General features: G+C 41.1%; 1 protein-coding gene and 1 non-coding gene across 3 annotated transcripts; one reads left to right on the top strand and one right to left on the bottom strand.

The window, feature by feature from the left end:
- The first annotated feature begins 15,240 nt into the window (after positions 1-15,240).
- On the top strand, positions 15,241-24,056 carry LOC122721938 (pectinesterase PPME1-like). Of its 2 annotated transcripts, none has more exons than XM_043951258.1 (6): positions 15,241-15,735; positions 15,871-16,077; positions 16,176-16,417; positions 16,502-16,582; positions 22,333-22,349; positions 23,992-24,056. In XM_043951258.1, exons 1-6 carry the CDS (start codon positions 15,241-15,243, stop codon positions 24,054-24,056), a joined length of 1,107 nt encoding a protein of 368 aa, XP_043807193.1. The 2 variants fall into 2 exon arrangements, with proteins under 2 accessions (XP_043807193.1, XP_043807196.1); XM_043951261.1 differs by lacking the exon at positions 22,333-22,349 and adding an exon at positions 18,959-18,965 and having other exon boundaries at positions 16,502-16,576; positions 23,982-24,056.
- A 16,695-nt stretch (positions 24,057-40,751) lies between these two features.
- Positions 40,752-40,858, bottom strand: LOC122723157. Its single transcript, XR_006350096.1, has one exon. It is a non-coding gene; the product is annotated as a small nucleolar RNA R71 (small nucleolar RNA).
- Positions 40,859-72,089: the final 31,231 nt, after the last annotated feature.

Below are 72,089 nucleotides of genomic sequence, written 5' to 3' on the forward strand. Positions count from 1 at the left end.
AAGGTTTTCATAAAATGAATTTGAGTTTTTTTAAAAAAGGTTTTACAGTTCAACCACCGAATGTGGTTTCTCCGGCCACCTATAAAGAGCCTTCAGCTTGGAAATTAAGAGAGCTTTTCTCCATCTTCAGGCAGAGGTAAGTCCATGTCATGTTCTTAATGTTCGTGCTGAATTTTGTTTCAATTCCTTGGAGAATTCATGAGATTTTACCTTGTTTTTGAAGATTCGAGTTTGCACTTCAAGTTTTAGCTTTTGGAGACCATTGAAAAATGATTTTCCCCTCTCCTTTCAAGTTTTCCTTTGTTGTATGCCCCGTTTTCCTCAAGAGGTAGGTTGATCCTTGCTTCTCCTATGTTCTCTGAAGATTTTAAATCAAGTTTTACAAGTCTTTAGGGCATGTATGATCGTTTATCCAAAAAGTTTAAGGTTTATGTTAGTTTTGATGTGAGATGCTTTTCTGTTGGGTATCTGTTGATGCATGTTAAGTTCAGAGCAATTCTTGAGGTCTCTTATGTGTGTTAAGTGTTTATGGTAGTTGTTAGACTATTGCATGTGACAAAGGATGCATGTTAAGTTCAGAGCAAGTCTTAAGGTCTCTTATGTGTATTAAGGGTTTATGGTAGCTGTTAGACTTTGCATGTGAGAAAGAAAGCTTTTAGGTGGCTGAGTATAGGGCAGAATCGCGTTCTGCCTTGCTGGAGAACTCAGGTTCGGCCACCGAACCAGCCTGTGGAGGCAGCCATTTGGCTGCCTAAACTGCCCTCGAAGGCTTGATCTTCGGATCTGTGAAGGGCTTTAGGCCGCCGAACCTGCCCCTAAAAGTTCTCTGCCCAGCCTTTTTCTGCGTGTTTTCTATACATGTTCTGGTATGTTTTTAGGGGTTCTTAGAAAGTTGTTTAGAGTATTGTAAAAGTTATGCTTTGTCAATCATTTGAGTCCATCTATATAGGATCGGACTTGGGAGACCGTAGAGGCCTGCAGTGAGATAACTGCGTCAGCGTTAGGCGAGCATCAGCAGAGGTGATTAGAACTGAACTGACCTGTTATTGTAAAGAAATCAAACTTTATAAGCATGCTCATGCCTCACAAATACCATGTATATGTATTAGGTTGTTTGCATTAGAATTCAATAATATGATATATTGCATAATTTACTATTGTTGTGGATGGATGTTGGGTGACCTGCTAGCCCTCGAGTATGATATGTTATGACAGATATGGAAAGACTAGGACTGCCCATTCTACGCCCCTAGTACTATGTAAGGAAAATACCAGGGCTGTCCATTCTATGCCCCTGGCATTATGGATATGTTATGATATATTTATTAGGAAGTCCTGAGGAGCACCCGTCATGGGCGGGGCCTTATTGGAATTTGTAGATGGTTACTGGTGACAAATTCATCTTGATGTGCATTATTTGTGTTGTGATGCATTAATACGAACATATGTTTATTGAATTATTTTTATGTTCTACTCACTAGCCTCTTGTAGCTTATCCCTTTCCCCTAACCTCAGGTTTGCAGGATCAGAGTTAGCTCGGAAAAGTCGGCTAAGTTGTTGGTATAGTCTATTGTAATAGTATAGATGTGGACATGTATTGTTTTATGGTTTTAGAATTGTGCTTTGCCCTAGTGTATGTTCTTATAATCCCTGGTTGCATGATCTTTATGTAAAAGTTTTAAGTATGAGTTTATGTTTGAACTGAGTTTGAGGCTTGTTATGTTAACCATACTAGAGCATTTGATGAGCGCCTCCTTGTGATTCTCCCATACCCTCTTCTGACATACTCATACCCAAACTTCCATCTCTCTTCTGATCATCTTCCATTGATTCCCTCACATCCGCTGACATTCTACCTGGATCTGTGATAGAGCATATTTTAGACCCATTTATCATGATATTATTGATGTTCATTTACACTTTTTTTGCCTAATTTTGTGATTTTGGTCTTGTTTTGCAGAAAATAGGTGTAAAGAGACAATATGGTGAAAATGCTCTTAAAACTGCTAAAAAGTGCCAAATATGGAAAGTGCCAAATAAGGAAAGTTTTCAGATAAGGAAAGTTTTCAAATACGGAAAGTTTTCAAATAAGGAAAGTGCAGAAGCAAAAACAGATAAGGGAAGTGCAGTCAGCAGATTATTTGAAATTGATATTACAGATCTTTCTTTCGTTGTTTAAAGATGTGCAGACACCTCAGAAGTCAGTTCTTCCTATTCAGGAAGCGAGATCTCAAGAAGATGCACTTGCCTCTCATGCATTCAGTATTCAAAATTTGAAATTCAAAAGAAGGCTCCACCTAAAAAGAAAAGTTTGGACAACATTTCTTCCCTTCTGCACACCCTTGCCGTGCGCCTCCGTCCTTTTGAAAGCCAACGCGCGCCTCCTTCCTTCTAAAAGCCAAGCCGCATGCCTCCTTCCTTTTTAGACACAACTTGGACAGCAAGTAGCCTCTTGGGCAGCAAGTATCACCTACGGCAGCACATAAATCCTATATAAGGATCCCTAAACTAGCTGGCCACATCTTCTTCTCTTCCTTCTCTTCAGTTTGCGCAAGGCACACCTCCATCTTCTCCAAGGGCTTCGGCCACTCTTCTCCTTCTACCTTTCTTTATTTTTAGTTTTTGTTTCAGCCATGAGTGGCTGAAACCTTTATTTCTAGTTGAAGTTTGGTTGAAACTTTAGTTGTTTTATGGATTGGGAGATCTGAACACACATTGTTTAACTTTTGTTTATTCAATATTTATGCAATTTCATGCTTGATTCCATTATTGTTTTGTTATTTTGATCAATGTGGCCAATTGGTTATTGATTGCAAGGTGATATATTATTAGTTTGAATAGTTTTAAGTCCGTAATTGCTTGGATCGTTCAAACACAAGAACAATTGGTGTGAAAACTATGAAAATTGCATGATCTAGCGATATCTCCATACGTTTGGGTAGCTAGAATTAGATCTCTTTATTTCTTTATGCAATTGACAGTTGTTAGATGCTTGAAACCTAAAGACGTTCCTTGGCAACTTGTTGATTAGTAATTGGTTAGAGGACGTTCCCTAATTAATTTATGATTAAGGAGAGATATGTTGGTGAGAAGCGTCTTCCATCTCCATAACTAATTTATTGAATCAAACAAAAGAACCTCAGTATCAATGATCAATCCCAATAACTGAAGTGGATCCAATTCTTCAACTAGACCTTTCTCATATTTGATTTCCTTTACTTTTATTATTCGCTTTATTTTATTGCTTTCATCATTAGATTAACTGAATCAATCTCAAAACCCCCCCCTTTTACTTTACCTGCAGTTTATTTTATTTTATTTTCAGTTTGTTCTTTTGGTCTTGATAAGAATGATAGGTGAGTATCTGTAATCCCCGGCTAGACTCCGGTATCGGAATTCCTACCGTCCGGTGGAATCTCGGATGTCAGAAGCCTCTAGTAGGGTAGAAACATGTTTTCATAAAATGTTTTAATGTATTTGATGCTTTTAAGTAAAAAGGAAATGAGTTTTTGCATGAAAACAACCTTGGAGGAAAACCCAGGTTCGGCCGCCGAACCTCAAGTTCGGCCGCCAAACATGCAGGCATTTCGGGTGTGCCTTAGGCCCCCGAAGGCATAAGTGAGGGAAGTCTAGGTTCGGCCGCCGAACATGGCATGCATGCGGAGGCACGTTCGGCCCCCGAACGTGGCCTGGCCAGCCACTATAAAAGGGTCCCTTAGCCGAAATGGGCGAGCTTTTCTCCCCATTTTTCGGCCAAGGTGAGCTCTCCGCCGTCCCTCACCAATCTTTGAGTTCTTCCTTCAAATCTTTCATGTTTTTCACAAGTTTTCATCTTGTTTTGAAGATTTTCAAGTTTTGAGCAAGTTTTGAGCTTGGAGACCCAAGGAAGTCGAAAATCTCCCATCTCTAAGATTAGGTCGTCTCTCTCTCGATCTTCAAGAGGTAAGAGCCGATCTTAAGCTCATTGCATGTTTTAAGTCAGTTTTATGAAGATCTATTGGGTAGAATGCATGTTTAGCTTATAGTTAGGTTTATGAGTTATGTTGTGTTTTTGAACAATGTGGCTTGCCAATGCATGTTTGATGTGTTGTAGATGGGGCTTAGGATAGTTTGAAGCCCCTAGGAGTTGGTATGCTTGTGTATGTGTGTTGTAGAATAGGTTTATGCATGTTTGGGAAGTTTTGGAGGCGTTTATGCATAGAAGAGCTGAGTTTCTGCCACTAAGGGAGAAACCAGGTTCGGCAGCCGAAGGAACTTTCGGCCGCCGAACATGCTTGTGGAAGCAGCCTTCGGCTGCCGAAGCTTGCCCCCGAAAGGAGACTTTCGTCTCTGTCTGGGAGTTTCGGCCGCCGAAAGTGCCGCCGAACATGCATGAGTTTCGCCTCTGTATGGGAGTTTCGACTGCCGAAGGTGCCGCCGAACCTGCCTGACTTTCGGCTCTGGAGGAACTTTCGGCCGCCGAACCTGCCGCCGAAAGTGCCCTGTTCAGCCTTCCTTGCATGATTTTCTATGATTATTTCATGATGTTCTAAGGGGTTTTTTTGGGGATGTTTTTAGAGTTATGTTCTAGTTGTTTGGTCCCTCATTTGAGTCCACCTGTGTAGGTTCGGACCCGAGGAACCGATGACCCCAGCAGTGAGTTCAGCTGCTTCTGAGTCAGAAGAGCTTCTACCAGCGGTGAGTGGAATAACTCTTATGCTTTTAAATAAATAAACCAGTTTTAGCATGCTTCATGCATCATGAATGCCATGAGATATAATAGGGTGCTTGCATTAGAACTCACGAATATGTTGCATTGCATATTATGTTGATGATGCGGATGAATGTTGAATGATCCCTTAGTCCTCATATGTTATGATATGATGATGATACGGTACGGAAGACCAGTGAGGCCCATTCTACGCCCCTGGCACCATGTAAGAGAAAGACCAGTGAGGCCCATTCTATGCCCCTGGCACAGTTGGAATGTTATGTTATGTTATGTTATGATTATGTAAGAGAAAGACCAGTGAGGCCCATTCTACGCCCCTGGCACAGTTGGACCATGTAGAGGACTATTGGTGACAAATTCATCCTTGATGTGATTAGCTGTGATGTGATGCATTTCATGTTATCATATGTTTCAAATGCTTTATTATTCTGCTCACTGGGCTCTTGTAGCTCACCCCTCTCCCTTAACCCCCAGGCTTGCAGGTACAGGGTAGACCAGGAGATCAGCAAGAGTAATGAAGTCTTATGATTGTAATAGCTAGAATGTGGACATGACGAATTTGTATAATGATGTAGAGTTCTGGATAGTTATGTAATGTAATGACATTGAGGATTAGAGATTGTGCTTGACCCTATGTGTATGGTATCCCTTTTAATACATGATCTTAGATGTTTTATAATGCTTATGTAAACCAACTCAGCACATGTTATGCTACCCTTTGGGGAGGGCATTGATGAGGTCCCACAGAGGGGCCAATGTTTATGACTATGTTTATGTTCAGTGCATGCACAGGTTGAGTTGGTGTATGAGAGAATGAATGGAAGAAAAGTTTTAAACTTTTATGTATGATTGTTGATCATGTATGGGATTATACAGGTTTACAGGTTATGTCAGGCTTGCTACGGGTCCCGGCGGTCTTAAGCCGATCTGGATCCTAGCGCCGGTAGCGGTCTGAATTTTTGGGTCGTTACAGAATGGTATCAGAGCCCTAGGTTCATATGGTCGGACCTAGAGTGTCGGGCTCATAGTTGTTATAGAAGGTCAAGCACAATAGGAAGATCATGTCCACTAGGATAGGATGTGGAGTCCTGTCTTACATGATGATGTGAAATGCCATTATTATATACATGTGCATTAATGATATGCTATGATGTGTGATGCGGGTTCATTTGTGCCCACATGAACCATGTGATGCTAATGTTTTTGTGATGTGAACTATTTTTCAGAAAGCAGGATGAGAGGAACTCGTCGATCAGCAGGATTGACTGGAGTACCACCTGAGGATGAGGGCATGAGCGCCCGTCCTCCAGCATTGCCTAGGGCAATGTCAAGCAGGTCTAGCAGGGAAAGAGCAGTAAGAGACCCTAGAAGGTCTTTGGATCTGGGTAGAAGCAGATCAGTAAGAGGAACAGTTCAGGGAGGAGTGTCGGAGGACATGGGGGATGATATGGATGTAGAGCATAGAAGGGATGGCAGTCTGGGAGTTAGCATGTCAGAATAGGGAATGGGAGAGTCCCAAGGAGGCACTCAGGCCTCGGGATTTGTTCAGCCACCTTACTACCCATACTTCTCACAAAATCCCGGGTATTCGATGGGAGGTACATCGGATTACCCTAGTTTCACCCCTTATCCCACACAGATGCCATACCCACCCTACTACCCACCATATTCACAATACCCAATGTATCCACCCCCACCTTACCATCCAAATCCAGCAAACCCTACCTCGGAAAATGTTGCACCACCTCCACCACCTACAGAACCAGTAGCCCTAGTTACTCAACCTCTTAGACCTAGCTCAGCCAGTGGGAGCAAGGTCAAGATGACCGACTACATGAAACTGGGTGCTCCTCAGTATGAAAAAGGGGATGACCCATTCGTGTATCTTGAAAGGGTTAAGGTGATCACAGATGAGATTGGGGCTGATGACAGTAGAGCCATTCAGATGGCTGGGTTCACGTTTAAGTGCAAGAAGGCACGAGAGTGGTTCAAGAATTATATGAACCCGAGAGTGGATAGCATGTCTTGGGAAGAGTTTGCAAACGAGTTTGCAGGTTGGGCTTTCCCAGATAGTTCAAGAGAGCTGAAGATGATAGAGTTTGAGCAGTTGAGGCAGACTGATGAGATGAGTGTAGAGGAGTTCACAGACAGATTCTTGGAGCTGTTGCCATTTGCAGGGCAAAATCTTGACTCAGACCAGAAAAGGTCAAGGAGGTATATCATGAAACTCCACTCCAGATATTCCTCCTTGATCCAGTCAGCAGATAGGGAGAGCTTCCATGCCATAGTGGATATGGCCCGGAAAATGGAGGCCAGTGTCATCGTTCAGGGGACAGTTAAGCAGTCAGTGGCACAGCCTTCTGGTTCTAAGACCCCAGGCTCTTCTTCTTTTAGTGCAGCAGCTTCAGGTAGCAAGAGGTGGAGCAGTACCACCAAGAAGTCGAAGAAGAACAAGTTTTGGAACAAGGTCAAGTCCAGTCTGGGACTAGGGAGTGGCTCGACCTCTGGTGCGGATAATGCAGTTTGTGCAAAGTGTAGTAGGCCACACAAGGGAGTTTGCCGGGCTGGGACAGCAACCTGCTTCAGATGCGGGCAAGAGGGACACATGGCTCGGGAGTGTCCTAGGGCAGCTTTTGGAGCACAGTCTCAGCAGACAGCTTCTGGCAGTGTGGCTCAGCCAGTAGCTCCAGCCGTGACTCAGGCCAGTGGCAGAGGCAGAGGCAGAGGGAGAGGAGCAGCCTCTTCTTCAGCGGGTTTCAAAGGTGAAGGTCCATCAGCTCCAGCACGGATCTTCACGATGACTCAACAGGAGGCAGATGCATCTAACACCGTGGTGGCAGGTAATTTAGTCATTGGTTGTTCAGATGTGTATGCCTTGATGGACCCTGGTGCATCTCATTTTTTTATTGCTCCGAGAGCCGTCCAGAGGTTGGGGTTGATGATCTCTGAGTTAGAGTGTCCTCTCTGGGTCAGTGGACCCAAGTATGATCCATCGGTGGCAGAGTCAGTCTGCCAGTGCAGCCCTGTGTTTGTTGAGGGGAGATGCCTTTCCGCCGACCTTGTGGTTCTAGACTTGACAGATTTTGACGTCATTCTAGGGATGGATTGGTTATCTACCCATGGTGCTACCTTGGATTGCAGGGATAGGTAGTCAGGTTCAGAGGTCAGGATGGGTCAGAGGAAGTCTTCAGAGGAGACAGGAGGGGTACACCAAGAGGTCTGATATCAGCTCTTCAGGCTCGTAGGTTGCTTAGGAAGGGATGTCAAGGGTATTTGGCTCATGTGAGAGAGCTTAACAGTCAGGTTAGAGAGCCCGCCTCGGTGCCAGTGGTTAGAGAGTTTCTAGACGTCTTCCCAGACGAGCTGCCAGGTTTACCACCTGCTAGGGAGATAGAGTTTGAGAAAGAACTGATGCCTGGAACCCGACCGATCTCTATCCCTCCCTACAGGATGGCTCCAGCTGAGTTGAAGGAATTGAAAGAACAGTTGCAAGAGCTGGTAGAAAGGGGCTTCATCCGATCGAGTACCTCACCCTGGGGTGCTCCAGTTTTGTTTGTGAGAAAGAAGGATGGATCCCTCAGACTTTGTATCGACTACAGACAGTTGAACAAAGTCACTACCAAGAATAAGTACCCGTTGCCTAGGATCGACGATCTATTTGACCAGCTAGCTGGAGCAGGTTGTTTCTCCAAAATAGATCTGAGATCGGGGTACCATCAGCTAAAGATAAGGGAGGATGTGCCGAAGACAGCCTTCAGGACCAGATATGGGCATTTTGAGTTCCTTGTAATGCCGTTCGGGTTAACCAACGCCCCTACAACATTCATGGATCTCATGAACAGAGTGTTTAGCCAGTACCTGGATCACTTCGTTATTGTCTTCATAGATGATATCTTGGTGTATTCCAGGAATGCAGAGGAGCATGCCCATCATCTGAGGTTGGTTCTACAGACATTAAGGGAACATGGCTTGTATGCCAAGTTCTCTAAGTGTGAGTTCTGGTTGAGGAGCATCTCCTTCTTGGGGCATGTAGTGTCAGAGAATGGAATAGAGGTGGACCCCAAGAAGGTAGAAGCTGTGGCTAACTGGCCTAGACCCACTTCCGTGTCAGAGATCAGGAGTTTTTTGGGTTTGGCAGGTTACTACAGGAGGTTCGTCCAGGACTTCTCAAAAGTTGCAGCTCCTCTGACCAGATTAACCAGGAAGCATCAGAAGTTTGTGTGGACCGACCAGTGCGAAGAGAGTTTTGAAGAGCTTAAGAAGAGGTTGACTTCAGCACCAGTGCTAGCTCTGCCATCTAGTGATGAGGACTTTACAGTCTTCTGTGATGCGTCCCGTGTGGGACTGGGTTGTGTACTAATGCAGAACGAGAGGGTGATTGCTTATGCTTCTAGACAGCTGAAGAAGTACGAGTTAAATTACCCCACGCATGACCTAGAGATAGCAACAGTAATCTTTGCACTCAAGATGTGGAGGCACTACCTCTATGGGGTAAAATGTGAGATCCTTACAGATCATAAGAGCCTGCAGTACATCCTGAGTCAAAGAGATTTGAATTTGAGACAGAGGAGGTGGGTAGAGCTGCTGAGTGACTATGATTGCAAGATTCAGTATCATCCGGGTAAGGCGAATGTTGTGGCAGACGCCCTAAGCCGAAAGTCACTAGGCAGTCTATCCCACTCACGGCAGAGAGGAGACCAGTGGTGAAGGAGTTTTACAAGCTCATTGATGAAGGTCTACAGTTGGAGTTGTCTGGTACAGGTGCTTTAGTGGCCCAGATGAGAGTGACACCTGTGTTTCTGGAGCAAGTGGCTCAAAAACAGCATGAGGACCCAGAGTTAGTGAAGATTACTGGGACTGTTCAGTCAGGCAAAGATAGTGAGTTCAGATTTGACAATAAGGGGATCCTCCGCTACGGGAGTCGATTGTGTGTACCAGATGACAAAGGGCTAAAAGGAGACATTATGAGAGAGGCTCATAATGCAAGATACAGCGTTCACCCCGGAGCCACCAAGATGTATCAAGATCTAAAGAAGGTTTATTGGTGGCCAACTATGAAGAAAGAAGTGGCACAGTTTGTGTCAGCCTGCGAAGTGTGTCAGAGGGTGAAGCTGGAACATCAGAAGCCGGCTGGAATGCTTAACCCGCTACCTATTCCAGAATGGAAATGGGAGAATATAGCTATGGACTTCGTAGTGCAGTTACCGGCGGCGTCCAACAGATTGGACTCCATATGGGTGATTGTGGACAGACTCACCAAATCTGTTCACTTCATCCCTGTCAGGAGTGGCTATTCTGTGGACAAGTTGGCGCAGGTGTATGTTGATGAAATCGTCAGGCTGCATGGGGTTCCTGTTTCAATAGTGTCTGATAGAGGGCCCCAGTTCACCTCCGGGTTTTGGCGGAGTCTGCAGAACGCCATGGGTACTAGGTTGGATTTCAGTACTGCCTTCCACCCCCAGACTGATGGACAGTCAGAAAGGACCATCCAGACTATCGAGGATATGCTCAGAATGTGTGTGCTGGACTTTGGCGGTTCTTGGAGGCAGCATCTACCTTTGGTGGAGTTTGCCTACAATAACAGCCATCATGCTAGCATCGGGATGGCTCCATATGAAGCTTTATATGGAAGGAAGTGCAGATCACCTGTTTGCTGGGAGGAAGTTGGAGAGAAGGCCTTGGCAGGGCCTGAGTTAGTAGAGATCACCAGCAGAGTGGTACCCCTAATCAGAGAGAGGATCAAGACTGCTGCAAGCAGACAGAAGAGTTATGCAGACATCCGCAGACGGCAAGTAGAGTTTCAGGAGGGGGATCCGGTGTTGCTCAAGGTGTCCCCAATAAAAGGAGTGGTTCGCTCTGGGAAGAAAGGTAAACTAGCTCCACGATACATCAGACCCTTTGAAGTCTTGCAAAAGATTGGGAATGCGTCGTACAAGCTGGATTTACCTGCTTCAATGGAAAGAATCCATCCGATTTTCCATGTTTCCATGTTGAAAAAGTTCGTGTCAGATCCGGGCAAGGTTCTTAGTGAGCCTGATGTGGAGATCCAAGAAGATCTCACCTATGTTGAGCAGCCAGTACGGATCCTAGACACCCAGATCAGGAAGCTGAGAAACAAGGAAATCTCGATGGTGAAAGTCCTTTGGAACCACCACAATATGGAAGAGTGTACTTGGGAGACACGGGAGTCCATGCTCCAGCAGTACCCTTATCTTTTCTGAGGTTAGTTCCTTGTGAGTTTTATGTGCTTTGTACGAATGATATGTGTATGCCATGCTATGTGCTAGTTGAGGAACATTCGGGGACGAATGTTCTTAAGGGGAGGAGAATGTAATACCCGGCTAGACTCCGGTATCGGAATTCCTACCGTCCGGTGGAATCTCGGATGTCGGAAGCCTCTAGTAGGGTAGAAACATGTTTTCATAAAATGTTTTAATGTATTTGATGCTTTTAAGTAAAAAGGAAATGACTTTTTGCATGAAAACAACCTTGAAGGAAAACCCAGGTTCGGCCGCCGAACATGCAGGCATTTCGGGTGTGCCTTAGGCCCCCGAAGGCATAAGTGAGGGAGGTCTAGGTTCGGTGGCATGCATGTGGAGGCACGTTCGGCCCCCGAACGTGGCCTGGCCAGCCACTATAAAAGGGTCCCTTAGCCGAAATGGGCGAGCTTTTCTCCCCATTTTTCGGCCAAGGTGAGCTCTCCGCCGTCCCTCACCAATCTTTGAGTTCTTCCTTCAAATCTTTCACAAGTTTTCATCTTGTTTTGAAGATTTTCAAGTTTTGAGCAAGTTTTGAGCTTGGAGACCCAAGGAAGTCGAAAATCTCCCATCTCCAAGATTAGGTCGTCTCTCTCTCAATCTTCAAGAGGTAAGAGCCGATCTTAAGCTCATTGCATGTTTTAAGTCAGTTTTATGAAGATCTATTGGGTAGAATGCATGTTTAGCTTATAGTTAGGTTTATGAGTTATGTTGTGTTTTTGAACAATGTGGCTTGCCAATGCATGTTTGATGTGTTGTAGATGGGGCTTAGGATAGTTTGAAGCCCCTAGGAGCTGGTATGCTTGTGTATGTGTGTTGTAGAATAGGTTTATGCATGTTTGGGAAGTTTTGGAGGCGTTTATGCATAGAAGAGCTGAGTTTCTGCCACTAAGGGAGAAACCAGGTTCGGCAGCAGAAGGAACTTTCGGCCGTCGAACATGCTTGTGGAAGCAGCCTTCGACTGCCGAAGCTTGCCCCCGAAAGGAGACTTTCGTCTCTGTCTGGGAGTTTCGGCCGCCGAAAGTGCCGCCGAACATGCATGAGTTTCGCCTCTGTCTGGGAGTTTTGACCGCCGAAGGTGCTGCCGAACCTGCCTGACTTTCGGCTCTGGAGGAACTTTCGGCCGCCAAACCTGCCGCCGAAAGTGCCCTGTTCAGCCTTCCTTGCATGATTTTCTATGATTATTTCATGATGTTCTAAGGGGATTTTTTGGGGATGTTTTAGAGTTATGTTCTAGTTGTTTGGTCCCTCATTTGAGTCCACCTGTGTAGGTTCGGACCCGAGGAACCGAGGACCCCAGCAGTGAGTTCAGCTGCTTCTGAGTCAGTAGAGCTTCTACCAGCGGTGAGTGGAATAACTCTTATGCTTTTAAATAAATAAACCAGTTTTAGCATGCTTCATGCATCATGAATGCCATGAGATATAATAGGGTGCTTGCATTAGAACTCACGAATATGTTGCATTGCATATTATGTTGATGATGCGGATGAATGTTGAATGATCCCTTAATCCTCATATGTTATGATATGATGATGATACGGTACGGAAGACCAGTGAGGCCCATTCTACGCCCCTGGCACCATGTAAGAGAAAGACCAGTGAGGCCCATTCTACGCCCCTGGCACAGTTGGAATGTTATGTTATGTTATGTTATGATTATGTAAGAGAAAGACCAGTGAGGCCCATTCTACGCCCCTGGCACAGTTGGACCATGTAGAGGACTATTGGTGACAAATTCATCCTTGATGTGATTAGCTGTGATGTGATGCATTTCATGTTATCATATGTTTCAAATGCTTTATTATTCTGCTCACTGGGCTCTTGTAGCTCACCCCTCTCCCTTAACCCCCAGGCTTGCAGGTACAGGGTAGACCAGGAGATCAGCAAGAGTAATGAAGTCTTATGATTGTAATAGCTAGAATGTGGACATGACGAATTTGTATAATGATGTAGAGTTCTGGATAGTTATGTAATGTAATGACATTGAGGATTAGAGATTGTGCTTGACCCTATGTGTATGGTATCCCTTTTAATACATGATCTTAGATGTTTTATAATGCTTATGTAAACCAACTCAGCACATGTTATGCTACCCTTTGGGGGGGGCATTGATGAGGTCCCACAGAGGGGCCAATGTTTATGACTATGTTTATGTTCAGTGCATGCACAGGTTGAGTTGGTGTATGAGAGAATGAATGGAAGAAAAGTTTTAAACTTTTATGTATGATTGTTGATCATGTATGGGATTATACAGGTTCACAAGTTATGTCAGGCTTGCTACGGGTCCCGGCGGCCTTAAGCCGATCTGGATCCTAGCGCCGGTAGCGGTCCGAATTTTTGGGTCGTTACAGTATCAATTCCCTGTGGATTCGATCCTTTCACCACTATCTACAGTTGTAAGATTGTTGATAATTGAAAAGGTTATTTTTTACCGGCTTCAACAATCGCACTGTCACTAAGTTAAAATAAATCAATTAAAAACTCACTTCAAACAAAAAAAAATTGAAAGAAAAGGAATTAATTAATTTGAATTATTGTGAAATATATTTGATTTCAATTGAAGTTATAAATTATTAAAAATTAGTTTAGAAATGGATATGACTAATAATAGGTTAAATTTATTTGTTGTTCCATAATTGCAAAATTCATGGGAAGCAAGAAAATATAGGTATAAAAAAGAGAAATATATTTTAGAAAAGATCTTGGAGTGAGATTCTTGGAGAGTATATTTAGCGGCTTTAGACATGATAGAGAGAAAGTCATAGCTATTTTGTACCGTTCATGCTCATTGTTGCCGGAATATTATAAGTGCCAAGATTATTGATCTAACCGTTTATGATGTCACCTTTAATTTATATAAATACTTATCTCTCGAGGTGGCACGAGTTCTTTTCTCTTAATTAATGCTTTCAAATTCGAATTTTGATTATGGACTACTTTTAAAATTTAGAAAAGAGTGTTTTACATCTCTTCATTGAGTCCATTCGACATGAATCAATATTAATTGGGCTAGTAGATTTTGGATGCTTAAATAATTTTAAATAAGTATAAATATTTTTTATAACTAAGAAATTTTATGATTAGAATCACCCTCTTAATTCTTTTATCTATTTGTTTCGTTTTGATGGACAGATCCTGTAAATTTGGTCAAATGAACTATTCACATGAATACGGAAAGAAACATAGAAAGACTCATGACTGAAAAAAAAAACAAAGGAAGAGATATAGATTTTACATTTTTAAGGCAAAGAGTACACTTTGGAAGTTTTTCTAAATTTAGTTGTATGAATGGGAGGAAAAAGCAAGCAATCACCTATAAAACCCTGCACAAATAAATTAACCGAAAGAAGCAACAATAAAATGACAAAAAGGCACTGAATTGGTGTAACTCATTGCGTTCACATTGCCATAATTAAGTCATTGCTTGAATTTGAAATCTTATTCATTAACACAATATATAAAAAGTTATTGTTTTTTTTTATTTCTTAATATTTTAAACCAGATAAAAAAATAATTTTTCATGTAAAATATTTTCAAAAAGTATTTATTATAAAAATTATTTTTTACATGCAAGTTATCTTTAGCAAGCAAATATAGCATAATTTAATTGTAAAGTTTATAAAAATCTAAAATATTTAATTCTATTTGTATTATATTCTTTTTATTTGATTTTTGTAATTAATTCTATTTGTAATTAATTCTTTCAATATCATAGGGAAAAATTTATTTGTTTTGTAAAAAAAAAAAAAAAAAAAAACTAAATGATTAAAAAAAACCACCTTACCTTTAAGTTCCGTATCTTAAAACAAGATATAAGTAGAAATATATAATACTAATAAAATTTAGCACTATTTAATATATAGATCATTAAAACCTTATAACACACAAAATTAGGATAAAATGAAAAAAAAAAATATTAATTTAATCGAATTCAAATTTACATTAATGAGGAATATATAATATTTTTTTAATTATTTTTATATTTCACATGGATTCTATATATTTGATTGAGTGGATTTTCTTTTTTTTTTTTTATGATTACAAAACAAAACGAAAAATAAAATAAATATAATGACATCTAACATTTTTTCTATCTTTAGTTACAGATCTGCAAGAAATTCTCTTTTATTCTCAGCCTCTTTTTTAAGTATTTTCTATATAAAGTATCTTATACTTCTATAAATTAGAATCCTATAGAAAAGGAAGAAAAAAGCAAGCAATCAATCAAATAGCCCTGAATAAAAAAAATTAACGGGAGGAAGTAACTACAAAATGGCAAGAGGGCGCTGCGTTGATGCAACTCATTGTGTCCTCATTGCCATTCTTGTTGTTGCAACTACCGTTAGCTCCGACGATACAACACCAATACCAGCCGATGATTCTAAAGTAAGTAATTGGTTCCAAACTAATGTTAAGCCTTGGAAAAGTCGTAAAGGCACCTTAGATCCTGCTCTTGAAGCTGCTGAGGCCAAATCCAAAATAATTACGGTATCAAAAGATGGAAAAGGAAAGTTCAAGACCGTTACTGATGCGATTAAAAGTATTCCATCACAAAACAAAGAACGTGTAATTATAAAAATTGGTCCTGGAGTCCACAACGAGAAGATTGAAATTGAAAAAACTAAGCCTTTTATTACATTTCTGGGAGATCCTAAAGCCATGCCCACCTTGGCATTTGGTGGCACCGCTCGTAAATATGGAACTCATTATAGTGGTACTGTAACTATAGATTCTGATTATTTCATGGGGGTTAATATTATTTTTCAGGTATTTACCGTTAATATCATTTTTAAGGTATTTACATATAAGCACACATACACACATATGTCTTAATTATCATTTTATTTTGCTTAATGATTTGTGGTCTTATGATTCATTTATTCACCTCTTCCTTTGGTATAGAATACTGCACCAGAACCCGAATCGAACAAGCCTGGAGGTCAGGCAGTTGCATTAAGAATTAATGGTGACAAGGCAGCTTTCTATAACTGCAAATTTCTTGGATTTCAAGACACATTATGTGATGATAGAGGACACCATTTTTATAGAAATTGTTACATTGAAGGCACTGTTGATTTTATTTTCGGAAGAGGAAGATCACTTTATTTGGTAAGAATATGTATATATATATATCAACATTTGTTTTTTTTTTCTGAAAAGTGATATATTAGATAAAATATAACTATTATACCTTATTTTAAATGCAGGAATCACAACTAAATGTAGTAGATAACAAGGATTTGACATTCATCACAGCACAAGGAAAGGAGCAAAAATCAGAAAATTTTGGTTACTCATTTGTACAATGCAAAATAACTGGAAGTGGATCGGGATCATTTCTGGGACGAGCATGGAGGAAGATGCCTGAGGTGACCTTCTCTTATACTGAAATGGGTGCTGTTGTTAATCCTCTTGGATGGTCAGATAATAGGCAACCTGACAGGGACAGGTAAATTAAATTATCTTTTACATCAAGCTCTGAGAGAGATAAAAATGGTAATAAACTAATTAAGATGAATTTTTCGAAATGCAGTACGGTTTTCTTTGCGGAATATAAGAATTCAGGACCTGGATCAAATCCTAAAGGACGTGTTAAATTCACCAAGCAGCTAAAGTGTAATACCCGGCTTACTCAGGCATCGAAATTCCTGTAGTCCGGTGGTATTTCGGCTGTTGGAGTTGCCAGTAAGGGTTTAAGCAAAGGTTTTCAAAAAGGATTTTGAGTTTTGAAGAGAAAACGGCGAAGGAGACAAAATGCAGTTTCGGCCGCCGAAGGTGATGTTCGGCCGCCGAAAGTGCTAGAGGTTCGGCTTCCGAAAGAAAAGTTTGGCCGCCGAACGTTGCATGGTTTCGCCTGCATGTTTGGCCGCCGAACGTGGTTGACCAGCTCCTCTATAAAAGCCACTTAGGGCGGTGGAAGAGGTAAGTTTTCTTCCTCTTCCCATCCAAGGTGAGCTTATGTCCTCCTTGGCATGATTTCCTAGTTTTTCCAAGTTTTTTCAAAGTTGTAGTAAGCTTTCAACTTGGTTTTGAAGGTTTTGAGCAAATAGGAGCTAGTTGAAGGTTTTGAAGCTTTTGGAAGTGTTTTCTCCACGTTTTGAAGTTGAGGTCACACCAACTCAAGAGGTAAGGGTTGATCTCTATGTTTTATGGTATTTTAAGCATGTTTTATGGAAAGTTTTAAGGGTTTTATGGGTTGGAAGTGTTAGATATGCATGGGTGTGCATGGGAGGGTTTCATGGACCCTTTGTGCACTATATGTTTATGTGTTGTTGTTGTTAGAGGTTAAGAGTGTTTTAGGCCTCTTTGGGTATGTTTAGAGGTTATATGCAAGTGAAGTGAGTTAGGATGGGTTTGAGGAGATGTGTTGGTGCATGAACTGGGTTCTGGAAGAACTCAGGTTCGGCCGCCGAAGTGAGTTTCGGCCGCCGAATGCCTTGTGGAGGTGGCTTTGGCTGCCGAAGGCTGCTTCCGGAAGGTGGACTTTCGGATCTGTCATGCACATTCGGCCGCCGAAGGTGCCGCCGAAGGTTGAGTTTCGTCTCTGGACGAGACTTTCGGATGCCGAAGGTGCACCCGAAGGAGAGATAATAGGACTTTCGGCCGCCGAAAGTAGAGGTTCGGCCGCCGAAAGTAGGCGAGTTTCGTCTCTGGAAGAGACTTTCGGCCGCCGAAAGTGTCGCCGAAGGTGCTCTGTTTTGCCTTCCTTTGCATGATTTTTCATGCATGTTTATGAGGCTATAGAGGGGTTTTGGGAAGGTGTATTAGAGTTATGCTAGAGATGTTTAGCACCTCATGAGAGTCCTTTGATGTAGGATTTGATCAGAGAAGAGGTGCTTAGCTCCAGTACAGAGTTGGCCCAAGGTAGTAAAGTAGAGGCTACAGGTGAGTGGGACGAACTATGCATATTTAAATTAAAGAATGTTTCAGCATGATCCATGCATCATAATTGCCATGTTAATGCTAGGATGGTTAATACTAAAAGATAATAATGTGACGAACATGAGACATGCATCATGAATGCCATGAGATAATAGGTTGTTGCACTAGAACCATGAAGATGCTGCATTGCATAACTGGATAAGTATGCGGATGAATGTTGAATAACCCTTTAGCCCTCATTGTGACATGAAAAGGCGAGAAAAGAGTAATGGAAGAGTCAAGCATAAAGAGTATGAGCAGGGAGGCCTAACCGCCCCTATTATTGAGTCAGTATAGTCAGGAGGCCTAATCGCCCTGACAAATGTTTTCAGGAAGTTAGTCAGGAGGCCTAATCGCCCTGACAAATGTTTTCAGGAAGTTAGTCAGGAGGCCTAATCGCCCTGACAAATGTTTTCAGGAAGTTAGTCAGGAGGCCTAATCGCCCTGACAAATGTTTTCAGGAAGTTAGTCAGGAGGCCTAATCGCCCTGACAAATGTTTTCAGGAAGTTAGTCAGGAGGCCTAATCGCCCTGACAAATGTTTTCAGGAAGTTAGTCAGGAGGCCTAATCGCCCTGACAAAATGTGTTCATAAGCTAGTCAGGAGGCCTAATCGCCCTGACGAAACGTTTTCAGAAATCAGTCAGGAGGCCTAATCGCCCTGACAACTCTGTTTTCAGAAAGTTAAGTACAAAAGAAATTTTACAAGTGAGTCAGTTAGGAAGAGGGCTATAGGTGACAACTTCTTCCTTTATGTGTATTGTTGTGATGTGATGCATAGCATGAGAGCATATGTTTTTATGAACTGTTTCCATGGTTTCCGCTCACTGGGCTTTAGAAGCTCATCCCTCTCCCTTATCCCAGTATTGCAGGGCCAGAGTATGATCAGAGTAAGCTAAGAGAAGAAGGCTAAAGAGCAGAATAATGAGAAGTTATGTCATAGTATCGTATGGATTGAGGTGTAAACATGTATATGTTTAGAGAAGTGTTATGTTATGTCAAGTTGTATATGTTTAGCAAGATGATGTAAAGTTCAAGTGATGATATGCTATGTTATGTATGCATGTATAGTATAGATGTGGACATGATGATGTATGGACATGAGCTATATGAATGTATAGAAAAAGAATGTTGTAAAGAGACAAAGTAAAGTTAAGAAAGTTAAAGAGAGATGGTTAGCATGTGCTTTGCCTAATGTATAGAGGTATGGTTTGTCTATGGTGGGCTAATCCTATAAGGGGTACATGATCAATGAGTTTTAAGAAAGGATATGTTTTCATGATGTATGAAATGTTTTCAAGAAATTCTTACAGAGGATTTTATGGCCAAGCTTAATAAATAAGAGCATGCATGCGTTGAGCTTGGAAAAAAAAAAAAAAAAGCAGAGTTTTTAATCACAGTCCCTCGGGGTAAGCCTGGGGCATTTAAAGGCATAACGTTTTATGAAAAGATTGATCATGTATAGGATTAGACCAGAAGTATAGAAGGAATGTCAGGCTTACTACGGGTCCCGGCGACCTTAAGCCGATCTGGATCCTAGTGCCGAACAGTTTGGAGCCGTTACAGAAGGGTACCGGTTTCCGGGCTGTTACAGTTGGTATCAGAGCAGAGGGCCTCATAAGTACGGTGTGTTGAGCAAGGTCTCTCACATCGGAAAGAGGTTGGTTTAGTAAGGCAAGCACAATAAGAAAGATGAAGAGAAAGATCATGTCCACTAGGATAGGATAAGGAGTCCTGTCCTGCTTGTTGATGTGTAATGCCATGTTTGATGCATGTGCAGTTTAGATGTATTATGAATGTTAACTGATCCCTGATTCCTCAATATGCTATGTTATGATATGAGATGAGTTGAGAGACCAGAAATGGCTTTTGGCACAGTTGGTCATGGCATGTATGCTAGGTTGAGGATTATTGGTGACAGATGCATTCATAATACATATGTTTATAGAAGAGATTACGTGATGCTATGTTTGATTGCATGTGGGCCTACGTGTTTCAGAAAGAGCTGAGATGCAAGGTGATGGTCAATCGGTGGAGTCAGATCCATCTGAATGGGACGGTATGGATACCTCTTTCCCAGAATTGCCAGAGGCAAGAGCAAGTAGAGAGGAGATAGCAAGAGACCTAGAAAGGTCTTATGAGGTTAACAGGGAAGAAATGGTACAGAGGAGGGATGTAGGTCTGCAAGTAAGTATAGATGAAGAAAGTATGAGAAAGTCAGAAGATGATGTTCGGACCAAGGAGTCCAAAAACTCAAGCACAGGAGAAGTTGATCCCTCCACTCTGAGCACAGCAGCTACAAGAGGTAAAAAGAAGACTAGAGGTTTGAGAAGGTCAAAGAGGAGTAGGTTCTGGCAGAGGCTGAAGGCTAGTCTGGATGCCTCAGGTTCAGGCCCTCTACGATGTAAACGATGTGGAAGATCACACGGAGGGGTGTGTCTAGCGGGGACAACTGCTTGCTACCGGTGCGGACAGGATGGGCACTTTGCACGTGAGTGTCCTCCTACGTTTAACAGGGCACGGGCACCACGACTAGTTTCAGGAAGAGTAGCGCAGCCAACAGTTCCAGCGATGGATCAAGCTAGTGGTCAAGATGGAGAGAGAGGTGTACCCCCGTCTTTGGTAGGATTTCCTGGAGAGGATCCATCAGCACCGATTCGGATCTTCACCTGGGCTCAACAGCAGCAGCCTGACACATCAAACATAGCGGAGTTAGGTATGTTCACTTTTGGATACACTGATGTGTGTAGTTGTGAACCTTGATGTGTTGGTATAAGTTCTAAGAGTTTTTGAGAGGTAAGAGTTATCAGAGAAGTGGATGAGTAGTGCTGTAAGGCAGCTAGTAGACGATGGTTTATCTGACCTAGTACCTCACCCTGGAGCGTTCCAGTGATGTGCGGGAAAAGCAGGATAAATCAGAGATTCAGGTTCAGGTAGTAAAAGGTTAAAGAGATTAGTACAGAGGAAGAGGAGAGCAAAGAAGAATAAGAGTAAAAGTAGAAGAAGGAAGGTAGAAGAGAAAAGTAATAGAGAACTAAGAAGGAAGAAGAATAGAAAGATCAGAGTAGCGCAGCGGAAGGTTATGAAAGTCAAGAACAAGGTTGAAGTTTTACGTTTTGCATGTTGCTTTGATTATATGTTACGTGTTGTTTTAACATTCGAGGACGAATGTTTTTTTTAAGGGGGGTAGAATGTAATACCCGGCTTACTCAGGCATCGAAATTCCTGTAGTCCGGTGGTATTTCGGCTGTTGGAGTTGCCAGTAAGGGTTTAAGCAAAGGTTTTCAAAAAGGATTTTGAGTTTTGAAGAGAAAACGGCGAAGGAGACAAAATGCAGTTTCGGCCGCCGAAGGTGATGTTCGGCCGCCGAAAGTGCTAGAGGTTCGGCTTCCGAAAGAAAAGTTTGGCCGCCGAACGTTGCATGGTTTCGCCTGCATGTTTGGCCGCCGAACGTGGTTGACCAGCTCCTCTATAAAAGCCACTTAGGGCGGTGGAAGAGGTAAGTTTTCTTCCTCTTCCCATCCAAGGTGAGCTTATGTCCTCCTTGGCATGATTTCCTAGTTTTTCCAAGTTTTTTCAAAGTTGTAGTAAGCTTTCAACTTGGTTTTGAAGGTTTTGAGCAAATAGGAGCTAGTTGAAGGTTTTGAAGCTTTTGGAAGTGTTTTCTCCACGTTTTGAAGTTGAGGTCACACCAACTCAAGAGGTAAGGGTTGATCTCTATGTTTTATGGTATTTTAAGCATGTTTTATGGAAAGTTTTAAGGGTTTTATGGGTTGGAAGTGTTAGATATGCATGGGTGTGCATGGGAGGGTTTCATGGACCCTTTGTGCACTATATGTTTATGTGTTGTTGTTGTTAGAGGTTAAGAGTGTTTTAGGCCTCTTTGGGTATGTTTAGAGGTTATATGCAAGTGAAGTGAGTTAGGATGGGTTTGAGGAGATGTGTTGGTGCATGAACTGGGTTCTGGAAGAACTCAGGTTCGGCCGCCGAAGTGAGTTTCGGCCGCCGAATGCCTTGTGGAGGTGGCTTTGGCTGCCGAAGGCTGCTTCCGGAAGGTGGACTTTCGGATCTGTCATGCACATTCGGCCGCCGAAGGTGCCGCCGAAGGTTGAGTTTCGTCTCTGGACGAGACTTTCGGATGCCGAAGGTGCACCCGAAGGAGAGATAATAGGACTTTCGGCCGCCGAAAGTAGAGGTTCGGCCGCCGAAAGTAGGCGAGTTTCGTCTCTGGAAGAGACTTTCGGCCGCCGAAAGTGTCGCCGAAGGTGCTCTGTTTTGCCTTCCTTTGCATGATTTTTCATGCATGTTTATGAGGCTATAGAGGGGTTTTGGGAAGGTGTATTAGAGTTATGCTAGAGATGTTTAGCACCTCATGAGAGTCCTTTGATGTAGGATTTGATCAGAGAAGAGGTGCTTAGCTCCAGTACAGAGTTGGCCCAAGGTAGTAAAGCAGAGGCTACAGGTGAGTGGGACGAACTATGCATATTTAAATTAAAGAATGTTTCAGCATGATCCATGCATCATAATTGCCATGTTAATGCTAGGATGGTTAATACTAAAAGATAATAATGTGACGAACATGAGACATGCATCATGAATGCCATGAGATAATAGGTTGTTGCACTAGAACCATGAAGATGCTGCATTGCATAACTGGATAAGTATGCGGATGAATGTTGAATAACCCTTTAGCCCTCATTGTGACATGAAAAGGCGAGAAAAGAGTAATGGAAGAGTCAAGCATAAAGAGTATGAGCAGGGAGGCCTAACCGCCCCTATTATTGAGTCAGTATAGTCAGGAGGCCTAATCGCCCTGACAAATGTTTTCAGGAAGTTAGTCAGGAGGCCTAATCGCCCTGACAAATGTTTTCAGGAAGTTAGTCAGGAGGCCTAATCGCCCTGACAAATGTTTTCAGGAAGTTAGTCAGGAGGCCTAATCGCCCTGACAAATGTTTTCAGGAAGTTAGTCAGGAGGCCTAATCGCCCTGACAAATGTTTTCAGGAAGTTAGTCAGGAGGCCTAATCGCCCTGACAAATGTTTTCAGGAAGTTAGTCAGGAGGCCTAATCGCCCTGACAAAATGTGTTCATAAGCTAGTCAGGAGGCCTAATCGCCCTGACGAAACGTTTTCAGAAATCAGTCAGGAGGCCTAATCGCCCTGACAACTCTGTTTTCAGAAAGTTAAGTACAAAAGAAATTTTACAAGTGAGTCAGTTAGGAAGAGGGCTATAGGTGACAACTTCTTCCTTTATGTGTATTGTTGTGATGTGATGCATAGCATGAGAGCATATGTTTTTATGAACTGTTTCCATGGTTTCCGCTCACTGGGCTTTAGAAGCTCATCCCTCTCCCTTATCCCAGTATTGCAGGGCCAGAGTATGATCAGAGTAAGCTAAGAGAAGAAGGCTAAAGAGCAGAATAATGAGAAGTTATGTCATAGTATCGTATGGATTGAGGTGTAAACATGTATATGTTTAGAGAAGTGTTATGTTATGTCAAGTTGTATATGTTTAGCAAGATGATGTAAAGTTCAAGTGATGATATGCTATGTTATGTATGCATGTATAGTATAGATGTGGACATGATGATGTATGGACATGAGCTATATGAATGTATAGAAAAAGAATGTTGTAAAGAGACAAAGTAAAGTTAAGAAAGTTAAAGAGAGATGGTTAGCATGTGCTTTGCCTAATGTATAGAGGTATGGTTTGTCTATGGTGGGCTAATCCTATAAGGGGTACATGATCAATGAGTTTTAAGAAAGGATATGTTTTCATGATGTATGAAATGTTTTCAAGAAATTCTTACAGAGGATTTTATGGCCAAGCTTAATAAATAAGAGCATGCATGCGTTGAGCTTGGAAAAAAAAAAAAAAAAGCAGAGTTTTTAATCACAGTCCCTCGGGGTAAGCCTGGGGCATTTAAAGGCATAACGTTTTATGAAAAGATTGATCATGTATAGGATTAGACCAGAAGTATAGAAGGAATGTCAGGCTTACTACGGGTCCCGGCGACCTTAAGCCGATCTGGATCCTAGTGCCGAACAGTTTGGAGCCGTTACAGAAGGGTACCGGTTTCCGGGCTGTTACATAAAGGATGCACAAGCCAAAAACTTTCTCTCTCTTGGCTATATTCAGGGTTCTAAATGGTTGCTTCCACCTCCAAAGTAATATTTTTTAGAGGATGTTTGGTTTACCTTTTTTTTCATAACTGATAGCTGATTAGTCTTCAAACCACTATTTTGTGTGTTTGGTAAACTAGTTGAAAAGGCGGCCGATAGCTGATAGATACCTATCAGCTGCCTTTTCAATCAGCTCTCACGTTAGAATTTTTTTCTTGTCAGTTATGACTTTATTTTTTGTTTGGACCATATTATCCCTTTTATTTTTTGTTAACTACAAAATTTATATAATAAAATAAATTTTAATTTATATTAATAAAATATTTATACTTATAAAATAAATATAAATATTATGAAAATAATTATATTAATTATATGAGAAAATTACTTTTTTCGTCTCTGAGGTATATAATAATTAACAAATTCATCCCTCTATTTTTAACACCCAATACTTCAGTCCCTGAAGTTTGATTCCATCAAAATCAAAAAATGACCGAATTACTCTTTTTAGCACCCATCACTTTATTCCTTAAAATTTATTTCCTTAAAATTTATTTCCTTCAAATTTATAGGTCCCTCCCTCAGATAATCAAATTAACAAAACCTCATTTACAAATCAAAGCAACAATTGAACCTCATTTACAAATCAAAGCAACAATTGAAAATCTCAAACTCAATCTCTACAAATAAATAAAAACTTCAATAAATTCATGATTCAAACTCAATAAATATAATAGAAATCATGGAAAAAAATATTTTTTCGTACCTGAGATATAATGTAACGACCCAAAAACCGGACCGCTACCGGCGCTAGGATCCAGGTCGACTTAAGGCCGCCGGGACCCATAGCAAGCCTGACATACAACCTGTAAACCTGTTTAATCCCATACACGATCAAGAACATACATAAAAATTTGAACTTTCCTTTTCTTTTTCCAAGCTCAACCTGTGCATGCACATAAACATATACATAACATAAACATAAACCCCACACTGGAGCTCTCAACAAATGCTCCAATGGGGCATCTCATCATACACAAGCTTGGTGGGACAAAACATTTTTCACATAGATCATGCTTACAAGAGGGATTATCATGCAAACTCGGTCAAGCACAACTTCTAAACTTCAATCTCATAATCAATATTTACATATCATAACTATTCATAACTTTACATCATTATACAATTTGTCATGTCCACATTCTATCTATTACAACTCAAGACTTCATTCACCTTGACTTCTCTGTCTAGCCTGAACCTGCAACCATGGGGGATTAGGGAAAAGGGGTGATCTACTAGAGCCCAGTGAGCAGAATAATAAAACATTTACATCATATGCTATAATGAAATGCAACACATCACAGACAAATCACATCACGGATGGTATTGTCACCAAGAGTCTTCTACATTCCAAAGTGCCGGGACGTAGAATGGGTCAACCGGTCTTTCTCTTAACATAACATAACATAACATAACATTCCAATGTGCCAAGAACGTAGAATGGGTACAACTTGGACTTCCGTACCATACCGTATCATATCACATCTCATCATATCGAAGACTAAGGATCATCCAATAACCATCCACATCATCATCAAATTATGCAATGCAACATATTCGTGAATTCTAATGCAACAACCTAGAATATCACATAGCATTCGTGATGCATGAACATGCTCAAATCTATATTGATTTGCTTTAAAACATAAGTGTTTATTCTACTCACATCAACTAGCTCTGACAATGACTGAAGCAGCTGACTCACTGCTGGGGTCCTCGGTTCCTCGGGTCCGAACCTACACAGGTGGACTCAAATGAGGGACCAAATAACTAGAACATAACTCTAAAATCATCCCCCAAAAACCCTCTAAAACACCTCAAACATCCATGCAAAAACATGCAAAGGAAGGCTGAACAGAGCACTTTCGGCGGCAGGTTCGGCGGTCGAAAGTCACTCCAGAGCCGAAAGTCAGGCAGGTTCGGCGGCACCTTTGGCGGCCGAAACTCCCAGACAGAGACAAAACTCATGCATGTTCAGCGGCACTTTCAGCAGCCGAAACTGCCCTCCAGAGACGAAAGTCCTCTTTCGGGGGCAGGCTTCGGCAGCCGAAAGGCTGGCCTCCCAGGCAGGTTCGGCAGCCAAAAGTCCTTCGGCTGCCGAACCTGGTTTCTGCCAAAGGGCAGAAACTTGGTTCCTCATGCACATTTGCCTCCCAAAACCATCCAAACATGCATTTTTCCTAATCTACAACATACATACTCAAGCATACAAGTTCCTAGGGGCTTCAAACTATCTTAAACCCCATCTACAACACATCAAACATCCACATTGTCCAAAAATATAACATGAATCTATAAACCTAACCATAAGCTAAACATGCATTCTACCCCATAGATCTACTTAAAACTTACTTAAAACATGCCATAAGCTCAAGATCGGCCCTTACCTCTTGAAGATCGAGAGGAGAACGACCCTAGCTCGGAAAATGGGAGAGAGAGAGTTCCTTGAACCTCCAAGCTCCCAAAACTTGCTCAAATGTTCAAAACCTTCAAAACAAGGGTAAAACTAATGAAAATCGAGAAAGATTTGAAGGAAGGAACTCAAAACCGGCGAGGGATGGCAGAGAGCTCACCTTGGCCGAAAATGGAGAGAAAAGTTCGCCCGTTTTCGGCTAAGGGACCCCTTTATAGGTGGCTGGCCAGGCCACGTTCAGGAGCCGAAAGTGCCTCCGCATGCATGCCATGTTCGGCGGCCGAACATAAGGTTCGGCGGCCGAACCTGGTTTCCCTCACTTATGCTTTCGGGGCCTAAGGCACACCCGAAACGCATGCATGTTCGGCGGCCGAACCTGAGTTTTCCTCCAAGGTTGTTTTCATGCAAAAACTCATTTTCTTTCATGCTTAAAACATAAAACACATTAAAACATTTTATGAAAACATAGTTTTACCCTTCTAGAGGTCTCCGACACCCGAGATTCCACCGGACGGTAGGAATTCCGATACCGGAGTCTAGCCGGGTATTACATATAACATAATTAACAGATTTATCCCTCTATTTTTCTAGCCCAATGCTTTAGTTCCTGATATTTAATTTCGTTAAAATCTAAGAAAATCTCAAACTCAATCTCCACAAACAAATAAAAATTTCAATAAATTCAATATTGAAACTCAATAAATATAATAAAAATAAAAATATATAAAATTTAAGTTACAAAAAATAAAAAATTAAAATTCAATAGAAATTGCTTTTGTGATGTCGCTCGTTGTAGATCACTACTCGTCGTCCGCTACTCTAGTTGCCCGTTGCTCGAGTCACTAACTGTTTCTGTTTCTTGCCACTTGATGGGCATTCTGTTTGCGCCACTCACTCCTTGCATTTTTGGCTACTTGCACTGCTCGCTAATCCTATATCTAACAACTCGCGTCGCTCATTGCTCGTGTCTTCATCCATCGCATCGCTCATTGGTCCCGTCTCCAACAACTCACATCGCTCACTGCTTGCATCTCTAGCTACTCACGTCACTCACTGCTCTCATCTCCATCCACTCACATCACTCGCTACTCACTACTTACGTCTTCGACTAGTCACGTCACTTGTTGCTCACGGTGTCGGTCGCCTGCGCTGTCGGTCGCTTATGTCACTGCCGATCCCTCCTTCTGCTTTTCAATTACTACAAAATATGTTTTTAACATAAAAATTTTGTAGTTTTGGGTATGTGTTAGACATGAGTAATGAAGGGGGTATGGAAAGTAGATGAAAGAAATATGAGAATCTAAAGGTGATAGAGCATAATTTAGATCATTTTATCATGATGATATTGATGTTAATTTACACTTTCTCCGCCTAATTTTGTGATTTTGATATGATTCTACAGAAAATGGTGTAAAGAGACAATTTGATGAAAATGCCCCTAAAACTGCGTAAAATGGAGAAAAGGAGAGCAAGCATGCCAAGTGCAACTTGAAAGGAGCCAAATAAGGAAAGTGATTTGAAATTCAAATTTCAAATCCTTAAGAGAATTCAAAATTCAAAATCAAGATTCAGCTCATTAAGGAAAGTGGCAAATAAGGAAAGTGCATTCAGCAAAGCAGTTTGAAATTCAAATCTTCAAGAATCCTTTCCCTAATTGAAGAAGCCAAATCTTATGAAGATGCACATTCAAATTTGAAATTCAAATTCAACTTGTCAGGGAAGCCAAAGAAGACACACATGCCACCTCAAGTCTTGCACATTCAAAATTCAAAATTCAAAAGGAGGCTTCACCTCATCAATGCAAGGCATGGGTGGCATGGGCAGCACTTGGGCAGCCAAGAGCTCAACTTGGGCAGCAAAGAAGACCTAGGGCAACACAAGAACTCTATAAAAGGATCACTTGAAGGACCAGCAGCCTCTTCCCCACCTTCTCCATTCGGCCGCCCAAGCTCCAAGGCTCTCCATCTTCGGTTCTTCTTTCTTTCTCTTCTTCTTTTCTTCTTTTTTTGGTTTTGGTTCAGCCATGAGTGGCTGAAACCTTTTATTCTAGTTGAGGATTAGGTGAAACTTTGGTTGTTTTATGGATTGTGAGATCTGAACATACATTGTTATCTTTGGTTTATTTAATATTTATGCAATTTCATGCTTGATTCCATTATTGCTTTGTTATTATGATCAATGTGGCCAATTGATTCTTGATTGCAAGGTAATATATTGTTAGTTTGAATAATTTTGAGTCCATAATTGCTTGGATTGTTCAAACATAAGAATAGTTGGTGTAAAAACTAAGGAAGTTGCATAATCTAGCAATATCACAATGCGTTTGGGTAGCTAGAATTAGGTCTCTCTATTTCTTAATGCAATTGACAGTTGTTTTGATGCCTAAGGCCCAAGGACGTTCCTTGGCAACTTATTGATTAGTAATTAATTAGAGGACGTTTCCTAATTGGTTTACGCTTAAGGAGAGATATAGTGGTGAGAAGCGTCTTCCATCTCCATAACTAATTTATTGAATCAAACAAAGGAACGTAAGTTTCAATGATCAATCCCAATAACTGAAGTGGATCCAATTCTTCAACTAGAGCTTTTCTTATTATTGATTTCTCTTTGTTTTTATTATTTGCTTACTTTATTGCTTTCTTTATTAGTTTAACTGAATCAATCTCAAAATCCCCCTTTTACTTTTAAACCACAACTGAAGTGGATCCAATTAATCTCTTTCCTTTGACTAGATGTAAATCATTGACTCACCAATGGAAAAACTTTAGATTGTGACGAATTTAAATCTCAAGGACAAAAGTGTTAGGTTCTAAAAATAAAAAGACAAATTATTAATTTGCTATGTAATATTAATGATAATCATATTTTTAAATAATATTTATTATATAATAAATTATGAATTTGATATATAATTCATAAAAAAATAAATAATATGATATATATGCTTATCCGTGATTTTACATATTAACATCCACAGCTATGCATATTTTAGTAATCACTTAAGAATATTTCAGTTGCAATTAAGAATCAGCTAACAACACCATCTATCAGTTATCAACTATCAGCTAACAACATCTATAGATATCAACTATTAGCTATAACCAACAATTAAACCAAACATACCCTTTACTATCACTTATTCTTAGAGGATAATATTTTTTTATACTAAAATATTTAATGGTTGGTTTTAATGGTTGATTTGAATCAAATTTGGATCCAAACCATCATTATCCATCATAAAATTATTTACTTGGATTTGAAACCAAACCTAATCAAATCCTAAATATTTTATTTATTGATTTACCATTCAAACCATTTAATATTTAAACATCCCGTAATTATTAAAATAATTTTTATCCAATGTTATATTAATTATTTTTTTTAAATGTAAATTGGGAATTGGGAGACTAGAATAGGAGACTTATTAGATTTACTCAAATGCACTTATTACAAGGTTAAGCCTGTGAGTGCAATATTATACTAATTATGAAATACAATAAAAGTCATTCGTCCATGTCTCAATGGTAAATTTATTAAAATAATGAAATACAACTAAAAAATATAAATTAGAAAGTATAGTAAAAATTAAATAAAAATAAAATAATTAAATTTAGATATTACATTCCAAATAATAATAAAAAAAACAAACGTCTAATTAGTTTTATAAATTATACACTTTTAAATTTGGCAAATTCATAAAAAATTAACTGTAAAATAAAATTATAAATTTAATTTTTTAGAAATTTTAAAAAACTAAACAAAAAATTAAAATAAGTTTTGTATGTTATTTTAACTTTTTTTTTAAATGTGACTAGTTACATAAATTAAAAAATAAAAATAAAAATAAAATAATTTTTGCAATTGTTTTAACTCTTCTTTTTCAACTATGCCTAATTTTAATTTTAACAAATTAATAAAATTAAAATAATTTCTATGTATTATTTTAACTTTTTTAAAAAATGCGACTAACTTTAATTTGTAAATTAAAAAAAATTGTGTATACTATTTTAACTTTTATTTAGAAATACGATTAATTTTAATTTTGCAAAAAAAAAAAAAATTGTTGCATTTGAAATAATTTCTGAAAGATAAAATAATGTGTCTGCAAAATATAGTGCAAGTGAAAAATATAACTATGTTTAACTTTTTAAAAATTAAAAAATAAAATAAAATTAAGAAAATAATTTAATTTGAGATATTACACTCTTAATAACAATAAAATTGGCCAGCCACATCATTCTGAGATATTACAAAGATAAAAATTAAGGCCAAGCACAATTCTAATCCATTATACAATACATGTCCACAACTATTCTATTACATTAAACTATACCAGCTACTATGCCAGCTTCCCGAGCTATTTTCGACCCTGCAAACCTGGGATTAGAGGAAAGAGATAAGCTACAAGAGCCTAGTGAGTAGAACATAAAAAAATAGTTTAATAAATATATGTTCATATGAAATGCGTCACAACACAAACAATTCACATCAAGATGGACTTGTCACCAATAACCCTCTACATAATCCAATGTGCCCGGCCCTCGACGGAGCTCCTCAGGACTTTCGCTTAAACATAACATAACATATCCATAAATGTCATGGGCGTAGAATGGGTCTCGACCTGGACTTTCTCTTACATATTGCCAGGGGCGTAGAATGGGCCTCGACCTGGACTTCCGTATCATATCATATCATATCGAGGAATAGTGGGTCATCCAACATCCATCCACAACAATTTGAAATTCAAATTTCAAATCTCTAAGTAGCCTTTTCCTTATTCAAGAAGCCAAGTCTTAAGTTGTCATAAATGAAGAGCCAAATAAGGAAAGTATTTTGAAATTCAAATCTTCAAGATTCATATTCAAATTTTGAATTTCAAAATCCAGCTTATTAAGGAAGTTAAATCCAAAAATCACATGCTTGCCACCTCATGCCTTGCACATTCAAAATTCAAATTGCAAAGGAAGGCTCCACCTTCCTTATTTGTGCATGGGCGGCAAGGATGGTGTGAAGGCAAGTCTTCGGCACCTTGGGCAGCATCTTGAAGACACTATGGCAGCAAGCAAAGACCAAAAGACCCACTCTTGCACAAGCCACACGCCAACTCCTCCACACATGTGCATGGGCGGCAAGGTAAAGTGCAAGCAAAGATGAAGGGCATTTTAGGCAGCCTCCTAAAGATGCATGGACAGCAAAGAAACCCTAGGACAGCATCTTAAGAACCATATAAATCCATCCTTAAGGGCTGCCGAAGGAAGGAGGACCATCCCCATCCATCTCTCCCATTCGGTCAAGGCTAGGAGCAAGCTTCTCCACCAATTCGGTTCCTCTTCTCTTGTTCTTTCCTTTTATTTTCTATTTTGTTTCAGCCATGAGTGGCTGAAACCTTTTATTCTAGTTGAAGATTGGTTGAAACTAAGGTTGTTTTATGGATTGTGAGATCTGAACATAAACTATTTGTCTTTGGTTTGTTCAATATTCATGCACTTTGGTGCTTGAATCTATTATTACTTTGTTGTTTTGATCAAATTGGCCACTTGATTCTTGATTGCAAGGTAATTGATTGTTAGTTTGGATAATTTTTAGTCCGTAATTTCTGGAATTATTCAAACATAAGAATACTTGGTGTAATAACTAAGGAATTGTGTGATCTAGCAACATCTCATGCGTTTGAGTAGCTAGGATTGGATCTCTCTATTTCTTCATGCAATTGACAATTATTTTGATGCCTAAGGCCTAATGTAACAGCCCGGAAACCGAACTGCTACCGGCACTAGGATCCAGATCGGCTTAAGGCCGCCTAGACCCGTAGTAAGCCTACTGTGAACTCTGTGTATCTGTGAAATCCCATACATGATCATACATTTTCTGTAAACATTTAAAACTTTTCTTTCTCCACGGCTTAAACTGTGCATATTCTATCTCTCTACTGTAAAAACTTGCCAGAGCTCTCATCTTAGCTCAAGGCAGCTCTAACTCATACTATGTTAAGCCGGGCTTTTCATACATAAACATACATCATGTACAAACTTAAAGGGATACAACTCTTATCAATCAAGCACCATCTATACACTGTACATTTCCTTATCTCTTACATTTACATGTCCATCCTATCTATTACATACATCTCTTTACGTTCTTCTTGTACTCTTCTTACATCTCTCTGTACTCTGAACTTGCACAACTGGGGATAGGGGAGAGGGGTGAGCTTCTATAGCCCAGTGAGCAGGAGCTATATAAAACAGTTTATAAAACAGATGTCTTTATGCCATGCAGCACCTCACAACCATATACATCAAGGAAGAAGTTGTCACCTATAGCCCTCCACATAACTGACTCACATATAGTACTTAACTAAGCACAGTGCCTGGGGCGATTAGGCCTCATCCAGGACTTAATGAAAAGGTTTTGTCAGGGCGATTAGGCCTTCTCTGACTGTTTTCTGAAAACGTTTTGCCAGGGCGATGAGGCCTCCTGGCTATCTAACTTTACTAACAGGGGCGGTTAGGCCTCCCTGCTCACACTTATCATGCTTGACTCTTTACTTAATTCATATCATGTCATAGCATACCAAACTGAGGGCTAAAGGATCATCCAACATTCATCCGCATACTCATCAAATTATGCAATGCAACACCTTCGTGAATACTAATGCAATAACCTAATATCTCATGCTCATCCATTATTATCTTTTATTTTAACCATCCTAACATTATGGCAATTATGATGCATGAATCATGCTAAAACATTCTTGAATTTAAAATATGCATAGTTAGTCCCACTCACTTCTGGCTGACTGTAGACTGACGTTGCAGGTTCCGGAGCAGTGCTCACTGCTGATCTCCCTGGTTTCTCTGGTCCGTTCCTACACAAGTGGACTCAGATGAGGAACCAAACTCACGCCATAACAGTTCTACAAACTCCCCCAAAAGCCCTCTAAAAGACCCTCTAACTATCACATAACACATGCAAAAGCCAACTGGACAGGGCACTTTCGGCGGCAGGTTCGGCGGCCGAAACTCCCGTCCAGAAACGAAACTCACCTACTTTCGGCGGCCGAACCTCTACTTTCGGCGGCCGAAAGTCCTATACCTACACCTTCGGGTGCACCTTCGGCGCCCGAACGTCTCCTCCAGAGACGAAACTCAACCTTCGGCGGCACTTTCGGCGGCCGAATGTGCATGACAGATCCGAAAGTCCAGCTTTCGGAAGCAGCCTTCGGCAGCCGAAGCCACCTCCTCAAGGCTTTCGGCGGCCGAACCTCCCTTCGGCGGCCGAACCTGGTTTCGCCCGAAGGGCAGAAACCTGCTCTGCTTCATGCACACCTCCTCCTATCCCTCTCCCAACATGCACACACAACTCCTCAACATGCATATACACTTGTACATGCTCAAAGGGGTCTAAAACTAGCCTATGACCCCAACAAACACAACATCTAACACATAAACATGCTTGAACATCAAAAACTCTAAAAATCTCCTAGAACCCTACTCATGCGTACTACCCCATAATCTTCCATAAAACCTTTAAAAAACATAGTAAAAGCTTCGGATCTATCCCTTACCTCTTGGAACACTTGAGGTTGGAAGCCTCTAACGTGGAGTTATGGCAAAATCCTCACTCAAAGCTCCAAACTTCAAACTTTGCTCCTTTTTGCTTAAAACTTCACAAATCCATAAAAACTCATCAAAACCTTGGAAGATTTGAAAAAACACAAAACTGAGCTAAGGAAGAGCATGATCTCACCTAGGTCTGGAGAAATGGGAAGCAAACTTACCCATTTGACCGACCTAGGGCCCTTTTAAAGATGGGTGGCCAGTCCATCTTCGGCGGCCAAACGTGAGATCCGAAAGCCATGCAAGTTCGGCGGCCGAAAGTGACCTTCGGCGGCCGAACCTTTGCATTTCTTCCTTAGTGCTTTTCTTTCAAAAAACTCACTTCTCTAACCCTTGAAAACCTTAAAACTTTGTGAAAACATACTTAAACATTCTTTAAAACATATGTATGACCCTTCTAGAGGGTTCCGACACCCGAGATTCCATTAGACTACAGGAATACCGATGCCGGACTCTAGCCGGGTATTACATTCTCCCCCCCTTAAGAACATTCGTCCCCGAATGTTCCTAAAACAAATAAACACATAGAAAAGGGAAAAAAACTAACGCTCACAAACATAGGTAACCTTCCTTCAGCAATACCCTAGCCCTTGCCTGAACCTCTACACTTCATAACTTGTTCATCTCTGTGTTCGTCTTACTTGTTTCTGAGCTCCTTGCTCCAGCAACACTGATGTACCTTCCCTCGGTGTTCTTCTCTCCATTCTTCATCACATTACCTTTAAACTCTGCAAGCTTTCGCTGCGCTAATCCTTGCCCTTCTCTCTTCATCTCTTCTATCCTGACTTCCACTCTTAACAGGTAGTATCCTTCGTTTCCCCCCCCATCCATACTAAACACTCACGAGTGGGGTACTAGGTCGGATAAAACCTTGACTCTCTTAGCTCTGTTGATACCACTGAAACTAGTTTCCTCTCCTGATCATCTTTCCCTGAGCAACCTATAAGCCTGTAAGGCTGAGATCACACCTCTAGGCAGCCTACACTGTCCCTTCTTAGGGACTACCTCTGATCCATCGGATCTCTATACACATCTGCCTGGTCTCTGCCAACTCGGCAGTACTACGAGTAGCTAGCCAATCCATCACTAGAAGGACGAACAGTTCAATCTAGAACCATAAGGTCAGATGGAAGGCATCTACTCCCCACTAACCGACTCTTATCACAGATGGATCACTCTGAGGTCTACTAACTTTAATGACATTCTAAGCCCAGAGGTCATCAGACCTACTCGCTCTATGGTTCTAGAACCAACAGGGAAAAACATCAAAACGTAAACAGATATACACGTCAAAACATCCAAGGAGGGAATTACCTGACACCCTGGTGTTAAACGTGTCTGCCTCTTGTTGTGTCATAGTAAAGATCCGAGCCGGAGCTGACGGACCTTCACCTCGAGAACCCACATGTGAAGGGGTTAACCCTCTTCCTCTACCCCTGCTCTGTGTCGTGACTGGAGCTACTGGTCGTGGTACACTTCCCCTAGTTGTCTGATGGGACTGTGCGGTGAAAAATGCCTGAGGGCACTCACGAGCTATGTGTCCTTCTTGCCACACCTAAAACATGCTGACGTCCCAAAGAGACAAACTCCTCCGTGCCTTCTACCACACTTCTCACATACTGGCACCTCTGAGCTTGCGCTCAAGCTACTGCCTGAACTCAATCCTGCTTTCATCTTATCCCAGAACTTACCCCTCTTTGATCTCCTCAGACCTCTTCCTCCCTTTTTACTCTTCGTATCTGCTGCATGTAAAGAGGAGAGATCAACATCACCTGTCTCCAAGTTCTTGGGATCGAAAGACTGTGCCACAGATGGCTTGTCTGTCCCTTGAAAACTGACACTTGCCTCCATCATCCTTGCTGCATCAACAATGGAGTGAAAACTCTCTTTATCCGCTGCCTGAATCAAAGAGAAATACCGAGGATGTAACCTCATGGCATATCTCCTCGCTTTCTTCTTCTCCGTGTCATATGCTTGTCCTACATACTGGAACAAGTCCAAAAACTTGTCCGTATACTCATCCACACTCATTTCTTCCGTCTGTCGGAGCTGTTCAAATTCCACCATCTTCCTTTCTCTGGCACTATCAGGAAAAGCCCACCCGGCAAATTCATTGGCAAACTCTTCCCATGTCATACTGTCTAACCTAGGGGCCACATAGTGCTTAAACCATTCTCTAGCTTTCTTACATTTTAATGTGAACCCTGCCATTTCGATGGCTCTGCCCTCATCAGCTCCCAACTCACTCGTTATCATCCTTACTGCACTGAGATACTCAAAGGGATCATCTCCTGTATTGAATTTCGGAGCGTCCAACTTCAAGTAGTCAGTCATCTTCACCTTATCTCCCTTGGATGAGCTGGGCTGCTGTTGTGTTTCAACAACAGGGGCTACTGGTTCTGGTGGTGGTGGAGGTACTGTTTCTCTTGGTTCAGGGTATGATGTACTTGGATGAGGTGGTGGGGGTGGATACATGTGATATGGTGGATAGAATGGAGGATAGGGCATATATGGCAGGTAGGGTGAATATGGGGCAAAACTGGAGTAATCCGACGTACCTCCCATCGGATACCCTGGGCCCTGTGCACCTCCCTGAGACTCCCCCATACCTTCTTCTGTCCCTCCTATACCCATACTCTCATCTCTACTCCGATCACCATCCATAACCTCTCGAACTTCTTCTGATCTGCCTCCTCTAGCTACTCCCCTTCTGCTCTCATCAGAAGACCTTCTAGGGTCTTGTGACGTTCCCTCCCTACTTAACCTGTGTCTCCTTGCCCTTGGCAATGCGGGAGGACGAGCCGTTGTACCCTCACTTCCTGGTGGTACTTCAGTCAATCTTGCAAAGCGACGCGTTCCTCTCATCTTAACTATCTGGAAACCAACACATAGCATACACATCAATGACTCATACTCCATGTGAAACACATGAACATCTAACATTCATCACATAAAAAGAATGCACATGCATGACTCATGGCACTCCACATCATAAGACAGATAGGACTCACATCCTATCCTTATGGACATGTCTTCCTATGGTGCTTGACTCACTATAACCTCTATGAACCCATCTCTAACCATCTAGGTCCGACCATGTGAACCTAACTGCTCTGATACCACTCTGTAACAGCCCGGAAACCGAACTGCTACCGGCACTAGGATCCAGATCGGCTTAAGGCCGCCTAGACCCGTAGTAAGCCTACTGTGAACTCTGTGTATTTGTGAAATCCCATACATGATCATACATTTTCTGTAAACATTTAAAACTTTTCTTTCTCCACGGCTTAACCTGTGCATATTCTATCTCTCTACTGTAAAAACTTGCCAGAGCTCTCATCTTAGCTCAAGGCAGCTCTAACTCATACTATGTTAAGCCGGGCTTTTCATACATAAACATACATCATGTACAAACTTAAAGGGATACAACTCTTATCAATCAAGCACCATCTATACACTGTACATTTCCTTATCTCTTACATTTACATGTCCATCCTATCTATTACATACATCTCTTTACGTTCTTCTTGTACTCTTCTTACATCTCTCTGTACTCTGAACCTGCACAACTGGGGATAGGGGAGAGGGGTGAGCTTCTATAGCCCAGTGAGCAGGAGCTATATAAAACAGTTTATAAAACAGATGTCTTTATGCCATGCAGCACCTCACAACCATATACATCAAGGAAGAAGTTGTCACCTATAGCCCTCCACATAACTGACTCACATATAGTACTTAACTAAGCACAGTGCCTGGGGCGATTAGGCCTCCTCCAGGACTTAATGAAAAGGTTTTGTCAGGGCGATTAGGCCTTCTCTGACTGTTTTCTGAAAATGTTTTGCCAGGGCGATGAGGCCTCCTGGCTATCTAACTTTACTAACAGGGGCGGTTAGGCCTCCCTGCTCACACTTATCATGCTTGACTCTTTACTTAATTCATATCATGTCATAGCATACCAAACTGAGGGCTAAAGGATCATCCAACATTCATCCGCATACTCATCAAATTATGCAATGCAACACCTTCGTGAATACTAATGCAACAACCTAATATCTCATGCTCATCCATTATTATCTTTTATTTTAACCATCCTAACATTATGGCAATTATGATGCATGAATCATGTTAAAACATTCTTGAATTTAAAATATGCATAGTTAGTCCCACTCACTTCTGGCTGACTGTAGACTGACGTTGCAGGTTCCGGAGCAGTGCTCACTGCTGATCTCCCTGGTTTCTCTGGTCCGTTCCTACACAAGTGGACTCAAATGAGGAACCAAACTCACGCCATAACAGTTCTACGAACTCCCCCAAAAGCCCTCTAAAAGACCCTCTAACTATCACATAACACATGCAAAAGCCAACTGGACAGGGCACTTTCGGCGGCAGGTTCGGCGGCCGAAACTCCCGTCCAGAAACGAAACTCACCTACTTTCGGCGGCCGAACCTCTACTTTCGGCGGCCGAAAGTCCTATACCTACACCTTCGGGTGCACCTTCGGCGCCCGAACGTCTCGTCCAGAGACGAAACTCAACCTTCGGCGGCACTTTCGGCGGCCGAATGTGCATGACAGATCCGAAAGTCCAGCTTTCGGAAGCAGCCTTCGGCAGCCGAAGCCACCTCCTCAAGGCTTTCGGCGGCCGAACCTCCCTTCGGCGGCCGAACCTGGTTTCGCCCGAAGGGCAGAAACCTGCTCTGCTTCATGCACACCTCCTCCTATCCCTCTCCCAACATGCACACACAACTCCTCAACATGCATATACACTTGTACATGCTCAAAGGGGTCTAAAACTAGCCTATGACCCCAACAAACACAACATCTAACACATAAACATGCTTGAACATCAAAAACTCTAAAAATCTCCTAGAACCCTACTCATGCGTACTACCCCATAATCTTCCATAAAACCTTTAAAAAACATAGTAAAAGCTTCGGATCTATCCCTTACCTCTTGGAACACTTGAGGTTGGAAGCCTCTAACGTGGAGTTATGGCAAAATCCTCACTCAAAGCTCCAAACTTCAAACTTTGCTCCTTTTTGCTTAAAACTTCACAAATCCATAAAAACTCATCAAAACCTTGGAAGATTTGAAAAAACACAAAACTGAGCTAAGGAAGAGCATGATCTCACCTAGGTCTGGAGAAATGGGAAGCAAACTTACCCATTTGACCGACCTAGGGCCCTTTTAAAGATGGGTGGCCAGTCCATCTTCGGCGGCCAAACGTGAGATCCGAAAGCCATGCAAGTTCGGCGGCCGAAAGTGACCTTCGGCGGCCGAACCTTTGCATTTCTTCCTTAGTGCTTTTCTTTCAAAAAACTCACTTCTCTAACCCTTGAAAACCTTAAAACTCTGTGAAAACATACTTAAACATTCTTTAAAACATATGTATGACCCTTCTAGAGGGTTCCGACACCCGAGATTCCATCAGACTACAGGAATACCGATGCCGGACTCTAGCCGGGTATTACACCTAAGGACATTCCTTGGAAATTTGTTAATTAGTAATTAATTAGAGAACGTTCCCTAATTGAATAAATCATAAGGAGAGACATGGTGGTGAGAAGCGTTTTCCGTCTCCATAACTAATCTATTAAGTCAATCAAGAGAACATAAGTTTCAATGATCAATCCAAACAACCAAAGTGGATCCAACTCTTCAACTAGACCTTTCTCATATTAGATTTCTCTTTTATTTTAAATACTTGCTCATTTAATTGCTTTCAGTAGTCTGCTAATCAAATCAATCTCACAAACCCCTTTTTTTACTTTTATTGCACTTTATTTTTATTCTGCTTTCAGTTGCTCACTTTCAGTTTCTCATTCAGTCAATTCTCTTGGTCTTGTTGAGAAAAATAGATAAGTTTTCCATTCTCTGTGGATACGATCCTTTGCCACTATCTGCAGTAGTAACATTATTGATAACCGAAAAGGTTATTTTTAACCGGCTTTGACAACCGCGAGTAAAAAATTGGCGCCGTTGCCGGGGAATTGATTTAACTTGTTTGTTTTTCTTTCATGACTAGATTTGAATGTAGGGACACTCTGCCTTACGATCCAGAAATTGAACGCACCATCAGGAGACTAGGAAAGCAAGCCACTGCGCCTAAACCACCATCTAAAACTGAACCTGCGCCTGAAAAGCCTTCCTGCATAAGACCTTCTTCTGAATCACTTCCCACGCACCACTCAACTCCTGAAATGGTCGAACATCATTCACAACCTGCTGCCCATAATGGACATGCTGTCCAAGACCAAATAATTCAAGAAAACCCAGCCATGAGAGCTCAAGTGCCAAGAGAAAGAACCATGAGAGAATTGGCAACACCTGTAGGTGATCAAGTACCACTTTGCATCTCCTATCCACCTCTGATAGTTCCCTTTGAACTAAAAACAGGTTTGATTCATCTTCTCCCTAAGTTTAGAGGATTAGAAAATGAAAGTTCGCACAAGCACTTGAAAGAGTTCAATATTGTCTGTTCATCTATGAGACCTCAAGGTATTTCTGAAGATCATGTTAAGTTAAGAGCTTTTCCTTTTTCACTTGATGATTATGCTAAGGATTGGCTATTTTATTTACCACCTGGATCTATCACTTCTTGGGATGACATGGTAATAACCTTCTTAAATAAATATTTCCCAACTCATAAGGCAATTAGTATTAGAAGAGAAATTTCAAGCATTAGACAGAAACCATCTGAAGATTTATATGATTATTGGAAAAGATTTAAAAGGTTGAGTACAGGTTGTCCTCAACATGAGATTTCAGATAAGGCACTCATAGAATTCTTCTATGAAGGACTGCTTTCTTCAGAAAGGAGATTCATTGATGTAGCCTGTGGAGGATCCATTGCAGACAAGACACCTAGGGAGATGAGAGAGTTGATCTCAACACTTGCAGCCTCATCTAGGCAATATGGAGAAGAAAAGCAACTGCAGAGAGGAGTCAATGGGGTAAGTTCACCTTCTATTTCTGAACTGACATCTTTTATGAAAGATTTTGCCATAGGACTAGTTCAACAGGTTCAAGCATCCCAGCCACTTAGGCCATGTGGGATTTGTGCATATGTAGGACATCCAACTGATCAATGTCCTACTATTCAAGAAGACAACCAGCAAGTCAATGGCATTGGAGGATATAACAACTAGCCTAGACATGATCCATATTCAAACACTTACAACCCAGGTTGGAGGGATCACCCCAATTTCAGCTATGGAAGGGCCAACAACAACCAGAACTATCAGAACTTTCAAAGGAATCAAGCCCAACCAGCACCTCCAAATTCCATCCAGCACCTTGAAAAGATGATGGAAACAATGGTAAATGCCATGCAGGGCATGCGACAGGACATAGGACAACTGACTGCATCCATGAGCAGATCTGAATCCCAAGGTAAGCTCCCTTCTCAAACTGAAAATAATCCTAGAAAGAATGTTAGTGCCATTACTTTGAGAAGCGGAAAGGAGCTTCAAGATGCCAGATATGAGGAAGAAAAGCAAGTTGCACAAAAGCCTGCGCAATCTGAGACCACCCCTGCGCAAACTGAAACATCTGTGCAACCCCATCTCCATGAACCAGCCAGCCGAGCTCCATCTGAAACACCTCCTGCGCAGAAGACTGACACCCAGGTACGTTTTCAGATTCTACCTCCTTTTCCAAAGAGATTTGAAAGAACACAAAAAGAAAAAGAGGAAAAGGAGATCCTTGAGACTTTCAGAAAGGTAGAAATCAACATACCTCTGCTAGATACTGTTAAGCAGATTCCCAGGTACGCAAAATTTCTGAAAGAACTTTGCACCAATAGAAGAAAGCTTGCTGAGAGAGAGAAAGTAAGTGTAGGTGAAGTAGTTACTGCTGTAATTAAAAGAGAGCTCCCTACTAAATGGAAAGATAAAGGTATGTTTGCGATTTCTTGCAAGATTGGGAATGTTGGCATTAAGAAAGCTATGTGTGATCTTGGTGCATCCACTAATGTTATGCCTCTTTCCATCTATAATTCTCTGAATGCATGTGCACTGAAAGACATAAGAGTAATGATTCAATTAGCTGATAGATCTGTGGTATACGCTCTAGGTGTTCTAGAAGATGTGTTAGTTCAAGTAGATGAACTTGTCTTTCCTGCAGATTTTTATGTGATTGATACTAAGGAAGATAGTTGCAATACTAGTAATGACATCATTCTTGGACGTCCTTTCTTGAGTACTGCTAGGACTAAAATTGATGTGCATGATGGTATTTTGACTATGGAGTTTGAAGGAGAAGTCATTAAATTCAATGTCTATGATGCTATGAAATATCCACATGATATGTCCCCTGTTTATGGTCTTGATATTGTTGACTGCTTGAGCCAGGAAATTTTTAACAAAAATCAAGATGATATTCTGAACAATGATTTTTGCAGGGATACTGACCAGGTACAGATAGAGAGTCAGAAAGAGCCAAAACTAAAGGAAACAGTCTGCAGCATCCAACAGGTGAACTGCAGACAACTATAGGAAGTACAGAAACCAGTTGCACCACTTCAAAATGGTGTACAGACCACTCCTGCGCAGGAAGAGGCATCTGAAAGCCTCTCAGGCGCGCCCTTTTAGCTTTCCACGCAGAACAATTCTCTTCAGCCTCCCTTTCAGTCAGATCTTGTGCAGAAGGAGACTCCAGAAACCATTCCTGCGCAGACATCTTTGCAACAACTTTCAGAATCTGAAGAATGTGAGAATGGCCTCTTGGAACAAATCTTCCATGCCCAATCTGATGAGTCGTGGTATGCAGACATGGTGAACTACCTAGCCACAGGTAACTTGCTGTAATACCCGGCTCGTTCAAGCATCGGACTTCCTTCCGTCAGGTGGAATCTCGGATGTCGGATTCGTTTTGAGGGGTATTGCAAGGGTAACCTAAAGGTTTTACAAGGTTTTAGCAAGGTTATGTTTTAAGTGTTTTCCGGTTTTGAAAGGCAAGGGAATGAGTTTTCAAGAGAAAAGACCAAGGAGGCAGAATGCAGGTTCGGCCGCCGAAGGTCATGTTCGGCCGCCGAAAGTGCTATAGGTTCGGCTTCCGAAACTTCACGTTAGGCCGCCGAACGTTGCATGGTTTTGCATGTAGTTTCGGCAGCCGAAGGAAGGGCGGTTGGCCACCTATTTAAGCCCCGTTGACTGGCCATGGAGGGTGCTGGAAGCTCTCTTTGTGGTCAAGGTGGGGTTTAGGTTCTCCTTGGATGTTTTTATGATGTTGCCTCAAAGCTTTCAAGGTTTTTATGAGTTTTCACTTGGTTTTGAAGGTTTTGAGTAAAAAGAGGAAGTTGTGGAGCTTGAAGCTTGAGGAGCTTGGTTTCTCCATGTTTTGAAGCTAGGATCACACCAGCCAAGAGGTAAGTGTTGATCCTTATGTTTTCTAGTGTTTTAAGCAAGTTTTATGGAGGGAAAGGGTAGAGTTCCATGGTGAGGTGTACAAGGAGGTTTTTGAGGGTTTTTATGCATGAGTATGTTTATGTGTTATGGGTGTTGTTTGTTGGGGTGTTTAGGTAGTTTTGGACCCCTTTGTGCATATAGTTGAGTATATGCTTGTTTTGTGTGTTGAGATGCATGTTGAGTGAGGTTTGGGGGAAGTTGAGTATGAGGTGAGCGAGGTTCTGCCTCACTGGAGAACCCAGCTTCGGCCGCCGAAGAAGGGTTCGGCCGCCGAACGTGTTGAGGAGGTGGTTTCGGCTGCCTCAACCTGCCCCCGAAGGATTGGACTTTCGTCTCTGGAGGGGAGGTTCGGCCGCCGAAGGTGCTGCCGAAGGTTGAGACTTTCGTCTCTGGAGTATGGTTTGGCCCCCGAAGCTTACCCCCGAAGGCTTCGGCCGCCGAAAGAGGAGATTCGGCCGCCGAAAGTAGGCGAGTTTCGTCTCTGGAGAGGACATTCGGCCGCCGAACCTGCCGCCGAACGTGTCCTGCCCAGCCTTCTTTTGCATGCTTTGTGTGGTTTTTCTACGGGCTTTTAGGGGTTGGTTTAGGGAGTTGGTTTAGAGTTATGTTAGCAGTGTTTGACACCTCATTCGAGTCCATTTGTGTAGGATTGGACCCGACAGTTCAGGGAGGTCATCAGGATTAGCAGTTGCAGAGTCCGTCCGGTTTCTGCTTGAGGAGCAGAGGTGAGTAGAACTAAACTTAATCTTTTATTAAAGAAACATAATGCTTTAGCATAGTTCATGCATCATGAATGCTATGATATGTATTAGGGTGATTGCATTAGAATCACGAATGTGAAGCATTGCATATTATGTGATCAGAGATTAGGTGGACCCAGGCGACTCCAATAGCCTAAGCTTCGGCTCCTGTCATTGTGTCAGGTCAGTTGGGCAATTACTTGTTGGAATGCCCTGTGTAGCTCCTTTGGGGGGCCAGTGTTGACAGAGGGTATTTTTGGGGTCATGTCTACCTTAGTGAGGATTGGACCAAGGCGACTTCAATAGCCCGTCGAGGGAGTTTTGGGGTCATGTCTAATCCAAGATATATTGAGATGTTTGTGTTGTGATGCATTTTCATATATAGTGCGTATGAATGAACTGTTTTCAGTGTTTCTACTCACTGGGCTTTAGAAGCTCATCCCTTTCCCTTAATCCCAGTTTTGCAGGTTCAGAGTAGCTGGGAAGGGTAGAAGCATCAGAGTTGCTAAAGGATTGCATATGTAATAGTATAGTGTGGACATGATGTATGTCAAGGGATATATGTAAAGTGATGTAATAGTTAGTCAGTTAAGGTATAAATGTATTAGAATGTGCTTTTGCCTATTGTTTAGTGTATGTGAATCCCTAGTGTATGCATGTATCCTGTTTTACAGTTGCTTGATGAGAAGTGAGTCAAACCAGGCTTAATACATGTTGTGTTTCGAAAACCCAGTGAATTATAACTGTGAGGGAAGACAGGGATTACTTCCTTTGACCCAAGACCAGTGCGGAGGAAAGACCAGGGTTGATTCCTGTGATCCATAGTGAGGCCAATAGAGAAGACCAGGTTTGATTCCTGTGACTCTATGGTAGCCAAGTTAACTTATGATATGCTGACCCTTACAGAGTGGGTTCTGTGCTGCTGTGCGCATAGTGCATGGAGGTTACTTGGTAACGTGTCACTGGTGTATTACAGATAGCCCTGAGGGCTAGTTCAGATTCGTATGTCTGAGCATTTGGTTCATATGATTGGACCTATAGTACAGTGTTTTAAAGGTTAAGTCTGGTAGTTTTAAAGACAAGTTTTATAAAGTCATAGTCCAGTCGGATCATGTATGGGATTTTAACAGGTACACAGAGTTCAGGATAGGCTTACTACGGGTCTAGGCGGCCTTAAGCCGATCTGGATCCTAGTGCCGAGCAGTTTGGGCCGTTACAAAGAGGGTACCGGTTTCCGGGCTGTTACAAATGGTATCAGAGCATAGGGCCTCTTAAGTACGGTGTGTTGAGCATTTTTGTTCAAGGATTAGAGATATCCCACATCGGAAAGAGGTTGGTCTAGAGTCATAGGAAGGCAAAGCACAATAAGTATACTCATGTCCACTAAGATAGGAAGTTGTTTTGCAGACTGATGTGAAATGCACATGTATATTCATGGGTATTAATGTGATGCGATGTATGCATGTATATGTTTTATGTTCATGTGTTTCATATGAACTCTATGTGTGCTAATGTTTGTGTCTTGTGTTGTTCTTCAGGATAGCTAAGATGAGTGGTGTGAGTCCGCAGATTGATTCAGATCCGTCTGAAGCATCTTTTGATGAAAATAAAGGAGGCATGGATTTAGGAAATAGGAGAGAGATAGAAAGAGATGTGCAAAGAAGGGATGTCGGTGTACAGGTGAATTTAAATGACGAGTCTTTCGATGATGCTCAGACCAAGGACTCTAGGATAGGAGAGAATGAACCCTCCACTTGGAGTACCGCTACCGCGAAAGGAGTGATGTGGGGGAGAACTCTTAAGACAAAGGTTAGAGGCTTGAGACGGTCAAAGAAAAATAAGAGTCTAGGTTATGATGTTGGTGCAAGTTCTGGTAGAGGCAGAGCAAAATGTTTGAGGTGTGGAAGGTTGCATAAGGGAGTGTGTCTTGTTGGTACGACAGGATGTTATAGGTGTAGACAGGAGGGACATATGATGCGCGAGTGTCCTTTTGTGCCCCAGTTGGTTCAGTCTCAGGGAGCAGATACAGATAGAGCAGCTCAGGCTGATAGGCAAGAAGGAGGAGAGGCTGACACATCTGACACCTCTGTGCCAGGTATGCTCATGATTGAGTGATCTGATATGTGTTTGTATGAACTATAGTAGGCTATCAGTTATGTGATAAAAGTAAGTAAGATCGAGCAGAAAAGAATACATAAGAGTAGGAATAAGGTCAGAAAGAGGTTAGAGCCAGTCTGAGGTTGGGTGGTAGTTGAGGCAGAGAAAAGGGTTAGTCTTTTCTGGAAAGATTCCCGAGGGCAGTTCCATTCGTTTTAGTTTGGATCTTCACCCTGACGTAATAGGAGACGAACACATCGAATACGATGACGTTAGGTACGTTCATTTGTAAGTATTCGGATGTGTATGCTGTTTGTGTTGGACCCCAGTGTTTCGCTTTCCTTGTTGTTGTGAGCTGTTGGTAGGATGGGATGACTTCTGGGCTTAGAGTGTGTTCCTTGGGTCAGTGGACCTAAGTGTATGATCCATCTGAAGCAGAGTCAGTCAGTTCAGTTTAGAGTTTGTGGTGAGTAGATGCGATCCAGCTGACCTGATGGTTCTAGAGTTGACTGTGTCATTCTAGGGCGGATTGGCTAGCTACTCATAGTACTACCTGTGTCCACAGAGACAAGGTAGGAGAATTCAGAGGCAAGGATGGATCAGAGTGTCCTTGAAAGGACAGAGTATAGGAGATAGAGTACAGTCTAGATGCCTAGAAGTTTGATATCAGTCCCGCAGGCTCATGGTTGCTCAGGACAGGTTATCAGAGGGTTCTAGCTCTGTTGAGCGAGTGTAATCGTCAGGGAATCAGCCTCAGTACCCAGTGCTAGTGAGCTCTGGATGTTTCTCAGACTAGCTGTCAGGTTTACCATCTGTTAGGAAATTTGAGATGGGAGTGAAAATGGTATCTGGACGCAGAACCAATTCGTTCTTGCCTTTTCCTACAGAATGGCACCTGCAGAGAGAGCTAAGAGTTATCAGAATAGTGGAACGTTGGGGTAGATAAGGTTTTATCTGACTTAGTACTTCACCCTGGAATGTTTCCAGTGTTGTTGTGGGAAACGAAGGATGATTCCTTAAGCTTTGATTGTTACAGATTCGTATTCCTAGGGAGAGTTGCACAAAGAGATTCGTTTAGTTAAGAAGAAAGGTAAAGAGTAAGGATCAGAGTAGCGCAGCGAAAGCTGTGGAGTTCAGAAAAAGAGTGGAATACTAATTCTGGAGTATGGACTCAGATCAGGAAGTAGAGTTTCAGAAATGCTTTTGGTACAGAGCAGTGTTAGGCTTTACTTGCCTGTTATTTGTTTGTTTTGTGTTTACATTCGAGGACGAATGTTGTTATAAGGGGGGTAGATTGTAATACCCGGCTCGTTCAAGCATCGGACTTCCTTCCGTCAGGTGGAATCTCGGATGTCGGATTCGTTTTGAGGGGTATTGCAAGGGTAACCTAAAGGTTTTACAAGGTTTTAGCAAGGTTATGTTTTAAGTGTTTTCCGGTTTTGAAAGGCAAGGGAATGAGTTTTCAAGAGAAAAGACCAAGGAGGCAGAATGCAGGTTCGGCCGCCGAAGGTCATGTTCGGCCGCCGAAAGTGCTATAGGTTCGGCTTCCGAAACTTCACGTTAGGCCGCCGAACGTTGCATGGTTTTGCATGTAGTTTCGGCAGCCGAAGGAAGGGCGGTTGGCCACCTATTTAAGCCCCGTTGACTGGCCATGGAGGGTGCTGGAAGCTCTCTTTGTGGTCAAGGTGGGGTTTAGGTTCTCCTTGGATGTTTTTATGATGTTGCCTCAAAGCTTTCAAGGTTTTTATGAGTTTTCACTTGGTTTTGAAGGTTTTGAGTAAAAAGAGGAAGTTGTGGAGCTTGAAGCTTGAGGAGCTTGGTTTCTCCATGTTTTGAAGCTAGGATCACACCAGCCAAGAGGTAAGTGTTGATCCTTATGTTTTCTAGTGTTTTAAGCAAGTTTTATGGAGGGAAAGGGTAGAGTTCCATGGTGAGGTGTACAAGGAGGTTTTTGAGGGTTTTTATGCATGAGTATGTTTATGTGTTATGGGTGTTGTTTGTTGGGGTGTTTAGGTAGTTTTGGACCCCTTTGTGCATATAGTTGAGTATATGCTTGTTTTGTGTGTTGAGATGCATGTTGAGTGAGGTTTGGGGGAAGTTGAGTATGAGGTGAGCGAGGTTCTGCCTCACTGGAGAACCCAGCTTCGGCCGCCGAAGAAGGGTTCGGCCGCCGAACGTGTTGAGGAGGTGGTTTCGGCTGCCTCAACCTGCCCCCGAAGGATTGGACTTTCGTCTCTGGAGGGGAGGTTCGGCCGCCGAAGGTGCTGCCGAAGGTTGAGACTTTCGTCTCTGGAGTATGGTTTGGCCCCCGAAGCTTACCCCCGAAGGCTTCGGCCGCCGAAAGAGGAGATTCGGCCGCCGAAAGTAGGCGAGTTTCGTCTCTGGAGAGGACATTCGGCCGCCGAACCTGCCGCCGAACGTGTCCTGCCCAGCCTTCTTTTGCATGCTTTGTGTGGTTTTTCTACGGGCTTTTAGGGGTTGGTTTAGGGAGTTGGTTTAGAGTTATGTTAGCAGTGTTTGACACCTCATTCGAGTCCATTTGTGTAGGATTGGACCCGACAGTTCAGGGAGGTCATCAGGATTAGCAGTTGCAGAGTCCGTCCGGTTTCTGCTTGAGGAGCAGAGGTGAGTAGAACTAAACTTAATCTTTTATTAAAGAAACATAATGCTTTAGCATAGTTCATGCATCATGAATGCTATGATATGTATTAGGGTGATTGCATTAGAATCACGAATGTGAAGCATTGCATATTATGTGATCAGAGATTAGGTGGACCCAGGCGACTCCAATAGCCTAAGCTTCGGCTCCTGTCATTGTGTCAGGTCAGTTGGGCAATTACTTGTTGGAATGCCCTGTGTAGCTCCTTTGGGGGGCCAGTGTTGACAGAGGGTATTTTTGGGGTCATGTCTACCTTAGTGAGGATTGGACCAAGGCGACTTCAATAGCCCGTCGAGGGAGTTTTGGGGTCATGTCTAATCCAAGATATATTGAGATGTTTGTGTTGTGATGCATTTTCATATATAGTGCGTATGAATGAACTGTTTTCAGTGTTTCTACTCACTGGGCTTTAGAAGCTCATCCCTTTCCCTTAATCCCAGTTTTGCAGGTTCAGAGTAGCTGGGAAGGGTAGAAGCATCAGAGTTGCTAAAGGATTGCATATGTAATAGTATAGTGTGGACATGATGTATGTCAAGGGATATATGTAAAGTGATGTAATAGTTAGTCAGTTAAGGTATAAATGTATTAGAATGTGCTTTTGCCTATTGTTTAGTGTATGTGAATCCCTAGTGTATGCATGTATCCTGTTTTACAGTTGCTTGATGAGAAGTGAGTCAAACCAGGCTTAATACATGTTGTGTTTCGAAAACCCAGTGAATTATAACTGTGAGGGAAGACAGGGATTACTTCCTTTGACCCAAGACCAGTGCGGAGGAAAGACCAGGGTTGATTCCTGTGATCCATAGTGAGGCCAATAGAGAAGACCAGGTTTGATTCCTGTGACTCTATGGTAGCCAAGTTAACTTATGATATGCTGACCCTTACAGAGTGGGTTCTGTGCTGCTGTGCGCATAGTGCATGGAGGTTACTTGGTAACGTGTCACTGGTGTATTACAGATAGCCCTGAGGGCTAGTTCAGATTCGTATGTCTGAGCATTTGGTTCATATGATTGGACCTATAGTACAGTGTTTTAAAGGTTAAGTCTGGTAGTTTTAAAGACAAGTTTTATAAAGTCATAGTCCAGTCGGATCATGTATGGGATTTTAACAGGTACACAGAGTTCAGGATAGGCTTACTACGGGTCTAGGCGGCCTTAAGCCGATCTGGATCCTAGTGCCGAGCAGTTTGGGCCGTTACAAAGAGGGTACCGGTTTCCGGGCTGTTACACTTGCCTTCTGACATGCCAAAGCACACGAAAGACAAGATAAAGAAAGATGCCAAATACTATGTTTGGGATGAGCCATATTTGTGGAAACATTGTGCAGACCAAATGATAAAGAGATGTATTCCAGACCAAGAATAGCTTCTGTACTTACTTTTTGTCATTCATATAGTTGTGGTGGACACTTTGGTCCAAGAAAGACTGCTCATAAAATACTTGAAAGTGGCCTGTTTTGGCCCACTATTTTTCGAGATGCTTTTGTGTTTTGCAGATCATGTGCTAGGTGTCAATAGACTGGAAATCTGAGCAACAGAAATCAAATGCCACATAACCCATCATAGTCTGTGAAGTATTTGATGTGTGGGGCATAGACTTCATGGGATCATTCCCACCATCCTTTGGATACACCTACATCATCCTTGCAGTAGACTATGTGTCCAAATGGGTGGAAGCTAGAGCAACAAAGATTGATGATGCCAAGGCAGTAGTAGACTTTGTGAAGACCAACATTTTTGCCAGACATAGAGTACCAAAGGCAATCATCAGTGACAGAGGGACCCACTTTTGCAACAAGGTAGTGGAAAGCCTTCTCAGAAAGCACAATGTGATACATAGAACATCCACAGCCTATCATCCTCAGACAAATGGGTAAGCTGAAGTGTCCAACAGAGAAATCAAGGCCATCCTTAAAAAGACAGTATCTCCCAACCGAAAGGACTGGAGTGCACGTTTGGAAGATGCTCTGTGGGCCTACAGGACAGCTTACAAGACCCCTATAGGTATGTCTCCTTACAGATTAGTCTATGAAAAAGCTTGTCACCTTCCAGTTGAGCTTGAACACAAGGCCTATTGGGCTATAAAGAATTACAACATGGACCTCAAAGAAGCTGGACAACATCGCAAGTTGCAACTGTAAGAGCTAGAGGAAATAAGACGAGATGCATATGAGAATTCTTGGAACTATAAAGCAAAAACCAAAGCCTCCCATGACAGTCATTTTTCAAGAAAACAATTTGAGGTTGGTGATAAAGTCTTGCTCTTTGACTCTCGTTTGAAATTGTTTTCAGGAAAGCTACGGTCTAGGTGGATTGGACCATTCATTGTAGAGCATGCTTATCCACATGGAGCTGTAGACATTCGCATTATAGAAACAGGAAAAATCTTCAAGGTGAATGGCCATCGCCTGAAACCTTTCTATGAAGGATTTACAGTACAAGTAGTGGAAGAAATTCCACTACAACAACCATCTCAGTCTATCTAGTGATCACACCATGCACACCACACCCTAGGGGAGTACTCAGTTTCCTTTGTTCTTTCATGTTTCTTATACATTGAGGACAATGCATGATTTAGGTGTGGGGGTGCATATCTCTCCTTCTTCTTCTCCTTATCTTTCTTCTTTTTCTTTCAGTTTTTGCGCAAGACTCCTTTCAGTTTTTGCGAAAATTTTTCATTTTTTTCCTTTCAGTTTCGCATTTTTTTTTCTTTTTTGCTTTCAGTTTTCCTTTAGTTTGTTTTCATTTATGCTTTCAATAACACACACACAACCACAATCTTCTTCTTCTTTTTGATTTGCTCTACTCAAACTCATGAACTATGTTGGATGAGCTTTTCTTTCCATGACCCCATTGATGTTATAACTCTTTAAACTTATGTTGAATCAATTGCAGTGAGTTATATTCATGTTTGAGAATTGCCTTTTGAATTGAATCTTTGAGCTTGCCATGGTGAAAAATATATTGATGACACTCATTAGAGAGAATAAATTGAAAATTGTGTGAATGAACTTAACATGACTTGTTTTAGTAATTGGTGTTGATTTGCCCAAATCATTGAGAGAAAGAAAATTCAGTAAAGGAAAAGACCTCATGAGCACAAATTCAAAACTGTTCCAATGGTTGAAAGACTATGAATAGAGCTAGTAGCCACTTGGACAGGTGACCAACTGAGTAATTGGGGGTGGGTATCACTAATATGTACCTTCATGTCAAAAGGTTGGTGACTTTTTCAAGCAAGACCTAAGTGCAAAAGACTGAATAAAGTACTTCAAGGTAAGGGTAGGTCACTCTGAAAGCTAGAAAAAGTCTTATCTGAACAAATAATATGTGCATGTATGATCTCTCTCTTGAGGAAAATAAATCGTAGCCATGGTAAGTAAAGGGAAATAAGGAAAGAAGGCGAGTAATCTTCATGCATATATTCTTCACTGCAATGATTCAAAATAGGTGTCTAGAGTAAGAGCTTAAGTGGAAATAAGGATCAACTAGCAAATAAAGCTTATTTGACTATGTTTATTTGCTTGAGGACAAGCAAAAGACTAGGTGTGGGGGTATTTGATAGAGCATATTTTAGTCCATTTTATCTTGCTATTATTGATGATTATTTACATGATTTTTGCTTAATTTAGTGCTCTTGACATTATTTTGCAGAAAATGGTGAAAAAGGACATTTTGGAGAAAATACCCTTAAAACTGCCTTAAATGGAGCAAAGGAGAGCAAGCTTGCCAAGTTGGAATCAAGTGAAGCTAAATAAGGAAAGTTCTAAATAAGGAAAGTGGCAAAAAAGGAAAGAACATTCAGCCAGAGCAATTTAAAATTCAAATTTCAAATCTCCAAATAGCCTTTTCCTTATTCAAGAAGCCAAGTCTTAAGTTGCCATAAATGAAGAGCCAAATAAGGAAAGTATTTTGAAATGCAAATCTTCAAGATTCATATTCAAATTTTGAATTTCAAAATCCAGCTTATTAAGGAAGCTAAATCCAAAGATCACATGCTTGCCACCTCATGCCTTGCACATTCAAAATTCAAATTGCAAAAGAAGGCTCCACCATCCTTATTTGTACATGGGTGGCAAGGATGGTGTGAAGGCAAGTCTTCGGCACCTTGGGCAGCATCTTAAAGACACTAGGGCAGCAAGCAAAGACCAAAAGACCCACTCTTGTACAAACGAAACAAGCCACACGCCAACTCCTCCACACATGTGCATGGGCGGCAAGGTAAAGTGCAAGCAAAGACCAAGGGCATTTTAGGCAGCCTCCTAAAGATGCATGGACAGCAAAGAAACCCTAGGACAGCATCTTAAGAACCATATAAATCCATCCTTAAGGGCTGCCGAAGGAAGGAGGACCATCCCCATCCATCTCTGCCATTCGGTCAAGGCTAGGAGAAAGCTTCTCCACCAATTCGGTTCCTCTTCTCTTGTTCTTTCCTTTTATTTTCTGTTTTGTTTCAGCCATGAGTGGCTGAAACCTTTTATTCTAGTTCAAGATTGGTTGAAACTAAGGTTGTTTTATGGATTGTGAGATCTGAACATAAACTATTTGTCTTTGGTTTGTTCAATATTCATGCAATTTGGTGCTTAAATCTATTATTACTTTGTTGTTTTGATCAAATTGGCCACTTGATTCTTGATTGCAACGTAATTGATTGTTAGTTTGGATAATTTTTAGTCCGTAATTGCTGGAATTATTCAAACATAAGAACACTTAGTGTAATAACTAAGGAATTGTGTGATCTAGCAACATCTCATGCATTTGAGTAGCTAGAATTGGATCTCTCTATTTCTTCATGCAATTGACAATTGTTTTGATGCCTAAGGTCCAAAGAAGTTTCTTGGCAATTTGTTAATTAGTAAGTAATTAGAGGACATTCCCTAATTGATTTAATCATAAGGAGAGACATGGTGGTGAGAAGCGTTTTCCATCTCCATAACTAATCTATTGAATCAATCAAGAGAACATAAGTTTCAATGATCAATCCAACCAACCAAAGTGGATCCAACTCTTCAACTAGACCTTTCTCATATTAGATTTCTCTTTTATTTTAATTACTTGCTCATTTAATTGCTTTCAGTAGTTTGCTAATCAAATCAATATCAAAAACCCCTTTTTTTACTTTTATTGCACTTTATTTTTATTCTGCTTTCAATTGCTCGCTTTCAGTTTCTCATTCAGTCAATTCTCTTGGTCTTGTTGAGAAAAATAGATAAATTTTCAATTCTCCGTGGATACGATCCTTTGCCACTATCTGCAGTAGTAATATTGTTGATAACCGGAAAGGTTATTTTTGACCGGCTTCGACAACCGCGAGTCACTTGTTGAAAACACATTCTAGAAAAAAATTGTCTCTATTTATATAGATGGAGGATGAGAGTATGTTGCCTTAAAATCAATTTTCCAAAAACATGGTATAAATCATCTTAAAACACTACCACATACACCTCAACACAACGGTGCGACAGAACGCCGTCATCGTCACATAGTCAAAATAGGATTAACACTGCTCTATTCGATGTCTTTGTCTTTTAAATACTGGTCCTATGTTTTTCAAACAACAGTTTTCCTCATTAATAGGTTGCCCACATCACTCTTAAATTATCAGTCTCCGTATCTTAAATTGTTTAATCGTCAACCAAATTACTCTAATCTTAAGGTTTTCGATTGTTTGTGTTATCCGTGTCTTCATCCATATATGAAAAATAAGTTTGATCATAAATCTGCTTCATGTGTGTTTCTTGGATACTCATTGAATCAAAATGCCTACTATTGCTATGATCTTCATAAAAAACGCATGTATATATATCTCACCATGTTGTTTTTTTTAAGGATCAGTTCCCCGATTCTTCTGATTTATCCTCTTCATCGTCGTCTACAAAATGGTATGAACCTCATGTTGAACCTCCTATTGTTGATTTTAATCAGAATCCTGTTTATCACTATTTTCAATATACTGTAGATTCTTCAAGTCTTCCGCTACTTTCGATGTCCACAACTCTAGCACCTATTTCTGTTGCTTCTAATTTAGCTATGTCTCCTACTCAACCTAATATATTACCTCATTCCGTTCCTATTGCATCTCCCTCCAGGTCAGCGCCTCTAGAACTTGTCAGGTCACCATTGCAGTCTGCTCTAGGTCCTTCTTTAGTCGAGTCCTCTCCTGGTTTGGGTAATGCTTTGATTCAGCCACCTGTTCTAACTTTTCTTGTGGTTACTCGAACACATGCCATGAGAACAAGATCCCAAAATAATATTTTCAAACCTAAGCATCTTTATGCAGTGTCCAAACATCCTCTTCTCGATAATCTTGAACCAATGTGTGTAACTCAAGCCATGAAATTTTCACATTGGAAAACTGCAATGTCAAATGAATTTAATGCTTTGCTTAAAAATTGTACCTAGATTCTTGTTCCACCGGATTCAACTCAGAACTTAGTTGGGTGTAAATGGATTTTCCGAATTAAGCAGAATTTTAATGGTTCTATTGCAAAGTATAAAGCTTGTTTAGTAGTGCAAGTTATAATCAGAGACTTGAGATTGATTGTGGTGATACATTTAGTCCAGTACTAAAACCGGCAACTATATGGCTTATATTGACTCTGGCAGTAACAAATAAATGGAATGTGTTACAGCTCGATGTTAATAACACCTTTTTACATAGTCCTTTACAGGAAGAGGTATTCATGAAACAACCTGTCGGATTTATTGATCCTTCTAAATCGGATTATGTTTGCAACTTGGTAAAGGCTTTATATGGTTTATGGCAGGCATCAAGGGCTTGGTATTAAGCCTTGCGAAATTGTGTTTTGGCTCTTGGTTTTAAACAAGCCAATAGTGATCATTCGTTGTTTATTTATAGAAAAGATGCTATTATTTGTTATTTCTTAGTTTATGTTGACGGTCTCTTGGTCATAGGAAACATGAAGTCTTTTAATGACAAGTTCATAGTTGAATTAGCCACTTAGTTTTCTCTCAAAGATCCACTGCCACTTCATTTGTTTCTTAGGATAGACATTACTTCAACTAAGCATGGATTATTCTTGTCCCAAAACCATTATATTAGGAAAATTCTTGCTACTACTCATATGGAGGAGGCGAAACCAGTGGCTACACCATTTGCCACCTCTACGATTTTGTCTAAGACAATTGATCCAAAATTGGTTGTTGATGCTGCTGCATATTGAAAAACAATGGGTTCTTTGCAATATTTAATCTGGACAAGACCAAATATTTGTTTTGCAGTGAATAGATTATCCCAATTTGTGCAAAGTCTATCTCAGTCTCATTGGAATGCTCTTAAAAGACTGCTGCGTTATCTTAAAGGGACAATAGACTTTGGCATTTTAATTCGTCCTCAACATTCTCTTGTTTTACATGCGTTTTCAGACGATGACTAGGCCGATGATCCTTCTGATCGAGTCTCCACCACTGGCTATTTGTTGTATCTTGGTGGTGTTCTGATTTCATGGTGTTCAAAGAAATAAAAACCGATTGCAAGGTTGTCAATTGAGTCTGAGTATAGGGCTATAGCAGCTACTGCTTCAGAAATACTATGGATTCAATCTTTGCTTTTTGAATTGAGGGTTCCCTTGGTTTCGACTATGACAACAATTTACTGTGACAATGTATCAATGATATATACTTGTCATAATCCAGTTTATCACACGGAGATGAAACATATCGAGCTTGATATTCATTTTGTTCAAGATCAAGTGTAGAAAGGTTCTTTAAGAGTGGCTCATGTTTCTACAAACGATCAGTTAGCTGATTCTTGACAAAGCCACTACCACAGTTGTCATTCATTTCAAACAGGTCCAAGATCGGTGTTCTTGATGGCACCCCGATCTTGCGGGAGAGTGATAAGCATCAACGAAAGTCTTAGCTAGAAGATTAGCTGTAGCTTAAATTCAAATACTTATCTGTATATGTAATCAATCTGTTGTAAATCCCTCTATAAATAGAGGCTTCTATAATGAATACAATATCTCTTCTCTCATAAACTCTATTTCCTTATGTGTATGTGGTCTAATGACAACACATGAAATAGGAGGTTATTTATACTTCATTACCTTTATTGTTAATACTTTTACTTGATGAAGTACAAAAGTAAAGAATTTGAAAAGTGGGAAAACAACTTGCAAAAATATCAAAACACTATGATCAGATCGATCTAGAGAATACTTAAGACAAGAGTTTTAAAGCTATCTAAAAGATAATGGAATATTATCTCAATAGATGCCTCCATATACACTTAAGCATAATTGTGTATCTAAAAGAAGAAATCAAACACTATTAGATATGGTTCGATCCATGATAAGTCTTTCATACTTGCCAAGTCTTTTTAGGGTCATAAGTTGGAAATTGTTGTTTATGTACTAAATAGGGTTCCATATAAATCAATTGATACTACACCATATAAGATGTGATATAATAAGAAACCAATTCTTTCTCACATAAAAGTCTAAATTTGCACTACTTATGTGAAAAGGATATGACATGGAGCAATTAGCCTTGGACTTTATGGCAGATTTAGACTGGACCTAACTTTTGCCATCGACGTCCGATAGAGACCCACGATAACTTTTCGAAAAGGGAATCTTGAGACGCATGACTTTCAAATAGCCTTCCTTGGCTATTAGAAACTCACTTTTCAATCTTTGAGGAATTTCAATAAAACTTTTAGTCTTCTAGCCTATCTTTTCTCTTAGTTCGTCTTAGCCAAACGATATTGGTTAAAACTATTGACGGAGTCTAAATAGTCCTTTATCAGATTGATATCAGACCTAAGTTCAATATGGCAGATAATCAAGAGGCACGACTTGCTACGATTGAGGCATCTTCGGCACAATTGAGGGAGATGATCGGACAGCTGACCCTGCAGCAAAGACTCCACCAACCTGCTGCCGCTGCACACCCCCTAGTCGCCAATCCTGTGGTCACCAATCCTATACCTGCAAATCTCCATCAGAATTATCAGGAAGGTTACAAGATCAAGATAGACCTTCAAAACTTTTATGGTTTGCTAGATGTGGAATCTGTTCTTGATTGACTGGCAGAGGTTGAACCTTTTTTTGAAGTTATGAATGTGGAAGAGGATCGTAAGGTTCCGATTGTGGCCTATAAGTTAAAAGGGGGTGCAGCAGCCTGGTGGAATTCGATTCAAAATGAACGCTATCGGAGGAGGCTGGAACCCATATGAAACTGGGTGTTGGTGAAGCAAATGTTTGAACAACGGTTCTTGCCTAGCGATCACACTTAGGTTTTGTATAACCGGTATCATGACTGTGTACGGGGGAACCAAAGGGTGGATGAATATACGATCACGCTTAGGTTTTGTGTAACTGGTATCATGACTGTTTACAGGGGAACCGAAGGGTGGATGAATATACCGAGGAGTTTTTGAGGTTGCAGGCGAGGTGTAAAAATGAAGCCCAACAGGTTGCCCATTATCAGAGGGGCCTAAATCACGAAATTCGTTGTATGATGGGAGTAGCTGTGATTTTCACCTTGGCAGACGCTATTGAGATGGAAAAAAGGGCAGAAGAGCGTGTTGATTGGCAGCCACGACAGCAGTACAATCTGAATTTCAATTACATAAACTCTGTTTCAACAGGGACGCAACAGTATAGAGGCAATTACAGCGGGCAGCCTTCTAAGGTTATAAATTCTGGAAATCCTTAGAATAACATGGAAGAAAGAAGAGACAATAAGGGAAAGGTAGTCACCACTACACCAGACAAAGGAGGTAGAACCAATCCTTGTCAGAAGCCAACGGGAGACATATGTTACCGCTGCAGGCTATCTAGTCATCGATCAAATAATTGTCTAGAACGTAGAGGAGTTAATACTGATCGCTGACAGGTTAATATAGTTGAGCAGGTGGCTGAAACTGACGAGGAAGTGGATGACGATGACGGATCTATTGTTGGTCCTGAAGACGGAGAGTTCACCTATGTGGTGAAGAAAATCTTAGGCTCAGTAAAACAGGAGGATGAGACGCAAATGAGAAAGATTTTCCAGGCAAAGTGTCGAGTAGGAGAGGTAATTTGCAGGCTAATTATAGATAGCTACAGTTGTGAGAATCTGATAGCTAAGCAATTGGTGGAGAAATTGCAGTTGCCTACACAGCCGCACCCTTCGCCATACAAAGTCGGATGGATTAAGGAAGGTTCAACAATTGAGGTCAGCAGAATCTGCAACGTGCCTATCTCGATCGATAAATCTTATACTGAACCTGTTAATTGTGATGTTGTGGATATGGATTGTTGTGGCATTTTGCTAGGTCGCCTTTGGCAATTCAATGTTGATGCTTTGCATGAGGGGAAGGAGAATTCATACATGTTCACGTGAAATCAAAAGAAGGTTACTATCTTGCCTTCCGGTTCTGCGAAACATTTTAAAGTGGAAGAGAAGAATGTTGTTGCTGTTTCCATAGGAGTGCAGAGGCTATCAGGCGCAGTTGAGAAATCTGGAGGCACACTGGCTTTATTGGTGAGAGTAAAAGGTATAATGGAGGATACACCATTTTTACCACCACCCATCAAAAAGCTATTGAAGGAGTTTCTTAAGATAGTGGAGGAATCATCCAAGCTTCCACATCTACGGGATATCCAACATCAAATTGATCTCATTCCTGAATCAAAATTACCAAATCTACCTCATTATAAGATGAGTCCAAAGGAGAGTGAAATCCTCCAAGAACAGGTGGAAGAATTACTGAAGAAGGGGCATATTCGGGAGAGCATTAGCCCCTGCGAAGTACCTACCCTATTAGTTTCAAAGAAAGATGGGACTTGGAGAATGTGCGTAGATAGTAGGGCCATCAACAAAATTATAGTTCAATATCGATTTCCTATTCTACGATTGGATGACATGTTGGATCAGCTATCTGGGTCTAAAGTCTTTTCTAAAATCGACCTTAAAAGTGGTTATCACCAAGTTCGGATCAAGGAGGGAGATGAATAGAAGACTGCCTTCAAGACTAAGAAAGGCTTGTATGAGTGGCTGGTTATGCCCTTTGGTTTAACGAATGCACCTAGCACTTTTATGCGACTCATGAACAAGGTTTTGCATGCTTTCTTACGCAAATTTTTGATCTGTTCCTGGGGTTTGTTGTTAGTGCAGAAGGGATACATGTTGATGAGAAGAAGGTAGAAGCAATACGGAATTGGCCCATCCCCAAAACTATTTCTGAAGTTCGCAGCTTTCATGGCCTTACTACTTTCTATCGACGGTTTATTAGAAATTTCAGCAGCATCGTTGCCCCTATCACAGATTGCTTTAAGAAAGAGAGCGCATAAATTTGCATGGACTGAAGCTGCCAACAAGAGCTTTGAAGAAATTAAAGATAAGCTTACTTCTGCCCCTATTCTTGCTCTACCCGATTTTGATAAATTGTTTGAGGTTGTATGTGATGCTTGTGGAGTTAGGATTGGTGGAGTGTTGTCATAGTCTAAAAGGCCTATTGCCTTCTTTAGTGAGAAACTGAATGAAGCTAGAAAGAAGTGGTCTACTTATGAGCAGGAGCTATATGCAGTATTCTGGGCTTTTAAAACTTGGGAGCAGTATTTGATGGGGCGAGAGTTTATTTGTAACGACCCGAAAATCGGACCGCTACCGGCGCTAGGATCCAGATCGGCTTAAGGCCGCCGGGACCCGTAGCAAGCCTGACATGTTACCTGTAAACCTGTTTAATCCCATACATGATCAACAATCATACATAAAAATTAAAACTTTTCTTTCATTCGTTTCTCATACACCAAACTCAACCTGTGCATGCACTAAACATGATCATAACTATAAACATTGATCCCTCAGTGGGATTCTCATCAATGTCCCAATGGGCGATACATTATAAGTTGAGTTGGTTAAACATAAACATCAATAGACGTTAAGATCATGTAACAAAATGGGATTACAATCTCTATAGGGTCAAGCACAACTTCTAATCCTCAATATCAATATACATAACATAACTATTCAGTTATACAACATCTTACAATTTATCATGTCCACTTTCTAACTATTACAATTACAAGACTTTACTCTTCATGACTTCTCAGTCTAGCCCGTACCTGCAAACCTGGGGAATTTGGGAGAGGGGTGAGCTACTAGAGTCTAGTGAGCAGAATAGTAAAGCATTTAAAACATATGATAACATGAAATGCATCACATCACAACTAATCATATCAAGGACGAACTTGTCACCATCTAGCCCTCTACATAATCCAATCATGCCAGGGGCGTAGTGCAGGCCACACCTGGTCTTTCTCTTATACATAACATAACATAACATACATATTCCATGGTGCCGGGGGCATAGTGCAGGCCACGTCCGGTCTTTCTCTTACATAGTGCCAGGGGCGTAGTGCAGGCCACATCTGGACTTCCATATCATATCATCATGTCATAACATATGAGGGCTAATGGATCATTCAACATTCATCCACATCAACAACATTTTATGCAATGCAACATATTCGTGATTTCTAATGCAAACAGCCTAAAATATCACATGGCATCTGCGATGCATGAACATGCTCAAAACTGATTTATTTATTTAAAAGCATAAGAGTTATTCCACTCACCTCTGGCTAGCTCTGACACTGACTGAAGCAGCTGACTCACTGCTGAGGTCCTCGGTTCCTCGGGTCCGAACCTACACAGGTGGACTCAAATGAGGGACCAAACAACTAGAACATAACTTCTAAGAACATCCCCCAAAAACCCCCTAAAACACCTCAAAACAATCATGTAAAAACATGCAAAGGAAGGCTGGACAGGGCAGGTTCGGCGGCACCTTCGGCGGCCGAAAGTCCCTCCAGAGCCGAAACCCAGGCAGGTTCGGCGGCACCTTCGGCGGCCGAAAGTCCCAGACAGAGACGAAAGTCTCTTTTCGGGGGCAACTTCGGCAGCCGAAAGGCCTGCCTCCCAAGCCATGTTGGGCGGCCGAAAGTCCTTCGGCTGCCGAACCTGGTTTCTGCCAAAGGGCAGAAACTTGGCTCCTTTATGCACAAAACTTCTCCTTTTCATTCCAACATGCATATAACTCATCCAAACCATGCAAATATACATACATTGGCTCCTAGGGGCTTCAAACTAACTTAAACCCCAACTACAACACACAACAACAACAAAATCCAACATACATTGCTCAAAACATAACATTAACTCAAAAACCTAACTATGAGCTAAACATGCATTCTACCCCATAGATCTTGCATAAAACTTACTTTAAACATGAAATGAGCTTAAGATCGACTCTTACCTCTTGAAGATCGAGAGAGAGACGTCCTAAACTCGGAGGTGGGAGATTTTGAGTTCTTGAACCTCAAAGCTCCAAAACTTGCTTTAAACTCAAAAATCTTCAAAACAACGTAAAAACTTGTGAAAATCTTGAAAGATTTGAAGGAAAGAGCTCAAGAATGGTGAGGAACGGCGGAAGGGCTCACCTTGGCCGAAAATGGGGAGAAAGCTCGCCCATTTTGGCTAAGGGGCTCTTTTATAGTGGCTGGCCAGGCCACATTCGGGAGCCGAACGTGCCTCCGCATGCATGCCATGTTTGGCGGTCGAACTTGAGGTTCGGCGGCCGAACCTGGACTTTCCTCACTTTTGCTTTCAGGGGCCTAAAGCACACCCGCAACGCATGCATGTTCGGCGGCCAAACTTGAGTTTCGGCGGCCGAACCTGAGTTTCCTCCAAGGGTGTTTTTATTCTAAAAACTCATTTCCTCTTTACTTAAAATCATCAAAAACATTAAAACATTTCATGAAAACATAGTTTTACCCTTCTAGAGGTCTCCGACATCCGAAATTCCACTGGACGGTAGGAATTCCGATACCGGAGTCTTGCCGGGTATTACATTATTATTCACACAAATCATCAATCTTTGATCCATTTTCAAACTCAAAAACATGTGAATAAGATGCATGCTCGATGGGTAGCTTACTTTGGAGCCTTTCATTATTTCATCAAACATAAGGCTGACCATAGTAATAAGGTGGCAGATGCTTTGAGTAGGAGGGCTGCTTTGTTGATTACAGTTAATTAGGAGGTTGTAGGTTTTGAATTCCTGAAGGATTTGTATGCTACAGATGATGACTTTGCTAATATGTGGGCTAGAGTCCAAACTCACCAGCCTACTAATGGGTTCTTGATACATGATGGCTTTCTTTTTAAGGAGAACAGGTTATGCATTCCTCGATCTTCTTTGAGGGAAAAGCTTATTCAGGAGGTCCATGGAGGAGGTTTGAGTGGTCATTTGGGGCGTGACAAGACTATTGCTAGGTTGGAGGAGCGTTTTTACTGGCCACAATTAAAAAGGGATACAGGTCGGATGGTTCAGAAGTGCCTAGTATGTCAAACTCAGAAGGGACATTCACAGAATACAGGCTTATATACTTCACTGCCTATTCCAGCATATCCTTGGGAGGACTTGTCTATGGATTTTGTTCTTGGTCTTCCACGTACTCAACGTAGATCTGATTCCATTTTTGTTGTTGTTGACGTGTTCTCCAAAATGGCGCATTTCATTCCTTGCAAGAAAACTAATGATGCTTCTCATGTAGCAAAACTGATTTTCCAAGAGATTATTCGCTTACATGGTGTCCCTAAGACCATTACTTCTGACAGAGAGGTGAAGTTTCTAGCTTACTTCTGGGTGACTTTATGGAAACGTTTTGGAACTGAACTTCGATATAGCAGTGCTGCACATCCCCAAACCAATGGACAAACTGAAGTTGTGAACCGCACGCTTGGCAATCTTCTGCGTTGCATCTGCAGTAACAAGAAAACTGTTTGGGATCTTGCTCTTACCCAAGCAGAATTTGCTTACAACAGTGTTGTCCATAGCTCTACAAAGATGTCACCGTTTGCTGTTGTGTACAAAAAAGTCCCAGCGCATACAGTTGATGTTATTACCCTTCCCACAGGTTCTCACAATAGTATTGCAGCAAGCAATTTGGCAAAGCAGCACGTGGATGTTTTCAAACAGGTACAACAATGCCTTAAAGAAGCCAATGACAAATATAAAGCTACAGCTGATAAACATAGGCATTTCAAGTCCTTCAAAGTCAGTGATCAAGTTATGGTGTATTTACGCAAGGAGCGTGGTGGAGGACAGAAAAAGCTTGATGCCAAGAAGATTGGTCCATTCCGGATCATTCAAAAGATTAATGATAATGCCTATGTTCTTGACCTCCCACATGAGATGAAAATTTTCAAGATATTTAACGTGGCGGATCTATTTCAGTACTACCCTGCTGATGACAACTCGAGGTCGAACTCTTTACAAGTGGAAGGGAATGATATGGAGCAATTAGCCTTGGACTTTTTGACAAATTTGGACCGGGCCTAACTTTTACTACCGACGTCCGATAGAGACCCACAATAGCTTTTCGAAAAGGAAATTTCGAGACTCACGACTTTCAAAATTGTGACGAGAGCTATAGACCTGTCATGAAGTTTGATATGGAAATTCAATCGTTTAGGGGGTCAATTTTGCATTTTAATTATTTTTTTAGATATTTTGGATTTTTTCATAATTTTGCATATTAGGGTTTTATTTTCTATTATAAATAGCCTCCCTTGGCTATTAGAAACTCACTTTTCAATCTTTGAAAAATTTCAATAAAACTTTTAGTCTTCTAGCCTATCTTTTTTCTTATTTTTTCTTAGCCAAATGATATTGGTTAAAACTCCTGACGAAGTCTAAATAGTCCTTTATCAGGATAACAACAAATAAGCTAGATAGTAAATTTGATAAATGGTAATTTATGGGATATCCTAAAGAATCTTTATGATATAATTTAAACAATCCTTTGGAACAAAATCTGTTTGTTTCATGGCATGTTATCTTAAAGAAAAAAAAAATCTTCTAAAAGAAGATAATAAGAGTATAATTGAACTGAGTAAAGTTCAAAATCCATAAATAGAAACATATCACCCAATTGACTTTAAGCCCATTATTCATATAGAAGTATTGATTATTACACAAGACCCTATATGTTCCACTAAAATATATTACGCTCCTAAGGTATCTGGATTTCTTATAAATAATAATAAAGAAATAAAACTAGTTGAGGATAATGAACCTCCAAGCTATAGAAGTTCTAAAGAGTTCAAAATTTGAATTATGGCTTAAAGATATGAAATTTGAAATAGATTTCATGTATGATAATCAAGTGTGGTCCTTGATCAACCTCTTTGAAGTGATAAAACCATTGTGTACAAATGAATCTTCAAGAAGAAGACTGACATGGAAAGTTTTATTACCTATAAAGTACAATTTGTTGCAAAAGGTTATCATCAAAAACAAGAAATTGACTTTAATGAAACATTTTTACCTGCAATTTTGCTCAAATCCAATAGGACATTGCTTACTACAGCTACTAATACGTACACAATGAGGCAATATTTTTCAACAACTTGAAGTGCAAAAATGTTGTAACATTCTTCGAGTATTCAATTAGGAGAGTACAAAATCATAATAATTTTAGAATTATTTTATTAGGAGCAAATTGACATCTTGGACTAATAAAATTCTCCTATATGAAGAAGAATTTTATCTTGCTAAACGAATGGATAAATTTTGCGGTCCTTTTCCTTTCAGAAATGGCAATTATGAAAGTAAGTAGATTTTTATTTATATCTTAGGTTATAATTTATTATTATTTTCCTTTTATTAGTAGGATTAAATTTAGTTATTCTCATTCAAATAGGATTATCTTGTGTTTTTCTATTTCAATTAGGATATGTTCTATTTTTCTATTCCAACTAGAATTATGAGACATTTGGTTATAAATAATCTTATTTTGTATAAAAAAATTTTTAAAATATGATATTTTTCTCTATAATGAGAATTCTTAGTTGAACTTTGGTTCTTCTTCTATCCATTGCAAAGGTGGTTAATTCTTTATGTTCCTCCATATTAGTAACTTATCAAGGATCTTTCCTTGTGGTGTTGTAGTATGGTTTTTTTTATAGCTTGATCATCTTCATTTCTAGTTACAATTATTGATTAGGGATAGAGTAGAGCAACTCCTGAAAATTATCTTAGCCTCTTTCTTTGTCAAAGTTGTATGATGGGGTTTTTGGTCATATATTGATCCTAGGTTCCGCATCAGTTTGGTATTAGAGTATGAGGATAGATAAATTCCTATTTATCTATATTTATTTATTTCATAAGTTTTATATTTTTTTTGTTTAATTTTAGTTTTATCTTGTTATTTCATTATTTCACTTTATTTTATAGTTTTAGTTTGCAATGAAAAGAGAAAAAAAAGTAGAAAAAATTAGTTACATTTCTGTTAAAAAAAGGGAAAAAATAAGGCATGCAAAAGAAGATCCAAAGTGCTCCAATCAAGGGACCAATTCGACATCTTTAAATCCTTACGTGAATATTATGTTATCATGACGAAGCAGATCAAAGGATGCCAAAACAAACAAAAGGCCTAGAGAAACTTCTATTGCAGTGGGTAAAGCAATCTTAGTTGCCACTACAACATGTTGACCATAAGAAGGTTTCAACCATATTTGAAGAGAACTCCTTTAAGGAATAAATCATTGATTACAAAATAATTGAGTCCAAATATGATAAAAAGTCTAAGCCTATATTCAATAAATATGATGAAGATGATTTTGTATGTAACAGCCCGAAAACTGATACCCCTCTGTAACGGCCCGAACCGCCATCGGCGCTAGAATCCAGATCGGCTTAAGGCCGCCGGGACACGTAGCAAGCCAAACATACCTCCTATCACCTGGTCAAATCCCATACATGATCAAAACTTTAACATAAAAACTGGAACATCTGATGTAAATACCGAACTTGACCTGTATGCAACATAACTGGAAGCCTAAAAGAACCCCATACTAGAGCTCTCAACAAAACTCTAGCTGGGTCAACATAACATACATCAAGCTGGGATTACATCCAAGGAACTAGAACCTAACCTGTGCATGCATCAAACCACAAACATAAGACCTCCTCTAGGGTCCTCATCCATTATCATAGCGTGGTAAACAACACATGCCACAAGATTAGTTCAAACATAACTCAACATCTAGCATAACATACATCATGTATTAAATAGGGACTAACCAAGTCTTAGGGCCAAGCACAGCACTAAACCATAAATATAACTCCAATTAACTTTACATTACATCTCATTATCTTAAAATCAACTTATATTACATGTCCAATTCTAAAACTACTAAACTATAACATAGAGATAGACTATTACATTACAAACACACATCACTTAATCTTTACCCTGCTGACTTCTGAGCTCTGACTCAAACCTGCAAACCTGGGGATTAGGGGAGAGGGGTGAGCTAAAAAGCCCAGTGAGTAGAAACAAAGAAAACAGTTCATTAATTACATACTCTCATGAAATGCGTCATAACACAAAGAAATCACATAACTGTATCTTGTCCGTCTCGGGGTTCATGCAAATATCTACTCCCCACGGACCTGTTTCTGAGAGTTCTTTTCTTTGCTAGCATCTTTTCCTCTCAAGGATCGGACATGACCTCAAAATTCCCTCTGTCGGTGCCCGGCTCCCCCAAGGAAGCTCACACAGGACTTTCACATACATGATAGGGTACCTAATCCACAGAGAGCTCACAGGGACTTTCCTATATGTACTTGTCCGGCTCTCAAAGGACTTACCCAAGACTCAATGACAGAAATGGGCTATTGAAGTCGCCTTGGTCCAAACCTCCTGAATCAACATCAAATAATGCAATGCGCCATATTCGTGAAACTAGTGCAATCAGCCTATTACATATAATCATGATGCATGAACATGCTTTAGGCATTCGATTTCTTAAAATAAAAGATTAGGTTTAGTTCTACTCACCTCCTGGCAGACGCTGACTAACTCTGCAACTGCTAGCACTACTGGCCTCCTCGGTCCTTCGGGTCCGATCCTACACAGGTGGACTCGAATGAGGTGCCAAACATACTCTAAACAACTCATAAACATACCCCCAAAAACCCCTCTAAACATCACTAAAACATGCATAGGAAACACCCAAGAAACGGCTAGACAGGGCACTTTCGGCGGCACCTTCGGCGGCCGAAAGTCCCTTCCAGAGACGAAACTTGGGTAAGTTCGGCGGCAGGTTCGGCGGCCGAAACTCCTGGACAGAAACGAAACTCAGCCTTCGGGGGCACGTTCGGCAGCCGAAAGACTGCCTCCCATGCAGGTTCGGCGGCCGAAACTCCTTTCGGCGGCCGAACCTGGTCCCCTCTGGACAACAGGTCCGATTCTGCCAAGCCAAAACCAAACTCAAAACACCCAAATCCTTACATACTCTCTCCCAAACATGCATACTCACTCCCACAGTCATAAAGGGGCATAAACTAACTTAAAACCCCAACAAAACATCATGTAATCATACATTGGGCACAAAACTCACATAAACCCTATCATGCATACCTACCCAAACACATACATCAAATCTCCTTAAAACTTACTTAAAACTCATTAAAACGTAAAGAAAAGCAGAGATCTACACTAACCTCTTGGAGATCGAGGGTTGGTGTGACCCGAACCTTGGAGATGTGGAGGAAACTAGCTCCGGGGTCTCCAAGCTCCAAATCCTTGATCCAAGCTTAAAACTGTAATACCCGGCAGATTCAGACATCGGAATTTCTACCGTCCGGTGGAATTCAAGGATGTCAGAGGTTTCTAGAAGGGTAAGAGAAAGGTTTTCTAAAATATTTTCAAGTATTTTAAAGGTTTAGAGTGAAAACGAATTGAGTTTTGTGGAGAATTGGCCAAAGGAGTTTCTGTCATGTTCGGCCCCCAAAGGTTAAGTTCGGCCGCCGAAAGTGCCCAATGTTCGGCCCCCGAAGGTGATGTTCGGCCCCCGAAAGTTGCATGGTTTTGCATGCAGTTTCGGCAGCCGAAGCTGAGGTGGTCGGTTAGTTGTGCACACTCCTCCGTCCGTGGTTTGGCCAGGTGTTCACCTCCAGATCATGACCAGAGGTTAGGCCACGTCTCCCATGACTCATCTGCAAGCTTTTATCAGCTTAGGCAGAAGGTTGGTCGTGATTTGAGTGAGTTGAATGTTTTTGAGAGAAAAGAAGAGTTGTGAGGGTTTGAAGCTTTGGAGGAGGAGTTGCTGCGTTTGCTTGTTTCTCTTCTGATTTCAGGAGGTAAGGGACGTCTTTAAGTTTGTTTTAATGAATTTTAACAGCTTTTTAAAGAGGTTATGGAAGTGTATGCATGAGTTGCATGCTTAGGTTAGTTTTGATGTTTTAATGGTGAAAGCATGATTATATGTTATGTTAGTTGTTTTAAGCTCCTTTATGCTTGTTAAAGTGTTTATGCATGTTTTAGAGGGGTTAAATGCATGTATTGAAGGTTGAGCAGGTGATGGAGGGACTGGCAGGCGTCCTTGTGCACGAAACTGAGTTCTGGATGAACTCAGGTTCGGCCGCCGAAAGTCCAAGCTAGGCCGCCGAACATGCCTGACTTTCGTCTCTGGAGGAGACATTCGGCCGCCGAAGGTGCTGCCGAAAGTGCCCTGTCCAGCTTTCCTTTGCTTGTTTTGCATGCATGTTTTGAGGTGTTTTAGAGGGGTTTTGGAAAGTTGTATAAGAGATGTTTATCAGTTATATAGAGTATATTTGGTACCTCATCTAAGTCCTCCATTGTAGGATTGGACCCGAGAAAACGAGGTATTTAGCAGTAGTAGCTGCTTCAGAGTTAGAATTGGTCCAGCTAGTTAGCCCAGAGTTAGCCAAGCAGAGGCTACAGGTGAGTGGAACTAAACTGAATATTTTATTTTGAGAAATGACACGATTCTAGCATGATCCATGCATCATAAACTGCCATGTTATGTATTAGGTTGTGCTGCATTAGAATTCACGAATATGACACATTGCATAAGATGATATTTGTGCGGATGAATGTTGGATGATCCTTAGCCCTTGATAGAGCACAGAGTACAGATATAGAGTTATGGCATGAGGTAGCCATACCAGGTCGCCCCTGGATAGTCCAGGTCGCTCCTGGTACTATGAGATAGACAGTTTGACCTGACTCAGATAGAGAAGTCCAGGTGAGGCCTAATCGCCCCTGGCACAGTTGGCCTTGTGATAGAGCCAGGGAAGAGAAGTCCAGGTGAGGCCTAATCGCCCCTGGCAAGTTGGACATATTGTTATATGTATACACTGAAGGGCTATTGGTGACAAGTTCATCCTTTTGATGATATGTTGTGATGTGATGCATTTCATGAGAACATGTAATTAATGAACTGTTTTGTCTGTTCCTTCTCACTGGGCTGTAGTAGCTCATCCCACTCCCTTAACCCCAGTTTTGCAGGTTCTGAGATTAGCTGTGAGAAGTCAAAGTCAGCAAGAGTAAAGAGGAAGGATATGCATGAATGTATGGTTGTAATAGAATAGTGGACATGATGTAATTAAAAGATTAATTGTAATGTATTGATATGTACTGTCATATACTGGATAGACTAGTGCTTTCCCTAGTGTTATTGCTATAGTGTGATGTATGATCTATCCCTTTGTACATGAATCCTGTTTTACGTTTCTTGATGAGAAATGTGTGAGTAGGCTTAATGTATGGCTTTGATGAGATACCAGTGGATTGTGTTATAGATGAAAAGGGTTTCAATCCCTTGAACCACAGCAGATGGTAGTCCCTGGTATCGGCCCTGAGGGTCATTTCAGATTGACATATCTGAATAGCAGTAGTTAAGCCTACAGAGTTTTACAGGATTGTTGAGTTGTTATTGTCTCGTGTATGGGATTTATCAGGTACACGGAGAGTATAGTCGGCTTGCTACGGGTCCCGGCGGCCTTAAGCCGATCTGGATCCTAGTGCCAGTGATGGTTCGGGCCGTTACAGAGGAGTATCGGTTTCCGGGTCGTTACAAAAACTCTTCAAAATAACCATGGAACTCATGAAAACATGAAGGAGATGAAGAAAGAACATGAAAATGACCAAGGGAGGACAAAACTCACCTGAGCTCGAGAATGGGGAGAAACTCGCCCATTTTCGGTCTGAGGCCTTTTATAGGCGACCGGCTGAGCCACATTCGGCGGCCAAACCAGCACCCTAAAGTCCCCCATGTTCGGCGGCCGAACTTGAGGTTCGGCAGCCGAACCTGGTTTCTGCCCAACTCAACTTTTAGAAGCAAAAAGTCCATCCGAAACCATCTCATGTTCGGCGGCCGAACATCACCTTCGGCGGCCGAACCTGGGTTCTTCCTCCTTGGCCTTTTCTCTTCAAAACTCAATTTTCTTTCAATTAAAACCTTTAAAATCATTTGAAAATATTTTTAGAAAACACATTTTACCCCTCTAGAAGCCTCTGGCATCTTCAGAAATCCAGATTCCAACGGAGATTCCGCCGGAAGGTAGGGATTCCGATGCCGGAATCTAGCCGGGTATTACATTTTTCCCCCCTTTAAGAACATTCGTCCCCGAATGTTCCACAAACAAACAGGCATCTCAAATCATAACATCAATCATACATAAACATGCAAGCAAACCAGCAAGCAAAACCTAAAACTCTCTCTCCTAAAAGAGAGACACAGGCACTGCTGGAGTAAGGACTCCCGGGTCCTCAAAAGAAACACCTTAGCAATACCCAACCTTCTCCTGAACTCCACTGGCTTCTGCTGCACTACTCTGATCATTTCTCTTCTCTTCTCTTCTCATCTTCATTGACTGGCTTCTTCTCATTGCTAACCCAAACTAACTCTAACTCTCACAGGTAGTGCCCAGATTTCCGACCTATCTTGGAAAACAAACAGCTCCTACTAGCTGTCCCCATAGATCATCCCTCCTGCATGGGAATACCTGCCCTTGGTAGTGACCTTGGTCAACTACTTACAGTTGTTACAAGGTCTCAAGGATCCATCCTCCGTTTCCCACCACAACACTGGAACACTCCAGGGTGAGGTACTAGGTCGGATAAAACCCTTATCTACCAAGCCTCACCTCTATTCTGACAACTCTCAACTACAGGTGCCATCCTATAGGGAAGGACAGAAATGGTTCTGCGTCCAGACACCACTCCTATACCCAACTCCATTTCCCTAACAGATGGTGAACCTGA

Source organism: Manihot esculenta, chromosome 2 (assembly GCF_001659605.2).
Source record: "Manihot esculenta cultivar AM560-2 chromosome 2, M.esculenta_v8, whole genome shotgun sequence".
Classification (NCBI taxonomy): Eukaryota; Viridiplantae; Streptophyta; class Magnoliopsida; order Malpighiales; family Euphorbiaceae; genus Manihot; species Manihot esculenta.

Excerpts from the sequence above, each read along its gene's own strand:
- LOC122721938 (XM_043951258.1), top strand. The coding sequence starts at position 15,241 with ATGGCAAGAGGGCGCTGCGTTGATGCAACTCATTGTGTCCTCATTGCC. Across the intron at positions 15,736-15,870 it reads GGGTTAATATTATTTTTCAG|AATACTGCACCAGAACCCGA; the intron begins GTATTTACCGTT and ends CCTTTGGTATAG. Across the intron at positions 16,418-16,501 it reads AGGCAACCTGACAGGGACAG|TACGGTTTTCTTTGCGGAAT; the intron begins GTAAATTAAATT and ends TTCGAAATGCAG.